Consider the following 72,089-nt stretch of genomic DNA (forward strand, 5'->3'; position numbering starts at 1 on the left):
AGCCAACATGGTCACACGACCGGTTAGCCTCTCACGGAAATATTAAATGTTAACATACTCTTATGTTAATATTTACAAAATATTGATCAATTGAGCATAATGCTCATTCCAGCAAAATCAAGAATTTCAGTCAAGATCAAACTCTTCAGAAAATCCAACATGTTGCTCAAACGCACACCAGAAAATACTGAAACTCTCAGGATTGAGTTACGGTCACTGTGGTGACACGGGCATGATATCTTGACCGACCAAAGGCGGCTCTAAGGCTTGCAACAAGCCGATCCCACACGTTTTCATAATTTTGACCTAATTTGCGCAATCGCTCATACTGGGTCCAAACTCTTTTCAACCTACCTGGAGTTTGCACAAACGACCATTAGCTGGTCCCACGACCACCAAGGGCCGTTCTCATGCCCTCTTGGTTGGTCGCTTACTTTTCAATAATTAGGTTTTATCACCTAATGCTCAATCGAGAATTATTTCAATAAATGATGAAACCGGCATTTAATCATCATTCTTTCACCAACTAGACAATTAAGGACCCTGGTGCACGCTCACTCGAGCACATAGGTGCCACATGGACGTCCATCATCCCATGCGGTCGTCCCTCCATCATTCACGACCAATTTTCAGCAATTCGTCAAGTGATGAACAATTGATCAAAAATTAGGGTTTTGAATAAATGCTCCACGAATCATCATTTTGAGCAGGATTCAAACATTAATGAATTTATGTAGATTCAACAATCATCATCTGGATTAATTATATAATATTTGGTAGTCTACCAATATTTTAATTAATATTTTTTGTCACGTCATCCATAAATAATTTGTTGAATTGAGCAATACTTGCTCAATCCATCAATTTTCAGTAAATTATCAGTAATTTGCTAAAATGAGCAATACTTGCTCAGTTGCTCAAACATTGATCCAGCTATCAATATTATCAGTAATCCTTCATCAAATTTACAATTTTTGCCAACACGTGCAATATCAACATCATTCAAATAACTACGCATGTTCAATCCATGAATCACTGAGTATTCATTACTGATGCTCAATTCAACAAAATATAGACTCAGCGTCTAATCAGTCAACAACTGACTAATTAATACACGTCTATCATGCAGACTCCACAATTCGTGAGACATCAATCACGTCAAATTAGGGGATATCAATTAGGGTTTTGGTCTGGCGGCCTACATCACGTGGATTCATCTACAATGAGAAATGTGAGTAAGTCGTGTCAACGGTTGAAGGAGTTATCAAAGTAGTGGGTGAGTGATCAACCAAGTCTTCGCACGACCTGGAACTGGTTTCACCACGATCTCCCATCTCTGCACTCTTTCACTCAAGAAACCGTCACACTTACAAGGATCAAGATGTTTTTACCATTCTGATAATATAAATAAGTCTCTGAATCCATGATTGAGGACAAGAAACAACATTCGTCTACATAGAATTTCTCGAGCAATTACTCTCGGAAATTCATCAATCCATCAGAATTTATTCAAAACTCCAGCAGTTTACCATTATTACAGAAACCTTCAACACATCCACAATCCTCGATCATCATTGATCCCACACAATTTTCAGCTTCCCTCCTACATATCAACCCATCTCCCTCTCTGCGACCGAATTGACTCTGGAACGACCATTGACTTGGTTTAGGCCGAAGTCCTACAGATTAATCTCTCGAATCTAAGCACTCCCTTTGCAGTGCTCTGTGTGAGGTTGAGCAGTTTGCTCAGTTGAGGAGTCATGGACACACGCTCGTCTCTTCAGTTGCTCGAATATTAATCCAACAATCAATATTCAGTAATTCGTTGAATCGAGCAATCTCGAATTTACAATATTTGCTCACACGAGCAATATCAACATAAGAACTGTACGTGTGTTAATTCATGAATCACTGAGCATTCATCACTCATGCTCAATTCAATAAAACTTAGACTCAATGTCTAAAATTCAACAACTGACTTAATACACGGCTGTCTTGCAGATTCCACGTTCATGAGACATCAATCAAGTCACATGGGGTGATATCAATTAGGATTTTGGTCTGGCGGCCTACGGCACGTGTGTTCATCCACGACGAGAAATGTGAGTAAGTCGTGCAAACGGCTGAAGGAGTTAGCAAAGTAGTGGGTGCACGATCAGTCAAGTATCCACACAACATGGAATTGACTTTACCACGATCTCTCACTTTCCCACTCTTTCATTCCAGAAAGCGTCACACTTACTGGGATCAAAGTGTTCACTATTCTGACAATATAAATAAGTCTCTGAATCCATGATTGAACAATACAAAGAAAATCCACGAGATATTGAACAAACAATCCATCGTCTAACCAAGAATCATCATGTGAACAACACTCTCTCAATCATTCGAACTTATTCATCACTTGCAGATTACCTACAACACATCCACAATCTTTGATCATCACTGATCCCACACAATTCTCAACTTCGCTCCTACAGATCAACCCATCTCCCTCTTTGTGAACGAATTTACTCTGGAACGGCCATTGACTTGGTTTAGGTCGGAGTCCTACAGACTGATCTCTCGAACTCAAATCACTCTCGTGCAGTGCATCTGTGTGAGGTTAGGCAGTTTGCTCGGTTGAGGAGTCTCGTCCGCTCGGTCGTCTCTTCATTTTCCTAAAAACCGGCAAATCGTTTTCCCCATTAAAAGATTGGCAACCACAGTGGGAGATTAATCTCTCGGTTGCAATCTCAAATTTCACAAAATGGTTGATCTTAGGTCAGGTTCAGTTACAAATCCTAACACAAACAACGCTAGCACTAGCAACAACGGTGGTACTCTAGAAACTACTCCTGCTTCCAACAACGGTGCTGGCGATACCACTCCTCCTCAAACCAACATCGGCAACCATCCTCTCTTCGGCCGGTCTCCCGAAGAAATCAGAGAAAATCTACCTATCATAGCTGATCTTATGAAGGTGCAAGAAACTCTCGCAAAAAATCAAATTGATATGGCCACTACTCAGAAGGAGTTATGTAATTATCTCAATACTCTCACTGATAAGATGTCATAGAAAACTCAAGAGAAGGGAAAAGCTAAAGAAACGTCTTCAGTTGCTGATCCTGAAGTTTCACCAATCCATGTGGTGGATGATGATGAAGCCTGCAAAGCTGCAGAAAATCCACCAGAGAAGGAGTCTGCAGGTTTCATCATTCGTGAAGATCTGGAACGCTTCATGGATACTCGAGGAAAAGACAAGACACCATATGTCCATCGTCATCAACCTCCATATCCCGCTGCTACACAGAGGATCCTTCTCTGGAATGCTCGAGAGCATGTCTCTCGATTCCTGGAGGCGCTAAGTGAGCACGAACACAACCATGTCGTTTGTTTGAAAGAATTCTTGAAATCTCTGACAGGCCGAGCATACACCTGATATAATAACATCGGACCTAGGAGCATCGCTAGTTGGGGAGAAATGGTTAATGTCGTCTACAAGAAATACTTCTTCGTCTCTGAGCAGGTTACTCTCCTTACTTAGGAAGAATGGCTCAGAAGAACACTGAACATCCGAACGACTATGTGAAGAGGTTCAGAATCCAAGCTTTGGATTGTCATGACCCTAATGTCACCGAGAAACAATTGGTGGACTTCTGCATTAACGGAATTATCCCGGTCTATAGAGCCTTGATGGAAAATCTCCGGTTCCAGACTTCTCAGAGCTTCATGAAGCAGCCAAACGATCAGAGATTACCGTACCTGCTTTACTGAAAAGAGAAAATTCTGGAAGGTCGAGGAACCTCAAAGCGGCCTACGCCTAGTCAACAATCAATATAATCTCCAAACTTCAGCAAACATTATTGCTGAAAGGAATGAAAGGAAAGTCGAGACACAACATTAGAGTGGTTCTCCAACATCCCAGGCTCCTCTGAATGCGCAAAGAAAAGATAACCAATCCTGAAGTGCACAAACGAGGACTCAAACTTCCCTCTTCCCATTGAAGAAGTGATCATGTTACTGGAAGTCTGGGTTCAAGATGATGCAATCAAATTGTTGTTCATCAGGAGAGAGCTGAAGAAAAAATGGAGAATCCCAGGTACTGTCACCTTCATAGATTCATCAATCATCCAACAAGTAACTGCAATATTTTGAAGCACATATTCAAAGAGAAGGTTGATCCACAATAGCTTCAACTGGGGACTGAAGGAGTACATAAGAATCCTCTCCCAGTCAGAACCTTTACACTCTCTGAACAACCAGTCAAAGAAGCAGTTTAATCGTTGATCGAGCATATCTGTGAAATTGCTCTATCTGTCTAAGACACAAAGGAAAGACATGTTCACAACACCGAATTACATTGTGTCAAACGTCTGTCCATCCCATAAATACTCCTTGAACCTTCATCCACACACAAGGAGATGCACGACTGGGGACTGCTTACCACAGTCCATCTCAGAGGAAATGAATTTGGAAGAATGTTGATCGATACTGACACCGCCATCAACAACATTCCACTGAAAACCCTCATACCCGCAGGCATCACTCGACAAGAAGATACTCGTGATCCCATATGAATCAGATACCTTGACAGAATGCTCGGAAATACTTATGGCTACATCACTCTCAAAGTGAACATAAGTTCAACCCGGACAGAAACCAAGTTTCACATAATCAGGAAGATCCAGGATATGACATGTTCTTCAGACGAGTGTGGATCTACGCTGAAAAGATGGGTACTTACAAAGCGCCTTTGGTTGCACATCTCTCCAATAAAGAAAGTTCTGATCCATAAGATTTGGCGGACAATCTATCATGAGAGCACTTGGAAAAATTTCGAAATTTGACGAGGTTAAAGCAAGAACCTGTAAAAGATGCATAGACATTCATCAAGAGGTTCTGCACTCAGTCAAGTCTCATTCCTTCCATGTCTATGTCATTCATTTCCTCACATGCTATCCTAGCATGCTGACTCAATGCTGCCAGCAACTCTGCTATTTCAAGATGTTATGAATGGTAGCTTCATCACATTAAATTTTACCAAGAGGTTGAATATGGCACTTCTACGAATCGAGCATCACACTGAGACATTCATTACTGATATGATGTCCAAGCCTGGGAAAGAACACTTTGGGTATTTCTCCATATCCTTTCAAGAGTGTCCCTGTGTGCCACAAAATCAAAAAGCTCTGATGTCCGCACAATTGTTGAATCCCACCACCGCAACGAAAGGAATGATGAATCAACATAAGATATTTGGGGTTGAGACGATCAAGCTTAAGACATTCGAAGCTTAACGGATATGACGCTTCAACACTCAAGCATCTAAGAAGTCTTCAAATTGTACTCCCAATCAAAGAGTACACCTTTTTATTGGCGCATATGGCTTCATCACAAATATATCGATGATGAGACGCTGATTCAACACCACGATCAATCTATAAGTTCTCACTATCCTATGATAAGACTTCTGGAGCAGATACAACATCATTCATTCATCGATGGCACGAACTTCAACATAAACTTGGGACTTGATCTTATTAGACAAAATTCAAGACATAACAAGTCATTGCAACCTGATGTGATTCCATGAAACGTCATCAACGGAACCTCTCTGCATCACAATCCCCTGCATGACTGAGGAATTTCTTATCTTTACCAACCACATCCAGAATGGAGACTGCCGCTGTTCTCTGCCACAAAAACATCGATTCCTGACGAAGCCACTTCATAGTAAAGTTATATTCATGAGAATTTGGGTTGAAATCCTAGTACATCTTCATATTATGAATGCTCAACTCACCAATTAGTTCGTGCATGTAAAGGCTCACTGGATGGAGGAGCAAAGACTATCATATTCGGTCTCTGTAGCAACTCAAACCATAGTATCAGCATCAACAAGGATATGTGGAGGAACTCCATTCATGGTCCCAGCATCAACAAGAATTTCTGGAGAAAATTCAATTGTGATCTCAACATCAGTCTCAGGCGCAACATCCGGCTTCATCAACTATCCATTCTCTGAAGCGTTACTATATGGATTGTATTTCTTCAAGCCCTAATGATTCATATCAAGATGTATAGACATGAAAACATGCTAACATGAACGTCTTCCCAAAGCTTTCACGACAGACGGGCACAAATCAAAGTCTTCTACAAGTTGTTCTCATCACCTCTACAAATGAGATACGACATGGCCATGGGTTTACAAAAACGTACCAAATGGGTGAGTAATGGGACAATTATTCCTCAACGAAAGATGTTCGTATATGTCTCTGCTACAACATACCAAAAGGGCACATCAACCGGACATACGAGCAGAAAGATATGGCTTCCACATTCAAGTTTATGGAATCTGAAAATTTGCACTGGATTGCAAGTTATGAATGTGCACGCGTTATTGAATGCCCTAAACATCTCCAAACTGAAGGATTCTTTATGCAAATGATTCCTAAATCTCTTAGCTTCGAAAGTTTGGGTCAAGCATTGAATTCCGACGTCGTATGAGGTTCCTACAGCTTCCAAAGCACACAACATGCAAGCAGAAATTCTAAGACGGGATTCATAGCCTACACAGTCGATCAATGTCCACCAGGTCCTCCCACTAAGTCCTTCTGAAAAGGCGAGGGTACCCAAATATACCTCAAGATAAAACTTTTTCTACCTATAAGTCTTTTATCCGAAAGTGAATATCTATGGACTGAGTCGAGACAATACAACTAATCGGTTCACACTTCGTGTGATCGTCCATGGATACGAGATCGAGACAATACAATTGTGAAGTATGTTTACTTGATAAGAGGTTCAGACTTAACCAAGCACAATAGGATTGTTATCAAGTAAATAGTAATTAACGTTTGTGTAATTTACTTTAAATTATAATAACAACAATTATAATTGTGGAAAATAAAAGTACATGACACAGCAAGATTTTGTTAACGAGGAAACCGCAAATGCAGAAAAACCCCGGGACATTGTCCAGAATTGAATACTCTCAGGATTAAGCCGCTACACAAAATCAAACCAACTTCGTATAGTTGAGACCAAGCAACTAAACCTATAGTTCACCTAGTTCCGTCTATATTCCCACGCCTCCGACCTGTAATAAGTCACGTACTTGGAACAATTGCTTTGGTTCGTATTCCAAACAGTAAAGGAATAACAAATCTGTTTGGTAGAAAATCTCTTCAACCAAGTGATATGAGTTCGACAAAGTCTCTTCTGTTTATCTCAATAAACTCCTTCGTCAGGTTCTTAGATCTATCTTATTCTCAACTACCAAAGTAATTTTTAAGATTTTGCAATCAATACTTTTAATCACAAAGAATTGTATTGATGTCGATCTACACAACTAATCAATCTAATCTACCACAAAGATAAACCTATTATAGTCGAATCCTCTATACCGAAACAAGTATTGTGCACACCAAAGATTATGAACCCCAAATCAGAAATCTTCAATATCTTCTTTGTCTTCAAATCTTCTTAGATCTTCAATAAACACCTGCACACAACAACTTGAATCTCTTGTGATCAATCATGCACAGAACGAAGTCTGTTGACAATGGATTATCACAAGACGTCTTTAGATCTACAAACAGTCTAAAGATCCCTGTCGAAACTTCGATCTAGTTTGAGTGAATCTTATATCAGAAGAGAAGATTCTCAAGCATAAACAAACTAGGTGCAATCAAAGTTCAACCACCGTTAGTAAATCAAATCAATCGAAAACACAAGATAAACCGTAATTATCTAGTTTCCCACCAACGGTACTAATAGAGCTTCTCAATCCCAAAGAAGACTTTAAACTGAGCGGCCGTAAGAGATTTCGCCTAATTAGGTTACTCTCCTCTCCGAATAGGCGGCTTCACCAGTAGCAACACAACCGAGGAAGTTTGCTGTCACGAAGGATTAGTTTGCTAGAAATGCAAACTTCAAGTATTTATAGACAAGGAAGTTTGGACACCAAAGAATTTCCAAAATCGAAAATATTATCAAGATATGCAATATATTCCAAATTCGGTTTCCATAATTCCTGGAAATTCTCTGTCCAAAATAATGACCGAAAATCTCTTTGGAAAATCTTCAACTAGTAAATGCACATTACTAATTCTCATTTTCCTAAATAAAACTAAAAAATTTAAATAAAAGATTCTTAACTTATTTATCTTTCGATCCTGAGATTTTCTTCCTTTAGCTATTAAGGAATAACTTTGAACAATAAAAGATAAATATTACTGCACGTATTCAAAGTATGTCGACATCCTTACTTTGTAAGTCCTCTTTCATACTTACAACCTTGAAACCGATTTTCCAAACTTCCAAACAAGTTTAGAATTGGTTTATCTGACTTTCAAGAACTATGTGATTGATCAAGAACACTCAATCACAAATCATGGGTTTAACGGTTTTACCAAAACAAGTTTCGATTCTACCTCCATGTGAGTATTGTGCATAGTTACACTAGCTTTCCGAAATTCGGTTGACTAGGTACTAGGATCGGTTCTCCACATATATATGGTATCTAACTTGTATGTGTTGCACATGTCCATAGGATCGGTTCCCCTTTTCCTAAAAACGTGTTGCACATGTCCATAGAATCGGTTCCCCTTTATGCTAAAAAACTTGATGCACCTCATACAAGGATCGATTCCCTTTTGTGATGTGTTGCACCTCTTACTAGGATCGGTTCCCCTTTACCCAGAGTCGGTCATACACAAAATCACAAACTCGATCATACCATCTCAGGTGATTACTTAAGATCGGTTTCACTAATAAAAATCATACCAACACATAAGTCGGGCCTTTGTGAATAGTTTTACCAAGAACACAAACAAGTCATGAGTGGTTATACTAATCACACATATTGGTTGTTCACAAGATATGCAATGAATATCAATAACACCTGGCGGTTTCCTTTACGATTCATAAAACAAGTTTATGAACTTACTTCCTTAAAACACATATTGAACATTGTTTCCTAGGATGAAATCCTCACCTCATACCCATACATAATCACAATAGCATTTAAACGATTATGTCGATGTCTTATCTACAAAGTTTAATGGTTAAGCAATAAACCTCGTATTGTATTCCTTAATACTATGTCTATCTAGAGTGTTCATGCTTCGCAGTTTTGTTTTCAATATGCACGACTTGAAAGACACGTTAGGGAATGAAACAGTTCAAGTCAAATATCACTAACCTTAAGTGGAAGGATGATGTTGTCGTTGTAGCTTCTTACTTCTTCACTTCTTCAAGTCTTCGCAATACTTGTAATGTCTCATATCCTAATACTTTCAATCTAACCTATACGAAGTTGACTCTAGTACATAATCAACCGACTCTTTAAATGAGTTTTGATTCACTAAAATATGACAACCAAACTTGACATACCAACGCTTGGTGGTTTCAACTGAGCTATGCTCTAACACCTTCGTCAAGGTACCTCCAACTTCTACCACCTCGGTATTTACAACAATTTTTTTACCTGAGTCCTCTATTTAGGTCTCGCCAGAAGAAGGGAAATGAAAGGGAGAGATTTAACAAAATACTGGGGACTGACGGTCCACTGGTCATGACGATCAATTTCACAGTCCAAGGCACCAGGATCATGTATCAACCAAGGGATTCAGGTGGAAAATTAATCAATGGCATCTAAATACTTCATCAAGCTTTCAAGCGTTCAAGATACAAGCAAATAGTCTAAAGACACAAAAGAGACATTTTACAGCAAGTTCGTCTGAAGTAATTTTACACTGCCCTGTACAAAGCGACGACCTGGGAGAAATTAGTAAGGAATCCAAGGTTTAGTCATATATAATTCTCTTCATATAGATGTCCTCTATAACATATCCAAAATTCACATTAATTGGATAAACTATCAAAATGATGTGGCCAAAACTTTGGACTACATGATAGCTGAAAAATTTCTGGAAGTCTCCTGGAAGTTTATTATTTCGCCTATTTCGCCCCCTAAACATGCTCAAAACTCAAAAATATTCTCTGCAAAAGCTTGGAAATTTCCTGGGAATGAAAAAACATTGGTAGATCACGAGAATCCGACATCGGACGAAGATTTTACAGCATCTTCATTAAAGGGGCAAATTCTGAATTTTCTGGTGAAGTATTTTGGAAAAATTTTCATTCATTCATATGGGTCCTCGTTTGTTCATTTACAAATCATCAATTTCATACTTATATGAAGAAAATATACGATGGGTACTTACTGGAGTGGTCCCTAAGTGCTCAAAGGACCGGAATTACCAACATCACCGTTGGAAACATTATTCGGTTTCGAAATCCAGGGTTTTCTTCTTCACCATCCTCCGAAGATGAATGGGACTCCCTCGATTCATGGAAATCTCCTCCTGGATACATCGACAACAATTAGTGATATTTTATTCAAGGAGTTCTATGAACAATTATACGAAGAGGTACTTACATCGACTTCTTCTTCGACGCTCGATTCAGAAACCGTTTTTTCACCAGCAGAGAATTGAAGACCGTCAAGGCTTGATGGAGAAAAATTCTGAAAAGAAATAACAAACCTTGGTCTTGTGATCCTAATTGCACAGGCAGGGAAATATCATGAAACAAGGAGCGCTAACAACTCACCAAAGAAACGACTGGGGACTGCATATCATTTGCTAACATCCTGTAGTCCTTACTTCTGGGTTTTTCGCCCCGAAGACTTTCTTCCATTTCCGAGAAGTCTACATTGATCAGAGATCTCACTACACGATCATCCTGTGATGAAGTTAATGAAATAACCAGGAGTACAACTCAGTATGAAGGATCTCTCACCATCACTCAGAGGTCCCATAAGTACCATTTCTTGAAGTTGCATCCGTAGAGATGTCATGTCTGGAAACATCATCTTTGGAAGTGTCATTATGGGAGTCAGTCATTCTTGCAAAGTGGCTGTGACAGATGCATAACATTTCTACTTCAGCACATCATTCATACAAAGCGCGGGATTCAACAAAACAATGAATCATGGAATAAAGATGTTCACATCAACGCCTACAAAAATGGTAACTTTCAACTCTTACCTGTTTACGATTCCACTAACAGTAGTGATTGTGATACAAGAGTTAATATTTCAAAATTTGCTCGTTTCATCGAACCTGCAAACACGAGCAAAACTTTTATTATTCAAAAATCATAAATTGATTTTCATAAAATCGTGAACAACCCATGCAAATTTTACTGGTTTAACATTCACTGGTTTTTCAAAAATTGGACAGACGTCCATTCTACAATTGCAAAAACTCACATACAGACATTATTTCACCATGTATAATTGTCTACTTTCAACAGTTGTTCAAAATCAAAACATTGATTTTACAAAAAATATATATTTAACGTGAAACTCACGTAATTTGAAAATATATGTATATATTTTTGCTCCCTCTCGCAAGGTACCCGTCTATGAAACGAGAGTCTTTCAATTTTGTGAACCGCACATTCACGTATTAAAATTTTGTTTTCATGAAAGCTCATATACAAATTTTTTATTACTAACAGACGCACGTCTATTCAAAAAAAAAATTCTCTCGTAACGAGCATCCACCTTTGGAACGAGAGTTTCTCACAATTTTTTTTTTTTAAAATCTCTCTTATGCTAGGGATCATTGTTTTTTTCTTAAAATAATGAACAAACGAACGTCTGTTCCTAAAGCAAGGATTTCCTTTTTTGGGATCGGCCCGTAAATGCTAAACCGTCCAAATCAGCAGTGTTTCATCTCTTCATGCTCACGAGATGACACTCTATCTTACTGTCAGGGTCCTTACCTAAGCATTTGCTCGTACATGACAACATTGGATCAAATCGAGGATTCTGAAAATACCTTTGTACGACTGAGTTCAACTGCTTGTCTCGTCAACTGGAAAATCACCATCTAATGATTACTACGGAACATGACTGTCCCTCACTAAGCATGGGACTTAATGTTGGTGGTGGATTTTCGACAAAGGTCAAAATAGTAAAATCATGATACTGCATGTTTCTGACCCGGCTTCAGGAACGCATGTGACGATTCATATTTTACGATCCGTTAACCATTTTCACGATCTCTGATCGAGCCACGATGAATATGTTTCTCGAAAGGCCTCCCATTTGCTGAGCGTTCGATGCTACGCATTTCATCGTGCCCTCTATGTATAAGAACGATTGGGCGGTCCTCCTACATAATTGTTTGTTAAGAGGGATTAACGCCTTCAGGACGTCGAAGATACTCATTGTTCCCTGACTACATAGAGACTCCTCTGTACATATAAGAAAGATTGGGCGATCCTCCTATATAATTGTTTGTTGAGAGGGCAAAACTCCTTCAGGACGTCGGCGACACTCACTATTCCCTGTCTATGTAGAGAGACCGTGTATATATTCAGGCGGCTCTCCTAAATAATTGTTTGTAAAGGGGGCTAAACGCCTTCAGGACGTTAACAACACCGCATGTTTTTCCCTGACTATACAACTTTCAGAACGAGTATGATGCTTCAACTATCTCATATCTTGATTCTACAATAGATTAATTCTACCGTGACATTCGCCACTGAATTCCTAGAAAATAATCTATTATATCTCATTACTCCGTTCCATGAATCCCCGCCTGACTCCATGGATTAGTAATAGATAACCAATTCATCTCATTTCCCCGTTCCCTGAATTTCCCGGCTGGATTCATGGATTGGTAATAGATGCACAATTCATGATTATTGCTCCGTCTGATGAGTCATTCTTCGCTGAATTTCATTTAGTAGTAATTACTCAACAATCGGACATCTGACTATCACCGAGTAAGCCCCAATGAAATGGTGCAAGTGTACTCAACAATGATGCACGAACGAGCATTCGAAAATATGGACAAATGAGGAATCCTACACAAAACAGGAGAGAGAAAAGAGGCGCCTAGGGACCGGGCCTACCGGCCGGCCATGCCGCCGTGGCCGGTCCCCCACGCCTCTTCCTTTTATTTTTCTTATTTTCATGAACCCATGAAAACTCCTTCATCCAAGCAACTTTCCTTGTTTGAGAAAAACTCACGGTTTCTCCATATTTTCACGGTTTCATGAAAAATAATAAAATAGGGAAAGGTGTCGTGGGACCGGGCTACCTAGCCGTGGCCGGTCCCACACCTTGAAATCCCTTATTTTCATAATTATTATTTCCATCATCTCATGAAACTCCTCCGTTTGAGCAAAAATCATGGTTTCTTCATGTTATCTCAAATATTGCTCAAACCATAAAAAAGCCAAAAACTCAAATGGTCACATGACCGACTAGGCTACTCACACCAAATATTAAAATATTATTATTTTAATATTTTCCAAATTTTGATCAAACGAGCAAATTCTTACTTGCTCATTCGAGCGAAATCAAGAATTTCAGTCAAAGATCGAACTCTTCTGAAAATCTGAGATATTGCTCAAACGCACAACAGAAAATACCAAAACTCTCAGGACTGAGACACGGAAATAATGGTGACACGGGCATGCTTCCTTGACCGACCAAGGTCGTCCATAAGGTTTGCAAGGATCCGGTCCCACACATTTTTATAATTTTGACATAATTTCCTCAATTGCTCATACTGGGGTCCAAAATCTTTCCAACAACTTGGAATTTGCACAAACGACCATAAGCTGGTCCCACGACCACCAAGGTCCGGTTTCATGCCCCCTTGGTCGGTCCCTCACTTCTCCATAATTAGGTTTTATCACCTAACGCTCACACGGGCACTATTTTAATAAATGATGAAACCGGCATTTTATCATCATTCTTTCACTAACCGGTCAACTAAGGACCCTGGTGGACGCTCACTCGAGCACTTGGGAACCACATGGACGTCCATCATCCCATGTGGCCGGTCCCTCCCTTATTCATGACCTATTTTCAACAATTCATCAATTGACGAACAACTGATCAAAAATTAGGGTTTCGAACAAACGCTCCACAAATCATCATTCTGAGCAAGTTCAAACACTAATAAATTTATGTTTATCCAACATCTGGATTGATCATATAATATTTGATAGTTTACCAATATTCTAATTAATATTTTATTGGGTCATGTTACCAATAAATAATTTGACGGATTATGCAATACTTGCTCAGTTGCTCGAATATTGATCCAACTATCAATATTCAGTAATTTATCGATATTCAGTAATTCGTCGAATTGAGAAATACTTTCTCAGTTTCTCGAATATTGATCCAACTATCAATATTCAGTAATTCGTCGAATCGAGCAATCTGGAATTTACAATATTTTCTCAGACGAGCAATATCAACATAAGAACTATACGTGTGTTCAATTCATGAATCACTGAGCATTCGTCACTCATGCTCAATTCAACAAAACTTAGACTCACTGTCTAAAAGTCAACAACTGACCTAATACATCCACGACGAGAAATATAAGTAAGTCGTGCAAATGGTTGAAGGAGTTATCAAATTAGTGGGTGCACGATCAGTCAAGTCTCCACACGACATGGAACTGACTTTACCACGATCTCCCACTCTTTCATTCCAGAAACCGTCACACTTACTGGGATAAATGTGTTCACTATTCTGACAATATAAATAAGTCTCTGAATCCATGATTGAACAAGACACAGAAAATCCACGAGATATTGAACAAACAATCCATCTTCTAACCAAGAATCATCGTGTGAACAACACTCTCTCAATCATTCAAACTTATTCATCATTTGCAGAAACCTACAACACATCCATAATCCTTGATCATCACTGATCCCACAAAATTATCAACTTCCCACCTACAGATCAACCCATCTCCCTCTTTGTGACCGAATTGACTCTGGAACGTCCATTGACTTGGTTTAGACCGGAGTCCTACAGATTGATCTCTCGAACTCAAATAACTCCCGTGCAGTGCATCTGTGTGAGGCTAGGCAGTTTGATCGGTTGATGAGTCTCGTACGCTAGGTCGTCTCTTCACTTTCCTAAAAACCGACAAATCGTTTTTCCCCATCAACAAATCCTAACTCCCATTTCAATCATTGAAACATTTTTAGAAGACGACAATAACTGTCATACACAAACTATTAGCTTATAAGAAATTTTCAAGTGATCGAACGATCAATACGAAACATTCCGAGTCTACATCAAATGACTGTCTCGCACAAATCATGTAAGATGTTACCAGGTAATTTTCACATGATCATCTTTTGACTTTCGTCAAGAATAATGATGAACGTAGTTAAAGAAAAAAGTTTTCCAACACATATTTTGAGAAAGATATAAGCGAGTTAAACTAAGTTTGAAATATCAAATGTGTATAGTGTAAAGTCTATATAGCTATACGACTTTGTCTCAATAGGAGATAGGATAGAATAGACTTCTGAGTGATAGATGAGTTCAAGTCTACACATACCTTTTGTTGATGAAGTTCCACAAGATCTCATTAGTAGTTCTTCGTCTTAAATCGATGAACGCCGTGAAGTCTAAAATCTCAACTACCATTCTACCCTAATCCGAGACATAGCTATAAGTAGACTAGAAATCAGGACTTATAGTTTTGGCAACTAAACTTGACAAACAAGCTTGAGATAGCATCGCTTGCGATTTTGACCGAGCAGTGCTCTAACAGGCCTGTCAAGTCGTTCGCTAACCAGGTTCGCAAACAGCCGTCCAGGACCCAACTCAGGAAAAACCGTTCGCATACTAGGTACGCAAACAAGGTTCTCGGACCTTCTTAGGTAAAACCGTTCGAATACTAGGTATGCAAACAAGGTTCCCGGACCTGGATCATTACAAAACAGTTCGCATACTAGGTATGCATACCGTGTTACATCAAGACATGGGTAATTGTTCTAAACTCTCATTTTAATCATTGAAACATCCTTAGAAGACGACAATGATAATCTCACACATACCATTAGATTCAAGTAATTTTCAATTGATTTAATGATCAATATGAAACTTCCCAAGTTAACATCAAATGATTGTCTCACATAAATCATGTAAAATATTCAAGGTAATTTTCACATGTCATCTTTTGACTTAATATTTAGTTTCCAACAAATAAATCGTCTCCAAGTAAACTCATCAAGAATATGATGAACATAGTTAAAACAAAAAGCTTCCAACACATATTTCGAGAAATAAACTCAGCTCGAAATATCAAATTTGTATAATATAAAAGTCTATGTAGCTATACGACTTAGTCTCATTAAAAGATATAATAGAATAAACTTCAGAGTGATAGATAAGGTTTAGTCTCTATATACCTTTTGTTGATGAAGTTCCTCCAAGCTCCTTAGTAGATCTTCGTCTTCAATTGGTGAACCTCGTGAAATCTAAAGCTCAACTACACATTATATCTTAATCCGAGACATAACTATAAGTAGACTAGAAATCAAGTATATTGTTTTGATCAACTAAACTTGAAAAACAAGCTTGAGATAGAAACACTTGCGAGTTCGACCGAGCAGTGCTCTAACAAAGGTGTTGGTATTGTCATACCCCGATTGGAATATAAATAATGTTTTGTCCTTTCTAACATCGAGACCGTTTCAACACAATTGGTTCCAGAGTTGGCAGAAAACTCTTCAGTTAAGCATGTTTGGGCGGGAGCAATCCAGGGATGGGTGACCTCCTGGGAAGTTGCTGGTGGATAACCGTAGAGATGCCCATTGAAAACCTCACACTGCCGGATAACCGCAGTGGTTAAGTGAGGACAATATTGGTTGAGGGTCGGGTGATTAAAAATTTGTGGCACTTACAATACGCATCACCTTTCCGGATTCTTTACTTAAGGAACTATAAAGTGAAGCAATATAAGAGTGGTTCAAATCTACGGAAAGACTTCGGTATCTGAAATTATCTTGGATAAGAGCTATCACCTCATTACCAATACTTTTTTTAGAACAAAGCCGGGTACCCATCGGGATCAGGAGCATGTAAAGAACCCATCTTATTGTAAATTGAGAATCTCAACAACTGAGGGGACTTTAGATAGAGAATTCCCTTGGTTCCTGCTAAGAATCACGTTATTCTGAAAGCTAAAATAATTAACATTCACAGAATCATCTATAGAAAAATGGATTGAACGTGAGAAACACACATTTCTTTAATTATATCTAAATCAGAAGTCCAACTCTCTTCATCATTTTTTCAACTCAATGATTCTATCTTTACTTCTCCTATGGATCACCGACAGATGAAAAGTAAAAGTAGAGGATACGAAGTACACCACCAAAATTTTCGTTTGGCAACCTATATGGAAAAACCCAATACAATTGCAAGTAGATATACGCAAAGGTCCTTGAATAATATGTATATAGAGTATTTTTATTATCTCTTTCATAATCAATAAGTTAAACTAAACAATCGTAAACCTGATTGTGTAGAGGAGTTCTTGGACGATCTCATAAATCAATATCTAAGATCAATCTAGTCGTATCCAAATCAAGAGGACCCGAATTCTGACAAGTATGAAACTTGTAATCTATCTTTCAAGATACTAATTCAACAAGAACGAGTCTCGTTACTGATCACAATTATTAAGGACTTAAACTATCTAGATTGATTAGTACTACTTGTGTTATTCCTATTATAAAGATAAAAAAATACAGTGCGCAAAAGAAAAAACACAATACACCACAAATTTTGTCATTGAGGAAAACTGCACCTGCAGAAAAGCCTCGGGACCTCGTCCATCTTTGTATACCAAACTATATTAAGTTGCTACAAACACTAGCCTACTATCAGACTTCGAATTGGAATGAAGTTGAGACCAAATTAACCCTCCAAGCAATTCAGCTATAGTCGTGCTGCTTACGTCTCTTCAACCTCGCAAGGATCTACACAATTGATTCCCTTAGCTGATGTCCTTTCCAACCTAAAAATTGCTTAAATCTAAGTGAAGACTTTTGATATCAATCTACCTCTAACAAATAAGCCTATTTGATTTCTGAATACAGGTTTGGAAATCTATATGCAGTAGACAAAGTCCAGTAAACCTCACGAATCCGGAACACTTACACTTAGGGTTTTGGTTGTTTGAATAAGAAGGAGAAATGAGAAATGAGGCAAGCACGAGCATTTCCTGGATATATTTACCAACTTGACGGAAACTTTGACTTGGATGGTAACTTAGTTTTCATCTCCATATTTACTAAGAGCTGACCTGGATAGGGATAACATTTGTCAATTGATAGAATCTCAAGCTGGAGAACCTATATCTATTTTTAACAGAGATGATACTGGTGTTGTCAAAGCTAAAGTTAGAGTGGATATTAATTTACCTTTAGTCGGGAAGGTTCAGATTACACTTGAAGATGGTGAGAAGATTAAAGTAGCAATTTTTTATTTGGGCTTTCCATCAGCTACTTGCAGAAGCTGTTACGTTTTCAATCACAATGAAAACTATTGTGGGCTTATTGCTAATGTTTCCTGGCTTGTTGTTCTTGCATTAAAACTTCAAGGTGTTGATCCTTTGGGTGATATAATAGATAATAATGAAACGGAGAAAATAATGAAGAACAATTGCAACCAGAAATTGTGCAAGAGAATGGTGGTGAAGAAAATAGATTCATTGAGAATGAGAATGGTGTCAATGAAGATAATGGACAAGAAATGGTTAACATTAATGAAGAAGAGAATATGAATTCTTCTCCAGTGGCAGTTCAAGCTATCTATGCTTCTGAATTAAGTGTGAATGACCAAAGAGCTAATAAGAGAAGAAGGTGAGATGATGTAATTTCTGATATGATGGACATGGATAATTATTTAAGAGAAATTACTTTTGCTCTTAACAGACTTGCTAAAAAGGTGGATAAAAATAAAGAAGTGGTGTTAATTGAGAATGGTGAATCTTCTAATGGAGATATGAATACTGATGATGTTGTTGAACAAGGAAATACTTAGCCTGTTATTGCTTCTTTTGTGGATGCTGGAGCTCAAGTCCATCAGTCTAATCAGGTTCCTTTCTTAACTAAAAAGCTTGCTTACAATTTCCATTATGGGTCAGCTTTTTTATTTGCATTATCCCAAATTTTCTACACTATGTTTATTTAAGTTCTTTTTCTATTTTGTTTTCCTTTTGTAGTGCTCAGACTTGGTTTATGTTTTGTTATATGATAAATACTAAAATTTTCAAAATGAAAATGCTATCATGGAATATGCAGGGGATTGAAAAATCCCTTACAAAGAATCATCTGAAATACTTAGTAAAAAAGCATAACCCTGATTTTATAATCTTAGCAGAAACTAAAGCTACCAGGGACAGTATGAATATATTAGCTAGAAACTTAAAATTCTATGACTAGTTTGTTGTCCCTAGAATAGGTCTTTCTGGTGGGTTTTTAATAGCTTGGCATAATAATATTAACGTGACATGCATTGCTGAATTTTTTGATATTTATTTCTTTGAAATGAATGATTGTTTTAACAATGTGTGGAATGTTATTTGCATGCATGGTTCTCTTAATGATCTAGGAAAAAAGTTGCAGTGGGATAAGATTAATCATTTCTATAAAATGAACCCTAGTTTACCCTGGATTATCATAGGTGATTTAAATTTCAGTTTGCATGTTAATGACAAACAAGGTGGAAATAATAATTCTCATGTCAATAAGTTTATCCATGATAATATCCAATCTCTAGGCTTAATGGACCTTAGATATCAGAGCATTCCTTTTACTTGGTCTAATAATAGTGAAGGTCAGGAAAATATAAAAGAACGTATTGACAGAGTGCTTTCTTCATCTTGTTGGTCTAATCTGTTTCCTGATGCAATTGTTAGCCACTTACCTAGAGTAGGTTCTGACCGTATTCCGATTTTTTTAACTTGTAAACCTGTGAAGTAGTATACGCATAAACCTTTTAAGATTATAAGAACCTGGCTTAGCCATGACAGTTTTAAAGTTATTGTATCTAAAAACTGGAACTGTACTATTAATGGTTCTTATGCTTATAAAATTCAAAAGAATCTTAAAAATCTGTCTTATACGCTTTCTAAATGGAATAAATATGTTTTTGGAAACATCTTCCAGAATATAGAGGCTCTTAATAAGAAGATGGAATATCTTCATTCCATTAATCCTTTACCTATGTTAGAAATAAAGGATACCTAGAACAATCTGTATATCTGGTACAATAGAGAGTATGACTATTGGAATCATCTCTCTAAAGATAAATTCATGAATGACTTTGATAGAAATACTACCTTTTTTCACCAAATTGCCAATAACATAAGAAGAGTAAATCATATACACGCGCTTAGGGATGATAATGGTCTGTGGATAGAAGATAGCTCCCAAATTCATAATATGTTAATAAAACACTTTAAACATATAAGCACCTCTTGTGATGTGAAACATCTTGACTTCCTTAGTAATCTTATTGAACCCTGTATACAGGATATTGATAATATTATGCTCACTAGGATTCCTAATGAAACTGAAATTAAGAATACACTCTTTAATATGAATCAGTGGGGTTCTCTAGTCCCGGATGAGTTTCCACCTAGGTTCTTCAAGGCGCACTGGGATACTGTCAAAACAGACATCATCAATCTTGTGCAAGACTTTTTCAGGAAAAAATACATCCTTAAAGAATTGAATTTACACTTATATAACTCTGATTCCTAAAGTGCAAAACCCGTCTACTCCTGGTGACTTTTGGCCTATTAGCTTAAGCAATACTGCGTATAAAATTATTTCTAAAATATTAACTAATAGACTGAAACCTTTGCTCCTTAAGATTATTTCTCAAAATCAGTTAGCCTTTATTCCTGGTCGTCAAATAACTGACAATGTCATTTTTGCGCATGAAAGTTTACATTCTATGAAGATTTCAAAAAACAAAAATGGAAACATGGCTTTAAAAATTGATCTTTCTAAAGCATTTGACAGGAATGAATGGGCTTTTTTAAATCAAACACTTATTTCCTTTGGCTTCTGCAAAGATTGGTGTCAGCTTATTATGCAATGTATTACCACTACATCCTTTTCTGTTCTTTTAAATGTAATTCCTAGTGAATTTTTTTTTGTTACGAGAGGACTCAGGCAGGGAGATCCGTTATCTCCTTACCTGTTTATTATTTGCATGGAGGTGCTTTCTAAACTTCTTTTAAAAGCTGAAAAAGATAATTTGATTTCCGGAATTAAAGTCACAAAAATAGCTGATTCGGTTTCTCACCTTTTCTTTGCTGACGATTGTTTTCTCTTTTCTAAAGCTAACCTGAATGAAGCAAAAAAATTGGTTAATATTCTTAACATTTTTGGGGAAATGACTGGGCAAGTCATTAACTTTCAAAAATATGGGATTTATTTTACTCCCAAAATTCACAATAAACATTGTAAAATCATCTCTAAAATACTTAAGGTTAGAAAAATTTATAAGAATGATAAATATCTAGGGACTCCCCTTTTATTTGATAGAAATAAAGTTAACAAATTTGAGCCTCTTTTGAATAAATACTATGTTGCTCTTCAAGGTTGGATTAGGAAGATGTTTAATCAAGCTGGTCGCACAGTTCTAATTAAAAATGTGCTTAGTGCTTACCCTAATCATCAAATGCAGTGTCTTTACTTTCCTAAAAAAACGCTTGATAATCTAGACAAAATTCAGAGGGACTTCTGGTGGCAAAAAAGGAATAAAAAGAAATGCTACTATCCTAAGGTTTGGCCCAGCATCACTAAAGATATTGGTCAAGGGGGACTGGGCATTAGAATTCCCCATAAGCATAATCTTTCCTTAATTACTAAGTTGGCTTGGAGGTTAATTCATAATCAAGGTAAATTGTGGGCTAAATCTTGAAGCATAAATACTTTAGAAATCATAATCCTTTAAGAAAAACTAGGAAGTATAGAATATGTTGGATTTGGTCAAGTATTAGAAAGGGCCTATAGATCATTATATCCAATTACGTCTGGCAGGTTAACAATGGGATTAACATTAATATGTGGAATGATCTTTGGCTTTCAAACCAAACTTCTACTCTTACTCCAGTTATCATTGATAATAATATGCTTAAAACTGTCAATGATCTGATTAGTAAAGAAGGAACTTGGAACATGAATCTTATTTCTAAGTATGTGCATAACTCTTATCATAGTGCTATAAATGTTGTTACTATTAATCTTAGTACGCACGATATAATCAGATGGAACTCAACTAAGTCTGGAGAACTCATTACTAAGTCGGCCTACAATTTTCTCACTAACCTAAATATTGATAAAAATGAAGCTAAGTTTTGGAAGCAAACTTGGAGTTTGAATATCATGCCTAAGGTTAATATGTTCTGTTGGAAAGTCATTTCTGGTGCCCTAGTTTTAGGTTACAAAATGTCCAAATATGTTAAAGATTCAAAACCTTTTTGTTTGCTATGTGTGACTAATGTTGCGGAAGATGAATTACATGAATGACATTTATAATATCCAAGGTCATTACAATATTTTGAATTGGTTTAAATTTTGGATGAACAATAATATGTTTAAAGATAAACATGATAAAATTCCTTATATCATTTGGTCTATTTGGAAACAAGAATGATGGGCACGTGCTTAGATCAATGGCTAGGAAATGATCTAGCAAGTGGGAGTAGCTTAATTAAGTCATACTATAATATACCGAATCACACCATTAAATGTTACTTTTCCTAATCTTCTCTTTGCGTTTATGCCTTCCCCAAAAGGAGAAAATATTTGTTGTTCTCTCTCTCACTTTGTTCGTATTTTTCTCACAAACTTTTATCTCCCCTGATAATCTAGAGTTCCTTCGTTTTTTTCTCAAAAAAAAAAAACCCTTTAATAGAATTAAGAAGATTAATGGTTCTGATTGGCAGGTGATTGATTGAATTTTGCTGTGAAAAGCAAAACCTAGGGCCATCATCGTTATCTTTTTTATTTTATACTTCTGGTTCCACTATTTCTTGGTTTGATGTACGGTTAAACCAGTTGAAGCTTTTAATTAAAGAAAAAATTGAAGGAGTAATTAAGAAGAGGGGGTGCTGCGGAAACAAATAAGAAAAATGGTTATGAAAATGAAATTATTGTATGGTGGATTGATATTGATTTCTTTTAACATTTGTTAGAACCTGAGTATTTATTGTGGAATGGTAGAATTCGTTTTCATATTACCAAATGTTGATATCTATCTTTATCATGGAATGGTTGAATCAATTTCGTTGTATCAACAAAATGGGAGATCTGATTAATTCCCAGATTTTCTTTTTATAGTTTCAATTACCATTATACCCTAACTTAATTATCTAAATGTTGACATATTTTCATAGAAGCAATGGTAAAGTTGGAAACAATAATTTGCAGCTTCATTTAATGTTGCTATGGGGAGTTGGCTTTATATAATAGAATAGATTCAGTTAATGTTGCGCCAGTAACACAAAAGTTAGTTGATTCTATTAAAATATCCTACCAGAACAATGCTTCTTCCAGGGACAACACTTTTAGGAATAACTCTATATCTGTCACAAGTCGGTGCAATGATACACATATGAAGAACAATTATGATTTTGATTGGTTTATTCATTTGTGTGCATCTTTCTTGGAAGCTGATTTTACCATGGGTTATGCAATTTCAATATTGGATAAAACAAGAAGCAGAAAGCATTGTCGAGCAGGCAGAAATTGGGCTTCTTTCCCCCTAGATGCTGAAGAAAAAACAGAAATTGAAGCTCTTAGGTGGATGAAGGATTTAAATCTCAGCAACTGTTGATTTATCAATGATTGTCAAACATTAATGAAGATCATGAATGGAGAAGCTAGTCCAGAAAACTAAACGTGGAGAGCTCAAACTAGCATCAATAGATGCAAATTTTCCCGTAACATATGTAATTCGGTTTCCTTTTTGTATAAATCTAGAAAGTTTTTGGATTTTGAAGATAAACTTGCTAAGGAAGTGAAATCTAGAAAGATTAACTATGAACATTTATGAAAAATTAATTTCCTAAAAAGGGCTAACCTTAGATTAGATCCCATCTTATATATTATATAATGTACACTTCCTTCTATAATAAAATAAAAGTCTTCTTATCAAAAAAATAAAAAGATAAAAACCCAAACATCATAATGTGTTTTTCTTTTTCCTCCATCCTTGACTTAAGCTATCATAGCAACGCTCCCGTGCGATAACTCACCAAACAAAATTTTACTGTTTCTAAGCCAGCGCAACGGAAAAATTACTTTTTTAAAAAGGTAAATTTATTAAAAACCCTTAGTTTTGACACCCAACAAATATACCCTTATACAAAAATAAATATGCCCCTATCATTTAAAAACCTTATCCATTAAAAATTAGATTACCTTAATACCCTCACTCATATAATATATTTCTGTATTTCAAAATACAACAAAAATTTGTATCTACCATTTCACCGCCACCAGCAAATATCCACCACCACCACCAACATTCAACTATCATTCCACCACCACTTATCAACCGCCACCACTACTAGTACCCCACCACCGGAACACCATCACAACCACCGCCCGCCACAACCACCACCCGCCACCACCACCACGCCACCATCCACCCCCCATTCCACTACCACTACCCACCCAGTCCACCACCCCCCCACCACCACCAGTCCACCACCGCCCGCCACCACCACACGCCACCACCACCAGCCCACCACCGCCCGCCACCACCACCGCCGCTAGTGGCGTCAACAATCTAAGTTAATCTCCAAAAACAAAAATCAGAAAGAAAAAAATTTATATAATGTCAACAACCAAAGTTGATCCCAGAATCTGGTGTCAACAACTGAAGTTATCCCTAAAACAAAAATAAAATAAAAAAGATCATGAAAAGGTAATATGGCATCAACAATCGAAGTTGATCCCAAAATGCGGTGTCAACAACCGTAGTTGATCTCCAAAACAAAAACCAAAAAAAATCATAAAAAGGTAAAAATAACATGGCGTCAACAACCGAAGTTAATCCAAAAATCTGGTGTCAACAATGGAAGTTGATCCCCAAAAACAAAAATCAAAATCTCATAACAAAACAATATGGCATCAACAACCGAAGTTGATCCTCAAAGAAAAAAAAATAAAAAATAAAAAAATAATATGGTGTCAACAACCGAAAAGATATTCCAACTTTTTTGGGTCAACAATGGATGTTGATCCCATTCACTGGGATCAACAATGAAAGTTGATCCAGTGAACGGGTCAACAACCAAAGTGGATCCCAAAATATGGCGTCAACAACCAAGATTGATCCATAAAATTGATGTACTAAAATTAGTGAACCTGACGTGATTCGAACACGCATCTTCTGACGTGGAGCCATGTGTGTTACCATTACACCACATGTTCTACTTAGTTCAGTCAATCAATAAAAGAATTGTAAATGATCTAGTTAAGAACTATTCTTCGGTAAAATGCCGAATTTGAACGTAAGTGCAGTAGTATTAAGAACTAGACATAACTGTGATACGAAGATTTATATAGTACCTAAGTCAAAAGCTTACTTATTTGATCGGATGAAAACCCGCTTCTCCAGCAACATGGCAATGAATATAAATACTGCACTAGTGGTTATCTGCATTACAGAAATAAATGAATGTTAAAGACAAGTAGTAAACTGCATGCCAAATGATCAGAATATGAAGTAATTTTGGGATACCATTGCACTACTGGTTCTTGTAATATGCAACCCTATTTATCCAATGATCTAGTAAGCGCAATTCATTGTATACTACTTGGAATAAATTTAAATAAAAAAAAGACCACCAGTAGTAGTTAATTACTGGAGCTACTACTGCACCTGCAATCCTACACAAACACAGCCACTGTCTCTTCTTTCAAAAACAACACAAGTCAATATTACATTAATTTACTAAGAAAGAAACTGAGATGAAAATTGAATACATCAAACTGAGATGAAAATTGAAATAACTACCTGAAATGGGGCTCTCAAAAAGGATAATGGTCATATACCAAATCAAAAGATTCATTTGTAAACACTAAAGAGGGATGATGACTAGTTAATTACACTGATATTCTTGGTTAAATTACAATGAACATTTCCATTAGATAAATAAAATCAAAATGAGCTGTTAACTAATCAAACCAAAAAGATTCATTATACTAATGCACACAAGGATACATAATGTTTCTTAGTCTTACACCTTAACACGGTGATCGACCAAAAGACACCATTGAATTTCTATGTAGAAATTGAAAAACACCCCGTTGTGTTACTTTTTTCTGCAAATAAAATGTAAGTTCCTATCAAAACGATATTGCAAAAAACTACATCCATTAAAAATGAGCTTGTTGACACAATCTTCCGGTACCTGATTGGGATTCTCGACTACCTGTTTTAACATCTTTCGGTCTAAATTACTAAAAATCTCTATATTCCCCTCTTGAGCAGCCAATAATTTTTAACTTTAGTAAATCCCTATTATTGAAATCCAATAATTTTCAACTTTGGTAAATTCATGTATTACGGCTGTTCAATTACTGACTCAGTTACATCATAAGAATACATCCAAGACTGAAATTAAATAGAGATTTCTAGGGGTTTCGGTACAAACCTGATCCAACGCTCTCTCTATGGAATTTGTTTTGGTTTGATTTTATATTTAGCTTGAAATTACCAGAGATCGAAACCTAAAATCACACCTCTCGATCGCCTAAATCTTTAGCTGATATTGAAATCACCAACAATAGGAGAAGAAGAAGATGAACTGCTTTTGTTGGTGATGCTTTATTTCAAACAATCGAAGATCTCCATATTTCTCTCTCTCAATCGAAAATCGCTTCTCTCAGATCTTTTCTGTTGGTGATGCTAGTGGCGACGCAGATGGTGGTGATGGTGATAGAGATGGTGGTGGAGGGTTTCGGTTTTCTCTAAATGTTAAATGGAGAAGGAGTATAAAAACGAAGAATAAAAGTGGAAGTGTAAATGTGGAAAGAATACAAAAACGTTAATAGGTGCGAACAGGCCTTTATATGGGGAGGGGTATATATATTGTGTGTAAAGGATATTTGTAAGCCCGTCAAAACAAGGGAATTTATTCGATTCCCACTTTTCAAAAACCACGGCGGAACCAAACTTATTATTTGGGTCTTGGACTCTTGGACTATGCATTTTACCTTTTTTCTCTCTGGGGAAAAAATAGAAAACTTCTCACCTTCTCAGCCCGGGCAAGGCCCGAAAGTATTTCCCACTTCACTATATAAATCAAAAACCCCAAAATGAAATCAAAATTTTCAAAACCCTAAAACGCTGCAACTTCCTCCCCCTCACTCACTCGCTTACTCACCGTAATCTTTAAACTATAGACGAGAATGGGGAAGAAAACGAAGAAGCCTGGGAAAGGAAAAGAGAAGACAGAGAGAAAAACAGCTAAGGCTGATGAAAAGAGAGCTCGTAGGGACAACAAAAAAATCTCTGAAGAGGATGATATTGATGCTATCTTGGTATACTAAATTATTCCCACCCATTTCAAATCTTCAATTGGTGTGTTTCCACCCACTATTAGCATTTTGATTGATGGTATTTTTATTTTTGTTTTGTTGATAGTTGAGTATACAGAAGGAGGAAGCAAAAAAGAAAGAAATCCATATTGAAGAAAATGTTCCAAAACCTTCCCCACGCTCAAATTGTTCGGTATGCCGACCCCTAGTCTGCCTTGCTTATTACTTTTAGATCATTTTAACGCGATTGCAGTATTTTTGTTGCTCGATAGTAGCACACTCAAATTTGCATATCATTAATTTGCATTTCTTGTTACTTTTAGATCATTTCTAATGTGATTACAAAATTTTTGTTTCTTGATATTATACCACACTCAAATTGTTCAACGTGCGTTCAATTAATTTGTACTTGTATCTAGTTCTAGATAATTTCTAATTCTTGTAGAACATTTTTGTAGCTCAATATTAATCCGTTGAAAGAGACGGAGTTGATTATTTATGGCGGTGAATATTACAATGGAAATAAGGTATGGGTTTGTGACGGCTTCAGTAGGATAATAAGATATGTATATTTGTTATTTTCGTTGGATTCATTAGAATGATGATTTGGAGGATGTTGGTGTAGACGTACGTATATGGTGATCTTTACCGGTATGATGCTGATAAGAACGAGTGGAAGTTGATTTCAAGTCCTAATAGTCCACCTCCTCGTAGTGCTCATCAAGCTGTTGCTTGGAAAGACCATCTTTATATCTTTGGTAAACTAATCATATGGACATTTTTGATTGATTTTGCAAAAATTAATAAATTGCAGTGAATATAATTACCTCAACTTGTTTCTCTAGGTGGTGAATTCACATCTCCAAATCAAGAGCGCTTCCATCACTATAAGGTAATGAAGGAATCTTTTCTTTATTTGATTAAGCATGTAGCGCCTATAGGTTGGCTTTTTGTCTGTAAATGATTTTGGTTGTTTTTAATATATTGAATGATTTTTTATTTTATTTTTTTTCTCGTTGCAGGACTTTTGGATGTTAGACCTAAAAACAAATCAATGGGAACAAATTAATCTAAAAGGGTGTCCGAGTCCACGCTCAGGTCATCGCATGGTACATTATAATGTCCCTTTGGTCTTTATATTTATTTATTTATTATCTTTTTTTTTTGCAGTTGGTTAAATGCACTTGTAATGAGGAGAATCTTTGATAACATATTGTAGCTTCGTTTTTAATCCTTACTGTACTTCTGAAAGTGACTTATGAATGATATTATCAGATTCTTTTGTTCCTATGCCTTATAGGTGCTGTACAAGCATAAGATTGTCGTGTTTGGTGGCTTCTACGACACTCTTAGAGAAGTGAGGTTTGTTCTTTTGGTCCTTATGGAACATCATTTGTCTTAAGAGGCTGTTGATTTAATGATGTATGGTAAATACTGTTGGATTTTTCTTTACTCGTCTGTTATGCAGGTGTCTACTTGAACCAATTATATTCTTTTAGCACTCCTGAAAACCTTGCGTAAAAAGACACTATCTTAAGCATGAACAACATCTACTATAGGTTTCCAAGTTGCTCTTTGGTCCAATTACCAGGTGTATCTGGAAAGCTAAAAACATGGGTGAAGAGAGGATAACTAAGATTTCATCGAAATCAAACTTTGTTGAGAAAAAATGCTAACAAAATTTAAGAACTGTAGGTCTAAGGGAGATGTGAAAATTTTAAGTGTCTTTCATATTAGAGATAAATATGTCTAAGGCCAAGCACTATGGTTGGTGTTTTAGCTTGGCTATAGCTTAAGTATAGTGAAATCCGCTTTAATGTGGGCATTTCGCTTCGCTTTGCTACAAAAAAAAAGTGGATCAGATCTGATCCACTTTGTAACTAAGCGATGCCTCATGGAAACTTTGAGTTTCCGTTTTCAGGTCCAAACTGACTTTGTGGATGGATTCTGAAATTCCATATTCAAAAATTTCAGTATTAACCTATTTTTACTCCTAATTTTTCACTTTTAACTCTTTTATTTTACTAAAATTTCTTTTCTTTCCTATAATATCTCCATTTTTTCCTATTAAATTTTTTTTACCCATAAATAATGAGAAAAAAATAAAATGGAACTATCTGCACGGAAACTGAGTTTCCGTCTATAATAGCTAAGCGATGCCCCTCCCCCGTAGTGAGGTTCACAGTGCACCTTCACTTCATTTCTCTCGGGCTAGATTTAAGCTATAGCCAAGCGAAACGCCCAACCATAGCGCTTGGCCTAAGTGGTGAGGTAAAATCTTGCCTATATCTTTACTTCAAACAACTAACAATTTGCAATCGTAAAAGAAAGAACCTTACCGTTGGGCTGTAAGGTTTAAGGGATAAGAATATACCAAGAGGAAGCCCCTTAGGGTGTGCTTGGATAAAAGAGAATCTTTTGTATAATATGCATTTGAAAGGGACCACTGTGTTGCGAAAATTTTGAGTTCCTGGTGCTTGATGGTCTTGTTGATGGCTGGATGGTTTATGTAGATGATTTCTCTAGTTTACAAATTAAGCCTGTGTTGTTGTGGACATGTTTTGTGGTTAACAGACTGCTGATTTGGTTTTGTCCAGGTATTTTAACGATCTCCATGTATTTGACCTGTATACGTACAAGGTGAATACCCTAGGCAAATGGCCAGCTTTTTCTTCTCTTATGATTAATCTTTTTACCTACTTTTAAACGTTAATGAGATGAATCCCAGTGGCAAGAAGTAAAACCCCGGCTTGGATGCATATGGCCAAGTGCTAGGAGCGGTTTTCAGTTTTTTGTTTTCCAAGATGAGGTGAGATATATAACAATCTTGCTTGTCTGAACACGTTTTCCATGAGTGATTTGTTTACATCTGTAGTAATTCTTTTTGTTTTGGTGCAGATATTTTTGTATGGGGGATACTCCAAAGAAGTATCATCTGAGAAAAATAATAGCTCTGAGAAGGGAATTGTTCACGCAGATTTGTGGTCTCTTGATCCGAGAACTTGGGAATGGAACAAGGTTCTTATACTTAGAATTTCTGTTAATTTTCCCTTCAGTCTCTGTAATACCTTATGTACAGACATCCATGGCCTACTTCCACCGTGATGTGTTTTTATTATATATATCTAATGCGGCCATATTCTTCTTACCGCAGGTAAAGAAGAATGGGATGCCTCCTGGACCTCGTGCTGGGTTCACCATAGCTGTGCACAAAAAACGGGCTTTGTTATTTGGGGGTGTAGTAGATATGGAAATTGAAGGTCTGTTTACTTTCTGATTTGCAAGGCACTACAACATGACTATGTGCTATAACTCTTAATTTGATTTTGCAATGTGCCTCTTCTGTAAGTGTAGATTGTGCCAGTTCTCTTTAAATGCCAATTGGCACTTCTCGTAGAAGTTGGTATAAGTGCTCACAGTATAAGCAAAAACGATTTTGTGTCGAGAGAAAGGAGCTGCTAGAAAGCAATCCAGCTTGAAGACTGCATTCATAACCTTTTAGATGCTGAGTTAATGTCATGAATCTCATGATGGTTTTGCTAATATTGACATTACTTTTTCATTTACTCAGCAGGTGATGTTATGATGAGTTTGTTCTTGAATGAACTTTATGGGTTCCAGATGGACAGCCATCGATGGTATGTTTCTTTTCTTCCATGTATAGGTATTCTGAACTTATTATGTTATTATACGTATTACATGTATTGTAGAGGCAGAACACTGTATCTTCTGTGTATGGTAATTGATAACTTAATCTGATTCCAAGTGCTGCTGTTTCGAGGCCCAATCTCATTCTTTTCTTGCATTCAGGTATCCATTAGAGCTGCGGAAGGAGAAATCGACTAAAGATAAGGTATTTCTGTAATATTTGAAATATATTCTCTCCTGAAAAGTTTCCTACATGATGTATTTAAGTCATGGTTTCGTGATATATAAAAATACTGTATATTCACTATGGCAATCTCACCCACCTGAAGGGTCATATAGAAATTGAAAAACTTTCTTGAGTGATGCCATAAATAGTCTCAACTCTCTCTCCTCTGGTTGACTTAAGTTAAGCTGGGTTAATCCGAAGTAAAGTGTTACTTAAAGTTTTAATCATGCACTTAAGCTTGTGTATGGTTAATGCCACATTAAGTGAGGTAGCTTAAAGATAGCATTAGGTGTTCAGTGTCCTCTAGCCTAGTAATGAGGATTCCTTCCTAGCATCTTGCATATTTTTTTTTCTTTTCCGATTTAACCATAATCCAAGTACAGGGAAATAGAAGTAGAAGTTCAAGTCATTTACCTAGTAGTAATAAGACTATCTATCGATTTCTTCTTGCAAACTCTGTTTATACTATTCACCATCATGCTTATTGTTGTTGTAGAGTATGTTACTTCTTGGCATTCAAAGTGGCTGTTCAATGATTCTACAGAAGAAATTGGACCAACAATTGAGTGGTAGCTCTCTTGAGAAAGGAAAAGCAGACGGAAGCGTAGACAATGATGAAGAAGTGCCTGATTTTGGAAATGGCAATGATGAGATAACTAAAAGTTTTACAAAGAAAATTTCTGTAAATGATGCCGTTGCTGATGTTTCCAAGGAAAAGGCTCAGGAACACTGTAATAGTGCTGACCCGCAAACAAGCATTTCAGTCGAGGTTAGTTGCACTAACATATTTCTACAGAAAACATTTAGTTTCTCCACCAAACTGATTTATTGAACTATTTTTGTTTAGGTAGTGAAGCCTTGTGGACGTATTAATTCCTGCATGGTAGTGGGAAGAGATACATTATATGTTTATGGGGGCATGATGGAAATCAAAGATCAAGAAATCACTCTTGATGATTTGTACACTCTAAATCTCAGCAAACTTGATGAGTGGAAGTGCATTATACCGGTTTGTTATATTTTATTGTATGCTATTTTGGTGCTATGCACTAATTGTCATTTATATACTGTTATTCGCATAACAAGGTTTTCATGGTTTTAATCATATTCATAATGATTTAAACCCTAAAATGTTGCCGGATAGAAAAGACCCATTCCTTCATGTTAACATCACAAATAAACTATGTTATCTCTGTGACCAACGAACATTCCATACTTAACTCGAAATAAGTACCAAAGGCTGAGAAACACCAACCGGTGACCCATTTGTATAATTCCAGGCAACAGAGTCTGAATGGATGGAAGTTTCAGACGATGAAGATGAGGATGATGATGAAGAAGATTCTGATGATGAGGAAGCAAATAGCGAGAGCGACAGTGATGAGACAGATGAGGATGGTAATGTTGAGGTAATTTTAGTCAACTGCAAATTCTGCTGGTCATAAGTTGGTGTTTCCAATGCTTTTTTCCTTCATGGTCCATGGCTTACTGTCTATTTATTTTACTTTTCCTCAAATCTGTGCAACGTCAAGATGAACGATGGTGGAAAAGCACTTGAAACAGAAGAAGCTGTTGCTATATTGAGGGGAGAGAAAAAGAAACTTCGCCGAAAGGAGAAGCGAGCCAGAATAGAACAAATCAGAGCAAACCTTGGTCTTTCAGATTCACAAAGGACTCCTGTGGTAGGTTCTCTTGACCAATTTACATTTTGTTCCAAGCCCACCATGAAGTCCATATTTACGTTTGGTCCAGACATCAAAGCATATTGGAAAGTTGTATCTAGTTTCTTGTCTCTCTATGTTCATTTCATTTGGTAACCATTTATTTTGTACATATATGTGAAGCCTGGAGAATCTTTGAGGGAATTTTATAAACGAACGAATATGTACTGGCAAATGGCTGCTCATGAACACACTCAACATACTGGAAAGGTCAGGCTTTGAATATTTTTAATACCTTAAAATGTGCATGCCTGGTATCCTAATATTGATACACTTTGCATGCTGGAACTGTAGGAGCTCCGTAAAGATGGTTTTGACCTTGCTGAATCACGATACAAAGAGCTGAAGCCAATTCTTGATGAGGTAACCTTATACTTCTTTTTTCAATGACATCAAAATCTACGGTAACCTTATACCTCATGGTTTTAAATATAATGCATAATATTATACCGCAAACTTTATTCTCATCAAGGTTTTGTGTAACTGTTTATTGAGGCCATATTTTAGCTACGCGCCTCACTATTAAACATATACTCATTATTAATCTGTTATGTACATGATAAGCAAAAAATGTAAAAACCATTCCATCTCTACAATGTTGTTTTTTTAAACAATGATCTTGTTGGTTCCATTTATCACATTTTAATGTTACCTGTTTTCTTTTGCTTCCTTTCAGTTGGCGATATTAGAAGCAGAACAAAAGACTGAAGAGGCAGAAGGAGCCGAGACTAGTTCAGGAAAGAGAAACAACAAAAACAAGAAGAACAAAGCACCACAAAGGTAGTGCAATTATCACCATATGCATGCAGTGGTCAGAGTATTCTTCAGTTTTGTCTAAATTATGTCGAAGTTGCAAGTTTTATATTATATGTATTTGCACAGACAAAACCAAAACCAGAGCCAAGCTACACTTCTTTGGCATGTTTGATGTTACCATAAAGTTTCTCTTTTTCGGTCTAATTGTATTGTATTTTTCATTATATTAAAATCCAATTCATTTGGGGTTCTGTTTCTGGGGCCAACATTATTACATTACATATGGTGATAAAAATTTAGTAGCAGAAAATTTTAGGTCATTTTTTAAAGAGAGGATTGTGATTTACATGTGCAAATGTGTGATGAATCACGAGATATTAGGGTACACATGTGAACCAGCTCACCACCTTCCCAGACTTTTGTTTTAGGTGGGGTAACATGATCACCTGAGGTTCATGTGAAATGTTGACTCATTTAGAGTGTGATTGTATATGGTTTAAGGTGTGTTTGGTTTTGCTGACTAGGTAGCTTAAAATCGGAAAACTATAGACATGGGACAACTGTAATTGTCCAGATATGGGACAATAAATCTGGACCTTTAATCACTCCCTCTTTAATCACTCCCCTCTTTACACCGTTACTAATCCCGATACTAGAATCATTCCCTCTCAACCCATTAAAATTATGCCACCTCAGGTCCCAGATTTGGACAAGGCCTACTGTCCCAGCTGTAGACGTTCCCCATAGAATCTGACGGGGGTTCAAGCCAGATGTCAGACTGTCTATTATTCAAAATGTGAGATGTCTGAACCAGATCTTATTCAGATTTGAGTCAGCTGTACTCTACAGGTGTAACAGGTCGTATGCAGTATGCACCCTGGTGGTCAGATTCAAGCTGAGTTCGGTTCTGCAGAAAACAAACACTACATTGTGTTATACTATAAGCACTACTTCCGTTTGACTTCATTTGGAGTAGATCTTGATTTTTAGGCATTTTACTTTAATTGGTTTGGTTTATGTATTATGAGATTTCTTGGATACTGTTTGCCTACAAATAATTGAATCTTTGAAAAGTTGTAGTATAAAATGAACGATTTTTTTGGGTCCATGATTTTCTTTTTGGGATCATGGTTCTTTTATTAGTAAGACATTTAGAAGTAAATCTAGGTCACCCCTTATCTAGATATTTATATTAATACCTAAACTATCCTCCTGATTAATCTTGGATAATGATTAGTGAAATCATTAATGAAATGATTAAGCTAAAGAAGTAGAATTATTGTGAGAGTAAAGTTAGAGAAGATGAAGAAGAAAAACATGGAAAATAAAAAAAAAATTGAGTTCACTAATCTTGAGTTTTCAAGTGATGATTCAATTGATGATAGCATATCTGAATCTTCATCTCCTTCCTCTCCTAGAGTATTTGTTAATCTTCACCATGATCCAGATATGAGTTATTTCTTAGATGGTGATTGTATTCTTCCCCAAACTCAATCTCAAGATGAAAACGATGGATTTTACCAACCACAACCGGAGGAAGAGCATTTGGGTTATCAAGTATGCTTCAAACTTAGATAATGTTGGTTTAATTGCTCCAAACTTTCAAAAAAATGAAATTTTTTATGTAGATTTGGGCCAGTTCGGTTACCATATGTCAAGAACATGTAACCGAACACACCTGAAAGTGTAGTTCGGTTACATTTTCCAAACACGCAGGTTACCGAACTCGCTCGTTAATGGAGGTTTTGGTCGTACAGTGTAATGTTCGGTTTGCCCGCAATGTAACCGAACTTTAGGGTCTAGAAGTTCGGTTGGTTCGCAAACTTTTATCCAAAAGCGTATCTAACCGAACTCACCGATAAAAAGAACACCAAAGTTACAATGCTATATTCGGTTACCTAGTATAAAATGGTAGGTAACCGAACTTTGAACTTAACAATTTATTTGGGTACAACTTGTGTGTTCGGTTACATATCAAATTGCTCTACCAACCGAACTTAAAGTTCGGTTATATCCTTATTTTGCGAAGGAACCGAACTTATGGACTTGCGTTGTTCTAATATAAGGAGTTCGGTTAAAAGTATTTTTTGCGAATCAACCGAACTCTGAGTTCGGTTAAGAAAAAAATTAATTCGTGATAACCGTACTTTTTGCGACGAAACCGAACGCTTTGCGACGTAACCGAACTAAAAGTTCGGCTGAGACTTGTTTTTTGCGACGTAACCGAATTTTTCTCTGGAAAAAAACCCTTCATTAAACCTCTTTGCAACTTCCATTTTCAACTCATTTTGATGATTACTTCTCATTTATTCATCCAAAAACGAATGACAAGTAATGGGTTTGTGAGAATATCTTTGTTAATGTTTTAAATTAAGCTATATATAGAGAGGTGGTGGTGGTTGGTGGTGGTGGTAATCGGAGGTGGTGGTGGTAATCGGCGGTGGTGGGCGGTGGTGGTGAGAGGAGGTGGTGGTGGTGGTAATCAGTGGTTGGTGGTGATCGGTGGTGGTGGGTGGTGGTGGTGGGAGGAGGTGGTGGTTATATATATATATATAGGTGGTTATTAGGTTGGTTTTAAATTAAATTAGGTTAAGAATAGGTTAGTCATTTCAACACTTTAGGATACCCCGTATAATTATAAAGAAGGTGGCCTAATAAAATCATGGTCCCCTCAAAAAAAAAAAAATATCATCCTGCCTAAAAAAATCATTCTATAAAATTGGTTTTGGTTATCTTTTTCAATTTGTTGGTGGCCCATCAATCTAATCAGCTTAAAAACAAAACAATGTATGATGGAGAGAGTGAGTATATATCTCTAGAAGGCAAGAATGGGATGTGGAGGTGTTGACGTTAGGAACCCACTTGAAGAAAACACACCTCCCCAATCTCACTTTTAAAAGGGAGTTTGGATCTGATGTTGAATCTTATAATTTACAGCTAAAGGACAAGGAAATCACGTACTAGTTTGTCCCTCTCAACGGCCCCACCACTGGCCTAACACTGCCGAATCGATCACTAAATAGGGCACAAATGGTTGTTGAGCAACTTAACTTAGCTTCTGGTTACCTTGCAAAGTCTCAACACTGCCCCTCATTCCTTAAACCAAGATCTTTTTAGGGTATTTGTTCTCGCATTGGGATTAAGAATGGTTAGTTGGGTCTACCTCCTCACACCCAGGGAAACTCCATGTACAAATGTCATGTTTTTGTTCTAAAACTAAAATCACCAGTTCTTTTTTCCTAACGTTCTTACGCGCTATTCAAAAGGAATTAGGGGCCACCTTTTTATTCCCATCCATTGAAGGAGGTTAGGAGATGTCTTAAAAATAAAAAATTATCTATATTGTCCTTCACCTTTATACTAAATCTAAACCTATATCCTTTATTTTCATAATCATATCATTCCACTTCTTCTTCTCTTTTCCACCCATTGAAATTTTTTTCCATCATTTTAATTTTGATTGAAAACAAAGATCATCGATCAAACAAATGTTATGATTGATTGTTTAAAATTAAAACCCAAAATTCATTAACCTTAAAGTTGAAACTTAGAACATAAAAAAAAAAGGAGTTCAACAAACAAAACGAATAGATGATAGTAGTTGTGATTCAAAATTAGGATTTGATTACTTGAAATAAAAAATTTGATCCGAAAATTTTCTTGGATTTACAGTAACAGAAACATAATCGGTAGATAACTATCTATTTTACCTACCGATTACGGTTGATGTTCTTGGATTTACACTAGCAGAAACATAATAGGTAGATAATAATCTACTTTACCTACCGATTATGCTTGATGTTCTTCGTTTCTTAAGAACATCAACCATAATCGGTAGGTAAATTGATCGATATCTACCGATTATTCTTGATTCTAAAAATTAAATTTCTCTGTACAAAAAGTTACGTACAATCGATAGATAATGAACACCATTAACTACCGATTGTGAAAGTAGAAAATTTTGAAACTTTTGTTAAGTTTTGAAAATTTGAATTTGAGGCCATGAACACAATCGGCAGATAATAAGCATCACTTATTAACACAATTCACTTCCGATTATGGTAGTACTAAAATTCGAAAATTTAGTATATTCGGAGGTTAAAGTAACACACTTTACTACCGATTATGGTAGTACCAAAGTTCGAAAATTTTAGGATTTTGGCAAAATCATATTTTGGGGCCAATATACATTCGGAAGTCAAATTTACTACCGATTATGGTAGTACTAATATTCGAAAATTGAATATATTCGGAGGTTAAAGTAACACACTTTACTATCGATTATGGTAGTACCAAAACTCGAAAATTTAAAGATTTTGCAAAATCACATTTTGGGGCCAATATACATTCGGAAATCAAATTTACTACCGATTATGGTAGTGCTAAAAGTTCGAAAATTGAGTATATTCGGAGATTAAAGTAACGCACTTTAATACCGATTATGGTAGTACCAAAGTTCGAAAATTTTAGGATTTTGGCAAAATCTCATTTTGGGGCCAATATACGTTCGAAAGTTAAATTTACTACCGATTATGGTAGTGCTAAAATTCTAAAATTTAGTATATTCGGAGGTTAAAGTAACACACTTTACTACCGATTACGGTAGTACGAAAGTTCGAAAATTTTAGGATTTTGGAAAAATCTCATTTTGGGGACAATATACATTCGGAAGTTAAATTTACTACCGATTATGGTGGTACTAAGATTCAAAAAATGAATATATTCGGAGGCTAAAGTAACACAATTAACTACCGATTATGGTTGTACCAAAGTTCGAAAATTTAAGGATTTTGGCAAAATATCATTTTGGGGCAAATATACATTCGGAAGTTAAAGTAACACACTTTACTACCGATTATGGTTGTACCAAAGTCGAAAATTAAAGGATTTTGGAAAAATCTCATTTTGGGACCAATATACATTCGGAAGTTAAAGTAACACACTTTACTACCGATTATGGTTGTACCAAAGTTCGAAAAAGCAAAAAAAAAAAAATCCCTCAAATTTTTTTATCACCCGAATCCTGCTCAAACTACCGAATATCGAAGAGTAATTTTGTCATTACGAAATATGGGAGATAAGGGGTGAACACAATTTAGAATTGGGTGACCTTTTTTGTTTTATTGTTGGCCTCTAATTCCTTTTAAGTGGCCCCTAAAAACGCGTTTCTTTTTTTTTATGTCTTGTGAGATGGGTTCTTCTACTTAACCGGCCATCTAGTTGAGAAAGGGCCATTGTTTTGAAAACTTATGATTGTTTCCTGCATATCACCTACTATGGTTGGTAGATGAGATGGAAGTACTGTTGGAATCATGGTAACATATGACTAAGTGTATTGATGTGTTATAACTTGATCAAGTACATTTGTTTTTGATTATTAAGTTCTAACTAAAAAACTACACCGTCTTCTGTTAATCCTTTTTCTTTAGCAGGATAACTGCCCCTATATTAGACCCTTAGTGGCTTCGTCCACGTGTTCAATAATATAATAAGACTTTTGGAAAGGAGTTCATCGATACAAATTTCAACGGAAAGTATTAGGGCATGTTATTATGTTAAAGTTGCTGCAACTAGTGGTGGTTCATTGGCTTCCATCCTATACCTCCCTTTTTAAGTTGCAACAACCAATTTTGATTTCTCGTTGAGGCTTGATTGGCTTCTAATGAATCTCTTCCAATGATTTAATGGACCCACTTTTACCAATCAAGATAGGATTACAAGTGTATCATTTCTATTATAAATTTACGATGTTGTCCTAATAAGTCCGACTTCGCTCGGTGGACTTCTATATACATATGGTGGTGATTTTGTGTTAACGTGGCACATGAAAGTTTTTTCCAATTCGAAGAAAAAGATTGGATTTGGTTTCCCAAACTTTTTTCAATCAATAATGAAAGGTCCATATTGTCCCTTCACATTTCTAATTACCACTGTTGTAAATACAACACACGTTTAAGGGCAAAAAAGACATGGCATAGACTAATTAAGATGAAAAGCCGACATTGTCCCCTCCTTGATTTTTCACTTCCTAAAATGCCCCCATTAAACTTCCAAAATCGCCCATCACTCCTCCTTGATTTTCTTCTTTTCTTCTCGTTAGTTTTTCAGTTCGACACCAGAACTTTATACTCTTCCATCACCGTCCTCCACCGCCCCTTCAACTCTAGCAACATTATCGCTACTATTAAAACAATACCACCTCGGCCAACATCACAAACATCGTCACCCACCTCCACCAGCGACAACAACACTACACCAGTACCAACAGTGTGTATTATACAATGTACTTTAGCTAAAGGCTGCGTGTATTTTTGATTTAAAAGAAACAAAGGCTATGGGTATAATTGTTGTTGAAGATGCGGAAAAAAAGAAGAAAAAAACCGATGTAGTAGCAGAAGTAGAAGTGAAGAAAACAAGAGCCACTGCTTAATCTTTTTATCATCACTATTTGGCATATTTGGAAATCTAGATGTGCATTAGTCTTTGAATATCTGAAGCCCAACCCTTATACAACTGTGAACACGTAAATCACGAAGGCATCTATATGTTCACAAACAATGTTCGCACTCTAGGTACCGTCTCACACTGATAATACGATTGCATTGATTCCTTGGCTCAAAACCCTCGGGTTTATCATAGCCTCATCTAATAACATTGCGAGGGGCGTTTACGCAGGGGAAGATAAAGAAAATAAAGTATAAAAGTAAAACTCAAGGAGCGTTAGGCGAATATAAAGTGCTAAAATGTAAATAAGACAGGGATTTACGTGGTTCAGCACTAAGGCCTACATCCACGGGGTTGTTGTTTCACTATATACTTGATGGTTACAGGGATAGTCGAGCGACTTTGGAGTTTACATAGGTCTATATATCGTAAAGGACTAACTTACACTCGCAATCTTTCTCTCTCCTTCTCTCCCTGATTTTTCCGATCCCCTCACTCTTGGTGGAGAGGGGATATTTATAGGGTTAGAGTGTGGGACCCATCTCTGAGGGTCGTTGGAACCTTATCTTCTTGTGTTTTTTGTCCATCACGCGGGGGTCTTCGTTCATTACTTCATCATGCAGAGTCGTCCTCGTTCGTTCCACGGGTTGATCGACACGTATGCTGCTCAGAGTGTTTAATGCGGGTAGTTGAGGCGCCTGCTCGTGTCAGGCAAGTGTCTTCTGCCCCTGTCACATCCATGTCAGTTCACCTTCTCTCCACCGTTGATCTTGGCTTCTTTTGGGGATGAGATAAAGTAACTCTTCGGGAGTTATTTGGTGCTCCGCAGTACATCGTGTTACCGGTACATCTTTTAACTTCTGCCCTTAGATTTGTTCGGGCAAAGATCCAACGTCGATGGGATGGGCTTCTTGGCTATGGGCGTGTGTCATCATGCTTTGATGACTTTGTCCGCATGCTCTCCACGTATCTTCCTATATACACGTGTTTGATGATGAAATATGTGCACACAATTTGCCCCTTTTCTTCGGGCTTGAGTGTTTAGTGGGAGCATCGAAGAAAACAGTCGTTACATATTCTTACTCTCTCCTAATAACTTCTCTTAGATACTTGGGAATGTTTCTTATTCGTGCATTAACTGCTCATTTAATGGGCACGTTTCCCATTCCTCCCTTAACTTCCTTCTCTTTCTTTCGAGTATATTAAGGAGGGGAGAAAAATTAATTTCATTCTCCTTGAAAATTAATTTCATTCTCTGTCAGTCTTCATTCTTTGTTCTTCAACCATTAAATTCTCTGTCTTAGCATTAATCACGCTCACTTCTTCATTGTTTCTGGTTTGTTGTCCTCTTCCTGCTGCTGTTTGTGGTGGTAAGGTTTCTTTTCTTTGTTCCTGTTGTTTTAAGCTGTGTTGATTGTAAATTTTCTGCTGTTGATCGTATTGTAGCCTCCCATTTCTGCTGCTGTCGTCCCTTGTTTGTGATGAAGAACCTCTTTTAATGCTTGTATGCTAGTTTGCCCCTGTTCTTCGTCTCAAATCGAGGAGGCCATTGTTTTGCTTGTATTGCTTGGACTTTTGAGTTTAGGGTTTTAGGGAATTTCAAGCATGTATGGTAGTTTTAGGTTTTTTGTGCTATGTTGAGATGGACTGCTAATTTTGTGGTTTTTTGATCTTTGGTGATGTCCTTGTGTTTGTTTCTAACTTGTTTATGTTGTACCTCTTCGCAGCCATGTCTGACCGTCCGCGGATTCCTTATCAAACTCTGGGTTCTAGTCTACCGAGATCCCCTCCGCGCAGAGAGTCTCAAATGGATCCCCGTGGTATTAGAGTTTCTTCTTCTGGGGCGAAGGCCTCTCCTCCTAGGAAAGAGGGTCCCTCAAAAAATCCTTCCGGGTCTCGAAACGCTGCCGATCGTGCGGTTTCTCGTCCTCGTGATGACGTTAGGTGTACGCAGACACCTCCTCGTGTTGTTGCCTTTGATGTTCCTCCTCTGCGTTCAGTAGTGCCCGTGCAGCACCCTCTGCCGCCGCCTCCAGTACTTTCTTTCAAAGGGAAGAACTCCAAAGGTGTTGTGCCGAGAGCCGAATCGTCTAAGAATCCTCCTTTGAAAAGAAAAGCTTCCTAAGCTTTTGTTGGTTCGTCCGATCCCGCGGAAGGGGATGAGGCTGCCCTGGTGATACGCATCGTTTCGGTCAGCAAGAAGAAAGTCACGTTTAAACATATTGACCTTGAAGTTTTCAAGGAGAAGCATGAGCTTCAAGCCTTCGAGGTTCGTTTCTATGCCCCTGAGGATGATATTACTTACGAGCTCATCTCGAAGTATCAGTTTGATGAGTTTCACTTGTTGACTACGGTTGGAGCCTTCGAGGCGGGCCTTATGCTGTCGTTGTACAAGTCTGGTGACTCCTTTTATTACGATGTGCTCGCTGGTCGTGAAGGATCTTCCACCAATACTCACAGTCGTTATGTGTCGCAATTATCGGGGAATTATCTCCGTGCACTGAGGGAGTGTTATCTGCGGAGTAAGGGGGAGACGACGATGACGTGTTACGTTCCAAATCCCGCGGAGAGGGAATGGTATACTCCTGAAAACTTCAACAACTCCTTTGGTGATTACGTCAATAGTAGGAACCGTAAACCATGGAGTGTTAGCCTTGGGAATCTCGCTGCTCCTCGGGGTGAAATTCGTCTGTTAAGTGAGGTTAGCGATGCCAAACTGAAGTATGTTCCAGGCATCGAGGGGTCTAGTCAGCGGAAACTTTTTCCGGCACGTGAGAGGATCAAGCGTGACCATGACTACGAGTGGCACGCTACTGTTATCGAAGTTGTTGGTCCTTGGGCGTACGGTTGGATTCCCAGTCCACGCGGTTGGCGTCCTTCTGAGAGTAGCAGGCCACGCGAATCTCCTCCTGCTCGTTATAGAGATTTCTGTCCCTGGAGTTTAAACTTCGCAGGTATGAACTTTCCTTATGCCCTCGACGTCGTTGAAGGAGACGAGGAGGAAGGTTCTGGTGCTATGCTTCCACCGAAGAGTGCCACTACTGTCAAGGTATGGTTATTGCAGATTCTGGCCGCGCCTCTCCTTTTTTTTGAAAATCAAACTGTTCGAAAAAATAACTCTGTGGAACATGTGTTGGTTTGCAGGTTTCGAAGAAGAAAAAGATTGGGCCTAAGCAGTCTTCTACCATTGTGATGGGTGAGGCTGAGGTTCATGAAGAAGTTACCAGTCCGGTAAACGAAGAGTTTGTCGAGGATGAGGAGATTTCTGATGGGGAAGAACGCACTGATACTTCCCCTCCTAATGTCGAGGAGGATATTGGTGCGGGTTGTGATGGTGATGGAGGGATAAATAATGCCACGGTAGCTGACGACAGTGTTATCGCTGATATGTCTGTTCCTGCCGGTGATGCTGCGGAAACTCTCCCCACCATTTCTCAAGAGTTCTCTTTTGACAGGGTTTATTCCGCAGGGGAACTCTTTGACGATGCTCTTGATTTTATGAAGACTTCTCTTTACTTTCCCCCAATGATGATTGGGATGTGCTCGGGGGGTCTGGTAAGGAAGACGCTGCTGTTCAGGATGGAGGCGCGGATGATCACGATGCGCATGTTGATGCCGAAACTTGTGCTGATGGGGCAATATCAGCAAAGGGGAAGTCCGTGGTTGACTCGCTTTCCGAGGATTTCCCTCATTCGCTGACATTTGAGGGTGAGGACGCCATAATGGATTGGCTCAAGAAAAAGGGTCTGTTGTTTGTCCCTCATCCTGCCCCGGTGGTTGCTGGTGAAAAGGATTCTGATGCGTATACCCGTCGGATGATGGAACTATCTTCCAAGGCGCGGGTATCTGAGATGTGGGGGAAAAGCTTGAGTGTTCCCGAAACTTCCCTCGTATCGGAGCCTCCTACTTCTGTCGCGGATATGATGGCCATAGCCGATGGGTACCAATATGGTTTTCCTCAGCAGCGTGTCTTGGAGGTAAGTCTTCGTAGATATCTCTTCGTGACTATTGAATCCTTCGGTGTAATAATGTTTGCTGTTTTGATGTGTAGATGATGAGGAGTGAGCATTGTAACCATGTGTTTTATCAGTTCTTTAAAGCGAAATCTTTGAAGCTGGAGGCTAAGCTTCGTCACAGAGAAAAGGAATTGTCTGCGGCTGAGGTGGAAATAGAAGAACTGAAGAAAAGCCTTAAAGAGAAAGAAAGGCTGGGTGAAGCGGAGGCTGGTCTTCGTTCATAGCTTGCTGCCGTTCGCGCTGAGTTAGAGCAAACTCGCGGCCAAGTTTCAGCTTTCACAGGTTTGGTTCTTTTTCCTCTTTTACCCTCGCAGTGCATCGTAATTCCTCTATATTACTTAGTTGTTCTGTCTGAGTCTCCCCATCCTATCTCCAGTGGGTGGCGTCCCCGAGCTGATATGGCTTCGAAACGAAAGGGCACGACAAAAGTCTCGTATCAAAGAGTTGGTCGAGAAAATTAAGAGCGAAGCCAAAAAGTGGGACGCTCGGGCTGAGGTATGGCGCGCGAGGCATGTTCAAATGGTTGATATGCAGAATCTGTATAACCATGACCGTACTTTGTTCAATGGTACACTGCTGTGGACACGTGAGAATCTGCGGGAATCCCGTGAGCGCACCTCATTGTTGGAGTCTAGGATACATCTTCTGGAAGAGGAATTACAAAAGGCTCACTCCCTTCCTTTTCCGGGAGTTAAGGAGAGCATGCTGTGTCTTACCAGAGAAAGGGACGATGCCTGAGCCGAAGTTGGGGCTCTAAGAAAGGCCCTTGCTGCGTCTCGCGCTGAAATAGCTCGCCAGGTTGAGTCTGAGAGAAATCTTGAAGTATGTATGTACAGACTTAGCAAAGGGGTATCAGAGATAAACAACGAAGTCAACCACCTTCGTCACATGGATTCAATGAAGCAGGTAGAATTAGATGCCAGTCAATTTATTCTCACCAACCTTCAACTAGATTATAAGAAATTATCCGAGGAATATGACCATCTTGATGAAGCGCGAGATGCGGTTGTTAATGAGTATGAAGAGGCTTCGGCTTGTGTCGAAGGTATAACCCTATTTCATCGAGTGTGATTGTTTCTTTTCCGTGCTAACTCCCTGGTGTTGTATTTTTCAGAGCTCGAGGGACAACTCCGCGTTGCAAATGAAAAATTTGGAAAGGCTCAATCTTCCTTAGCGCATCAGGAAGAACAGACTAATCATTTTAAGAGTTTGGCGGCATCCCCCGAGGAGGCCGTTGGTGCTGCTTCTAAAGAAGTAAATCGTCTATCTTCGTTGTTATCCCAAGCCCAACAGCGGACGTCAGTTATTATGCATAAGGCTCGGTGTCAATTGGCTGAGGAGACAAACAAGATGCTGGAGAAGATTGAGCTTGGCCTCAAGACCGAGCATGGCCTCGTGAAGAGCTATCCGCGTCGTCCAGTGCCTGCTTCCTTGCATGGCTCCTCGGGACCCTCATCTGGTGGGAGCGTCCCTTCAACTCTTCGGAACAACCCTTCTGATGGGGCAGCATCATCTAAGTAGAGACCGCGGCATCATTATCCTTCCGTTAGATTTTGCTAGTATTTTGTAAAAATAATATTTTTGATGTGTATTCCTTGTATTGGCCTTGCCGCTTTTTGTAACCAACCTTTATAAAATGGATCATTTTTTTGATATACCTGCAATATCAGTTTGTTGTTTATTTTAAGCATTGTGATGAAAGACGCTAAAAACAAAAGAAGAGTTTTTTAAGTGTTTGGGTGCGATACCGAAGGGAGGTACCTTCGTGATCGGCTTGAGACCTGTCACCCCGCTGGCGAACCCTTGGACAGAGGATTCCCAGACGGTGGGGGCCGAGGCAACGTTCTAGGATATGGGATTAAAATATTTACATACACCCATTCCGTCGACCCGTTACCTTAAGATTGGTTGGGTATCTCTTTCTGCTGGGTGCCTTCCCCCTGGTCTTACACTTATGGACACTGATGGGGGAGCCGTGAGAGATTGTAGATTAACTACTTTCCCCAATATTGTTGATAGGTTTTGTTTACTTGAATTTTAGAAAGCTTGTTTGATTGATAGGTTGAGGCCTGCAATTCCTCGTCCAGAGATAGAAACATGTAGAGCGGTCACGCTGCCTTCTTCTTCTGATCTTCTTCACGCAGATGCAAAGCTGCGTTGCTCCTATGGGTAATATAGTTTAAGCCACTTAGCATTCCAAGGATGCCGGAGGACTTCGCTTTTCAGATTGCGAAGGTAGTAGGAACCGTTTCCCGCAATGTCGTGTATTATAAAAGGTCCTCCCCACGTAGGGGCTAACTTTACCCATCTCTTTTCTCGTTGATACTGTGGGATTGTTCTCAACACATACTGCCCCTCTACAAAATTTCTAAGCTTTACCTTTTTTTTGTACTCCCTTGCTAGTCTTCGTTGATAACTTTCCATCTTCTGCAATGCTGATTCTCTTCTTCCTTCTAGATCGTCCAATCTCTCTAACATCATGTCTGTTGTGAGATTTTTCTCCCATGCTTCGGTCTTTGTGGTTGGCATGAGGATCTCTGTTGGGATGACTGCTTCAGCTCCATAAGTGAGGAGAAACGGGGATTCCCCAGTGGCAGATCTTCTTGTTGTTCTGTATGCCCATAACACATTATGCAACTGTTCACACCATCGCCCCTTATGTTCGTCTAATTGTTTTTTGAGGATAAGGGCGAGGGTCTTGTTAGTGGCTTCCGCCTGTCCATTGCTTTGAGGGTATATGGGGGTGGATTTGTTTTTCCTTATCTTGAAAGTATCGAAGAGCATGTCTATGTTTTTCCCCTGTAATTGCTTACCATTATCGGACACGATTTCTGCTGGTATGCCAAACCTGCAAATGATGTTCTGGAATATGAAAGTAAACACATCCACGTCTCTGATCCTGGCTAAGGCTTTAGCTTCTACCCATTTACTGAAGTAGTCCGTGGATACTATCAAAAATCGTCTTTTCCCCGACCCTTCGACGAAAGGCCCGACGATATCTATGCCCCATTTTGCAAATGGCCACGGGCTATCTACAGAATTTAACATTGTTGTCGGCGCGTGAATCTTTTTGGAAAAGCGCTGACATTCTTCACACCGCCGGGACATCCTTGCGGCATCCTGTATCATTGTGGGCCAGTAATATCCTTGCGTTTTTGCTTTTTCGGCTAGTGATCTCATGCCGCTATGATTCCCTGCGTCACCATAATGGATGTCGTTTAGAATTCGATGCCCTTCTTTCCGGGATAAGCAACGTCGTAACGGTCCGAGTAAGGATTTCTTGTACAGGACCCCATCCCGGAGATTATATCTTCCTACTTTGGAGAGTTTTTTCCTAGCTTGTTTATGATCCGCGGGTAAGCTTCCCTTTTCGAGAAACGCATGGATCTCCATTCTCCAATCATCTTCGTTGCTGAAGTCTTCGTCTTGATTTTCTCTTGACATGATATCTTCTTCGTCAAAGTCGTTATGGATGTCTTCTCCTACCTGGTCTTCGATATTTTCTTCCACTGTATCTTGATTGGTAGCTAAGGAGAATTGAGATGTAATTGAAGACTCGTATACCCTTGTTATTTAAATAGCTTCGACGCTTTTATCCTTCAACATGGATGATATATATGTTAGGGCGTCCACGTGCCTGAGATCCCTTATGCATAAGTGCCGGAACTTGATGTTCGGAATTTGTGATGCCAATGTTTGGACCAAGGCCATGTAAGCTGAGAGGGTGTCATCGTACACATTGTACTCGAGCCCTATTTGCCGTATGACAAGCTGCGAATCATTTGTCAGTCTTACATCAGTTACCCTCATTTCTATTATTACACGGAGGGCATGTACGACTGCCTCGTATTCGACGATGTTGTTGGTATGCTCTTTGAATTCTAACCTGAGTGCATGTACAATCCTTTCTCCGGTTGGGGTGGTGATGGCAATGCCTATTCCTGCTCCTTCCTTATTTTTGGAACCGTCTACGAAGACTTCCCATTGTCTTTGACTTGCGGGTTCGAGGATATCCATTGGATCCTTGTTTTCTTCCTCGACTTCTGGTATTCCCTTAATCTCTTCGTCGTTGTCCATGGGGAGGTCTGCTAAGAAATCCGCCAAAACTTGGGATTTTCGAGAATGTTGAATTTCATGAATGATGTTGAATTGGTCCAGGTGGGTGTTCCACTTGGATATTCTGCCCACTTTTCCCGCGCTTTTGAGGACTGCTTCCAGTGGTGCTTTGCATGGGACCCGGACGAAGTGAGTTAGGAAGTAGGTTCTCAGCTTTTTAGGAGCCCATACCAATGCTAGGATAAGTTGTTCGATCTTTGTGTAGTTCCTTTCCGTAGAATTGAGGGTCTTACTGACGTAATAGATAGGTTGTTCTATCTTCGTATTGGTTTTGACCAACACTGCGCTGACTGCGTCTTCTGTTGCTGCTATGTACAATGCCAAAAACTCATCAGGATCCGGCTTCTGCAGGATCGGAATTGAAGCTAGGTGTTCTTTTGATTTTTTGGAAGGCTTCTTCGCATTCTGCGGTCCATTCAAACTTGCTCCCTTTTTTGAGAATATTGAAGAAATGTTTGCATTTTTCCGAGGATCGGGCAATAAATCTTCCCAAGGATGCGATGGACCCATTGAGTTTCTGCACTTCTTTTAAATTCTTCGGGGATGGCATTTCTACTATGGCCTGAATCTTTACTGGGTCTACCTCAATGCCCCTTTTTGTTACCAGATACCCGAGGAATTTCCCCGAGGTGACGCCGAAAGTACATTTCTCTGGATTCACTTTCATGTGATGTTTTCTCATTTCTTCGAAGATATCTCTCAGATCCTAGTGGTGATCTTTGCGCGCGCAGCTTACTTTTGACGAGCATATCGTCAACGTAGACTTCTAAGGTACTACCAATCCATGGCCTGAAGATAGCATCGACCATTCTTTGGTATGTTGCTCCTGCGTTTCGAAGTCCGAATGGCATTCTAGTGTAGCAATAAAGGCCATGTGGGGTGTAGAACGTTGTGTGTGGCTGATGTTCTTCTGCCAGGGCTACTTGGTTATATCCAGAATGTACATCCATGAATGACAATTCTTCATATCCTTCTACTGCTTCTACCAGCTGATCTATGCTTGGCAGGGGATAACTGTCCTTTGGACATGCCTTGTTGAGGTTAGTAAAATCGATGCATATTCTAACCCCTCCATTTTTCTTAGGAACGACGACCATGTTAGAGATCCATGTAGGGTACTTGACTTCCTTGATAAATCCTGCGTCTAGTAGTTTCCAAAGTTCTTTTTCCACTGCCTTATGATACTCTGGTGCAACTTTTCTAATTTTCTGCCTGAACGGGGGTTTTCCTGGTATGATGCGCAGCTCGTGTTGGATTACTTTCGGGTCAATCCCCGGCATATCTTCTAGCTTCCAGGCAAATACATCCGCATATTCTTTAAGTAATTTGGTTAGAGAATCTTCTCTTCTTTCGTCCATTAGGGTCCCTACTTTGATCATCTTCGGGTTTTCTTCCGTTCCTATGTTGATTTCTTTTACGGTCTCTACAGGCGTGAACACCGGCTTCGGGTCCCCGAGGACTGGGACGTTCCTTGATTGCTATTTGGTATGTTTCTGTCCTTCGTTGTCTGCTGAAGTACTTGTCTCTGTGCTTAGTACATTATCATCTTTTGTCAAGCCCTTTCCTGTAGTTTCGTTGAGGAACAGGTCTATGGCCTTCTCTTTCGCGGCTTCTTTATTTTTAATTCTTCGGGTTTTTCGCTGCTCTTCTTGTTCGTTGTTGATACGATCCTGAGTGGCTTGGCACTCTCTTGCAGAGACCCGATCTCCCTTGATTTCCATTACTCCCTCAGGTGTTGGGAATCTGAGATATTGGTAGTACGTTGCCGCCACTCCCTTGAGTTTATGTAACCATTTTCGTCCAATGATGGCGTTGTAGGGGGTGGGGCGTCCACCACGCTGAATCGTGTTTCTAACTTCATGGGTCCAGCGTCAACTTGCAACACGATGTCTCCCAATGGCTTTGTGGGTGCTCCATTGAATCCGTAGATGGTGTGATAAGAGGTCATTAGATGTTCTTCATGGAGCTTCATTCGTTTGAATGCGTCGTAGAATAGAACGTTCACTGAGCTTCCCCCGTCTATGAGGATTTTTTTAAGGTTACATCCAGCCACTGGTAGTGTGAGGACCAGGGGGTCGTTATGGTCTTCCATATCTTCTTCGATATCTTCAGCATCGAAAATAATAGGTGAGTCCATCCACTCTTCGTGCTCGTCCACCTCTATCCCATCGATCTTATACAATTCGCAGCGGTCTTCGAACTGCTTCCGTAACCTCTTTCCTATCTGTGCTGTAAGTGAGGGCCCTGCGGCTTCAGAACACGAGATGGTGTTGATTGTGCGGTTCCCTTCTGGAAGTTGGACTGGCTTGGTTCGTTTGGATCTATCCTCGGCGACATCCTTTCGTACGTAATGTTTGAGCTCGCCAGCATCGATTAATTTTTGGATCATTATTTTGAGGTTTTTACATTTTTCGGTCTGGTGTCCATTGAAGCAGTGATATTCACAGTAATCTTTAGACTTCTCGGTTCTTGGGGGCTGTTTTCCCTTAGACCATGGCCACTCCAGGTTTTCCCTTCCTTTGATCTCTCGCAGGATCCGAGCATAGCTAGCGTTGAGCTTCATGTAAACTTGATCTTCGAATTTTTGGTCGCCTGTTCGTCGTTCATCCCTTCGTTCCTTCCTGTCTTCGTGAGGCCGCTCCACTGAACAATTCCTTTTGGCCCCATCGGTTTGTTCTGCTGAATTGGTACGGTGAGACCTCTGCGTGTACGCCCTCGGGTTTTCACGCTGGATTTCTTCAAGACGAGCGTGTTTTTCAATAATTATTCGAAGATCTCCCTCTGTCTTAGGCACGCTTCCATGAATCTCAACAAATAGTGGACTCATTCGGTCTAATCCCCACTTGTAGCAGTTGATACTTACCACTGGGTCCACATTTCCTATGGCCTGGAAGATCTTGTGCCATCTGTTAGTGTATTCCCTCGTGGTTTCCTTGTAGCCAATTGCCAGTGAAAAGAGCTTATCCATTCCGGTGTTAACAGTCTTGTTGTACATGTAAGTTCTTAAGAACTTTTCTGCGAGTTGGTCGTAGGAGTGGATGGAGTCTGGCGGCAGATTATCAGACCAAGACAATGCCGATCCCTTCAGGCTTGAGGGGAAGTATCTACAGAGTACGGCGTCGTTCTGACTCCATCTAGCTAAGACACGGTTATAATATCGAATATGTGCAGCGGGATCACTGGATCCATCATAACATTCGAACGTCGGGACATGGCATTTCAGCGGAATAGAGGTGTTGTCCAGGCGATGAGTTAGGGGCGTGGAGTTAGCCTCTCTCATGACCTCTTCTAACCTTCTCCCGCCTTGTCTACTTTTTAATTGCATGATCTCGGCCATCATTTCATCACGTAGCTCTTCCATCGCGCGGTGATGCCCTACGCTCTTCTGCTCGTGATAGTATGACTCTCCGTCATTGTAATCTGGGTCAGATGCGCTACTTCCCCTAGCCGTGTCTCCATTGGCTGCTACGATGACTCTTAGGTCTCGATTTGGTTCTGGTGCCTTTGAATTTTCCTCATCAAGTTGCTGGCTGGTCTTCGTGCTTAGGGCAATCCGGTCTTTTAAATCTTGGTTTTCTCTGGCCAGCAGAACTACAACATCTGCGTAAACCTGCTGGCTTTTCTTCAATTCTTCAAGCTCAGCCATCAGTCGATGTGATTGGCTTGACCCCTGATTGGGAGTCCCCGCTCGTGCTACTACGGCCATGGTGCCGCCTTCTTCTATGGTTTGTACTAAAGGTGGTGGATGTTCAGCTTCGATTGTTGGCAATTCCAAATCGGGCGGAGTGCCCACCGGCACAGTTTGATTCTGTTCGTTTGTTGGTGGCATTCCGAAGGTTGGCGGGTGCGCGGGGGTTGATGTCGAACATGTAGCCTTCAGGTCATGAGCCTGATGAGGTTCTGGATTCATCCACCCTTTCTTTTGGTTGGTGAGATTGATTCGTAACAAGAGTTTTGCTGGCTTCCGCAGCCTTTTGGGCTGCCGCTGCCGTACTGTACTTCACTGCCGCTGCTCTGAGGGCCACGGCTGCAACGAAGTTAGCGTTCATAGGCGAAGTGATCTCCGCAGTGTCCTGTCTCTGACTAGTTATTTTGGCTTTGTCTACTTTCTGCTTGCTCCGGGTGATGACTGGGTTTGTCTTTGGTGCTTCCTTTGACGAGGCTTTGGATTTTCCTGCTTCCTGCATCTTTTCAATCGTGCTGTCGTTTTCTTTCTGCACAAGGGAATTTCAAACAGCGAGAAACAGAAATGTTTGTGCGGATCGGGTTAGTTTACGAAATTCATTACTCCAAGAAAAAAACTGCCTGAGGGCCACCGAGAACTTTTAAAAATGCGGGTTCATTGAAGGTATGTGGATACGTGAAAGGATCCCTTTGAAAATGCACGTAGATTTTTTTTTTTTTTTTTGGAAATTTTCAAAAACCCATCGGAAAGACAAGTCCAGACGAGATCTAAAAAATGTAAATCCATGGATCTAAGCAATAAATATTTTAACCAGTTTGAATGGCTTCGACAGATACTGCCAGAGCTAATGAAGTAGAGCAATCATATGCTAATTTAATATGAAATCACAGGATAAGATAAATCTTTTACCGGGACGAAGCCCCTGTTTCTAGCGCCAAATTGTGAACACGTAAATCACGAAGGCATCTATATGTTCACAAACAATGTTCACACTCTAGGTACCGTCTCACACTGATAATACGACTGCATTGATTCCTTGGCTCAAAACCCTCGGGTTTATCATAGCCTCATCTAATAACATTGTGAGGGGCGTTTACGCAGGGGAAGATAAAGAAAACAAAGTATAAAAGTAAAACTCAAGGAGCGTTAGGCGAATATAAAGTGCTAAAATGTAAATAAGACAGGGATTTACGTGGTTCAGCACTAAGGCCTACATCCACGGGGTTGTTGTTTCACTATATACTTGATGGTTACAGGGATAGTCGAGCGACTTTGGAGTTTACATAGGTCTGTATATCGTAAAGGACTAACTTACACTCGCAATCTTTCTCTCTCCTTCTCTCCCTGATTTTTCCGATCCCCTCACTCTTGGTGGAGAGGGGATATTTATAGGGTTAGAGTGTGGGACCCATCTCTGAGGGCCGTTGGAACCTTATCTTCTTGTGTTTTGTGTCCATCACGCGGGGGTCTTCGTTCATTACTTCATCACGCAGAGTCGTCCTCGTTCGTTCCACGGGTTGATCGACACGTATGCTGCTCAGAGTGTTTAATGCGGGTAGTTGAGGCGCCTGCTCGTGTCAGGCAAGTGTCTTCTGCCCCTGTCACATCCATGTCAGTTCACCTTCTCTCCACCGTTGATCTTGGCTTCTTTTGAGGATGAGATAAAATAACTCTTCGGGAGTTATTTGGTGCTCCGCAGTACATCGTGTTACCGGTACATCTTTTAACTTCTGCCCTTAGATTTGTTCGGGCAAAGATCCAACGTCGACGGGATGGGCTTCTTGGTTATGGGCGTGTGTCATCATGCTTTGATGACTTTGTCTGCATGCTCTCCACGTATCTTCCTATATACACGTGTTTGATGATGAAATATGTGCACACAACAACAGTGCATAACATTTTTGCCATACCACGCATATAGATATTGCATCTAATCACCATGGCCATGATAGTAATAGTCATGCATGTAAGATTCGTCGACAATGGTCACCGGGCCCTTTAAATTGGTTTACTTTAAATGTTGATGTTTCTATGTTAAGAAATAGTCATAAAGTAGAATTGGCCATAATAGTGCGTGATTGTGCAGGGAAATATATGTAGCTACTAAATCTCTTGTTATTTCAGCTAAAGACACCGATCAGGCTGAAGCACTTGCAGTTCTAGAAGGCTTACAATGGGCGCAACAAATACAATGTGAAAAACTTATTCTGCAAACGGATAATCAAGATAATGCGGTAGCTGTCTGAAACTATAATAAATATTGTTGAAGAGAATATATTAATCTTATAAATCAGATTAGAAAATTGATTTCTTCTCGTCCTCAATGGATTGTAACATATGTAAACAGAGTTTGTAATGGTCCAGCTGATAAACTTGCCAAGTATGTTAGAAAATCCAGAGGGACTAAAGTGAGGTGTAATAAATAGACTGTGTTTCTTTTAAAAAAAGGAAAAAGTTTTATTCCACTAGCCATGTGTCTAGAAATACAACGTGGAAGGAGGGGACAAACTGTTAGCATGAGTCCATGACCTGATCAACACTATTCTTTGACCGATTCACATAACAATTCCAATGAATCGTTCTTCTGGATTAATGTTAAAAACCACATTTTAGCATAATCTTAATTTCATTCGAATATAATTTTGTACACAATTAAATGTTAAATTTTTTGGTTATATATGAGTAACACGCAAGCGGACTTGGTTACCACTCATTTTGTACTTGGTGATCACCGTTTAGTGTTCACAAAATCAGGGATTAATAATTGCTCGGGCCATGGTAGATATAGGAGCAGGACCGGGAGATAGTTTCGGTTAGAAATTGGTCATACTGTTTTTGCGGGTAATATTTGTTAATTGGTTTTTTCTTTTTCTCTGGTCGGCCTCCCACGGCGTGCGGTCATCTAACATCTCTATCATTTTATCAGCATTGTACTATACTAGATAATAACCGTTGATTATAACTCGGCAACCCCAACTTATTAATCTTAGCCTTATTCTTAGTAGAGACTCACATGTCTTCCACATTTTTCATTCACATACGTAAAAACATTGAGCGGGTCTCGTTGAGATTTTTTTTTTAGTTGTCACAAGAGACTAGAACGGGACTCTGTCTATTGCATGTGCCTATATATATAATTAAATATGTGTAAAAGATGTGTATCTTTTATTTTATTTTCTAACGCATAATGATTATGCGGACAAGACAACTTGTAGAATGAGTTTTGGTGAGTTTTTCTCAAGCTACATAAGAACCAGCCTTAGATCCCCTAAACTACCGAGTAACAGATATGGTAAGGTGTTCAAAGGAGGTTATCTGCAAAAGAGACTTCTTTGCCTATCAAGAAAAAAAAAAGACTGCGACAAAAAGTAGAAGAAAAGAAATTAAATGTGTAGTTGGAAGTAACATCGGTCCACCCCAAATATGCACCGTGGCTCAAAATAAGTTACGCGATTTACAGGTACATGTGACCAAAATCTGCCACGTATTAAAAATTCAGCATTTAATTTAAGCTACATCTCATGACCTTATATCTGTATCCTCACTCAAAAAAGTTATAATTTATAACGACATGTTTGTTTAGGTCCCAAAAACCTGAGTCGTAACCAAAAACCTTATATTGTGATCCTAGAATTATCACACATACTAAAACCAATCCCACGATCCTGAATTGCTTAATGATTCAAAAACTGCCTCTGAATCTAAGTTTTGTTAATGATCCTGTTACAAGGGTTTACTCAATAAATACCTTTTCATATTTGTAAAGATTTAAAAAAAGTCATGAAAATTAAATGTTTTTTGAGAGTTCTACAGAATTTGGTAAAATGTTGTGGAGTTATGCAGAGCTATCTTATAATGTCTTACAGAGATTTGTAGAATCCTGGAGAGTTGTAAGAACAATTTTTATATAGAAATCTGCATGAGAAATACAAATACGTTATTTATCATTGCTTATTTCTTATACTATCTTCAATTAATTAAAATTAAATAAATTATTATTGTATATACGACAACCTTCTTTAGTTTAAAAAATATTAATAAATATTAAAAATAAATAAATATATATATATATATATATTTACATATATTTACACATTAACACATAATTTTAAAAATAAAAAAATATATTTACATATTTATTAGTGTCTGTTTCATTTATCAAGTGTCATAATGCTCTAATTTGCAAGAGTGTCGTTGGTGAAGATGTTGTTCATCAGTTCAGAGTCGACCGTGTCTTCGATATCCTTAAAGATCCTATATGGAGCATCTTTTTTCAGTCAGACTGTTGTCAGTATAGATTCTTTACAGAAGAATCCTATAAATTTATGAAGGAAACCCTGAAATATCTTCAACAAAAAGAGTTATCCGGAAGTTTCCCTCCGTAAAGCAGCCGATTTGAGAAATTTCTATTTCTAGTAATAGATAAGGGCGCAATATTAGGTGAAGGGAATTGTCATCAAGATGGAGTTGAATTGATGTCAACCCATTCAGCTTAAAAAGAAAGTGCAGTTGAAGCTACCAAAAAGTTTAGATCTGTTAATCCGTTCTTCAAGGTCCTTATTGGACGTTCAGATGCTAAAGGAGGAGCCGAGGTAAGCTTTCCGTTCTTTAGAGCTTATATATTTTATTATGCCTCAAGTGACTGTCTCTTTGGTCAGGATTGTGTTAACTTTGGCACATCTTTTTTTTTCATGCAGAAGGTTCCTGTTCGGTTTGCGAAGCAGCATATGGAAAACATAACGGAGCTGGTGGTCACTCTTCGGGTTTCAGATAGAGGGACCTGGATAGTGTGGTATTGTTATAAAGGAAAATCAGATAAAAGCATATCAAAGGGCCGGTCTCAATTCGTTTTAGATAATCAGGTCAAGAAAGGTGATATTTGTTTCTTTGAATTGGTTGACAACACAAGTTTTGACATGAGTGTTCACATTTTCAGAGTTTTATAGTCATGAAAAATGATATAAAGAATAAAAATTGTGAATGAGATACAATAGTAGTTATGTGAAGGCAGCACATTATTTGGTAGAGCTATAGCTTACTTTTTTAAGCTAGATAATATAAGTCAAACAGAAAACATTTAGCTTTTGGGAGTGTAATATATAATAATATTTTGTAAATACACATAACATAATTAGCAATACACTAAAGATACATAGAACATAATTAATAATACACTAAAGAGTGATTGGACTGAACTTTAATTGATAATCTTTACTTGAGGGTATGATATTGTAAACAATATAGAAGGTTCTCTAAATTTTAACAAAATAAAGTTAAAATAAAAAGATGTTTGAAAGAGATGTTTAATAAAATTAAATATTATTACTAATCATATCATGAAGTAATTTATATGGATTTATCATATGGGTTTTGTAGACTGTATATGAGTTTTGTAGACTATACATTTATGAAATAAAATAAAAGATAATAAAAAATATTTTTAAATATTTTGAAAGTCTTCCAAAATCTTACATATTTTGCAAGACTTTAATCAAGGCAAATATATACACAAAAGTCATTCAAACTCTTGAAAATAGGTAAGTATACAAAGTCTTTGAATTATCAAGTTTTTAACGAGTAATACAAACTTTGGAAGGCATTTTTACAATCGACAACCATTAACATAAATTTTGAAAGATATTTTAAAAGTATAAACCAATAACACAATACTTTGTAAATCCTTTAAAGTCTTTAGAAATCGCTAAAGGTATTTTTTGAGTAAACCCCCGTAAGTACTTCATTCCATATAAGAGATATTTGCATGATGTTTTCAAGAAAAACGAACACATAAAAACACGAAATAAATACAATTAAAATGTGATGCGTAAATAAATCGCGAAGGAGAAAAGTGCCTTCTAGCGAAAACACCCAATTCTTGTTCATAGAGTTATAGAGATTGTAGAAAGAATGGAGCTCGAAATTATAATTCGACTATTTTGATTTGTTTTCTTCTTTGAAAAGAGGTGCTCCTATGAGAGAGGAGTAATTTTCCCAAAAATTCTTCATGTGTAGCGAGAAACCAGAAAACCATAGACTTATTTTTTCTGATTAAGAACTTGATATTGGACACGTTGAATCTCCTATCCAAGATAACAAATCACTAACAAATCTAAAGAAAGAAGCACTAAGAAAGTGCAGATAGAATCGCCAAACAGCGAAGACAGGATCACTCTAATAACAAAGACATAATTGCTCTAATAACAATTTTTTTTTATTACAATCAACGAGATAACTTCTAAATCAAGATCCAAATTTTTTCTTTTGGACTCCAAATCCCCGATGACCCACATTATTTAGTGATTTATGATTCACATTCTGACTTACAAGCAACGTTGTAACCTAACGTTTCCACTGAATTAAGAGACTCAAAATCTACCAATATGACCTAAAAATAGACTTGTGATCTAAACTTGTTTAGCAACTCAAACTGGGTCTACGACATCGTTAGCTAAAATCTTATTTCGGTAAATTAATAAATATTTTATGACAAAAAAAATCATTGTGACCCGAAAGATATCTTTAGATTCAAGTTTTATAACCTAACTCCTAGTTGTTTTTATTTTTGGTTTACATGCTAATTCTATACTAGGTTGAAGCAATGGGTCACTCCTTACATATTGTCGGGACGCTAAATAGAAAGAGTGCTCAGCTATGATAGGAATCACCAAATAAGTATTTTCCTTTGGTGCTTCATCGGTTGGAATCATAAAAAGAACGCTGAAATTGTTAATTATCTAAATAAATATGCTAACTAGGTTAGCATACTTAAAAGTAAAATTCTTGGTTAGGGATACTTTTAGTTCTTCGTTGTATGTTTATGCTAAGAGATGGCAAATGTTATGCCGGTAACATCGCATCGTAGCCTAATTATTATTTTTTAAATAACTTAATTTTATATATGTGATATTGTATTTCAAATTGTGTTCCATGAACAAAAATCGGTAAACTAATCCTTAAGATGTTACTACGAACTAAAATATGTTGCTGGGGAACAAAATTTTGGTTCTTGACGACCCCTTGACCGATACGTATATTGTGACACAAAATCGCTACCCAAAAATTATCTACTTCCAAAGTCTATCACGTAAATCAAAATAAATTATGTGGACATATGATAATATGTATGCTTTAGGTATGACTTTATGACAGTTAATTAATGCAGTGTTTCAATCCACTGTGGTGAAAACTATACCAAACTACCAAATGAACTCTTTTCATATATTAAAACATATTTTGAACAAAATTACTTCGTTTCATAGGGATTTTTCTGGGGGGAAAAAAGATGGTAAATCTAAAGGGTTATAGTTGAAAACGTGAGATCCGATTTGTAAAACCAAAATAGAAGGGGGTTTAGGTTTTAGATACACTAAGATAATGAACGAAGTTGTGATAACCAAAATAAAATAGAGAGGCTGATGTCTTACCATAAGTCTCTTCGGGCTATAATTTTTAAACTTAAATACTTTCCACATGGTGACATCCTAGATAAAAACTTTAATATTAAAGTAATAGCTAAAAGCTTTCAGCATCTCAGGAAAAAAGTTTCTGGGAAGTTAACAATGAAAAGGATAAAAATATCTGGATCCATAAGTGGCCTCCAAGAGAAATAGTATTGTTCAAACCTTGGATTCCTTTGAGGATCAAGGTTTCGTAAAGTCAACTGACTGGGATAAGAACAAGCTTAAATTGTATTATGACGAGGAAATTACTCAAGAAATCCTAATAGTTATGATTGATATTAACAATAAGGACAGGTTAAAGTGGAGTCTGACTCCAAACAGTGAATTTTTTTATCAAGTCTCTTTATAAATAACTTACTGTACTTGCTGAAAAATTTACCAAGTACTAATGGAGTTAGGTCTGGTACTTGTAAGAGAATGTAAAACATGGGGGTTGTACATAGAATACAAGTTTTTTTGTGGAAATATTTGTATGTTATACTCCGCATGGGAGAGATAATTTATAAAATCTTGCCTAATATCAATATCTCTGCAACAAGTTAGTTGAAAGTTTGGATCACCTTTTCATGAACTGTGATCCTGTTAAAAATGTCTGGAAACACCTTCCTTATTTCAACATAAAAATTAATTTTATCATGATGATATTAGCGAGGAAAATATTTTTGTTATTCCTACGTGGTTTGGTAGAAAAGTCAGGTTTGAAAGTGTGCTCAGTAACAGTAAACCAAAATCACAAGTATACAACCTTTCAGATTATGACTCATGTAATGGCAGTTAAGAAGTTGGATATACCACATATGTATGGTTTTGAAGAAGGAAAGCAAGGAAAATCTTATTCTACTGTGTTGAATAACAACAATGATTCTAACTACTACATAATCATGTTTGCTACTGATTTTACAGGAAAGCATAGAGGAGCAAGGTGCATCAGTGCACCTCAATATGTATACATCAAAGATACGAATAAAACCTTGATAAATGTGATGCAGTAGCAGTCAAATATAAATTTTCAGAGTGTCGCATAATCTTGGCAGGTGGGGGAGTCCTCCGGTGACTCGATTCAGTCGGAAGAAAATGTGAAAATCTACAATTATACATTGGATATGGATTTACGTAACTACTTTAACTATTTTAAATCGTTTGAATTTAATATCTATACGTAATACTCTATAAGTGAATGTTGTGCAAATGGGGTTGTATAAACTTAGAGTGTTTTTTGAGAAAGATAGGTCATGGTATGACAGGGAAAAGAGAAACATGAGTAACTAGCTTGAAACTTTAGACATAATGGATAATCTGTTTAAGGAAAAAACATGTTATATATTTAGTTTCTCACAACAAGGTGGAGACATTAATAATAATTCTAATGGAGAAGACATGGATAGTTATATTCGTATCAACAGTGGTTGAATGGAAGTATCTGATCCCGAGGTTTTTGATAAAGTCTACATGTACAATGAAGGTGGAAGAAAAATTCCTCATCTTGGGAAAAGAGAAAGAAAAGATAGCGTGGCCAGAAGTAGTTTCTCAAAGGATTGTGTCAAAAAGATTTTTCAAAAATTCATTATATGAAAAATGGAGTACTAACCGAGTTCTGAGTAATGTGAATTCTCAAAATACCATCATCAATGTTAATACTAGGAATAATCCTCAAGATAATAGCCAATTTAGGCATGTAACCATTATCTCAGACTCTTTTTGTTAATGGTAATTCTCTTTTGTTAATAAAAAAATATTATTTTGGACATGTGCGTAAATATGTACCTTTCTAATGATGGAAATATGGATTATGATTTCCTACTACCAAAACAAATAAAACTACCGTTTCACATTATGTTAAAAAATAAATAGGGAAAATTCTTGATTTTTTTCGCATTTGATAGTATTGAAAAAAGACACTTTCAAGGAAAGAATATTCCATAAAAATAGCTCTTTGGGAAACAAGGGATGTCTTTCCATAAATTCCTATAAATTCCGTTCAAAAGCAATCTTAGCCACACTTTTCTTAATATAATTCACGGTTTCTAATGATTGAGCTCGTAATCAAATAAAACGATATATTTTATTTCCATGGAAAGATAATCAAGTCCATGGAAGTAACTATTATTAAACACGATACAAGAGAGATTAGAATTTAAAATCTTTAATGACTTCTTTCTTAAGAATTCTAAATTTTCTGTAAAACATAGTTTGTAGGCAGGAATCTTAAAATCTAAGGATCATGTTGTTCAGAATTCTTCACTCACTGTTAATAATGGTGATAGGATTTTATTTTGGAAAGAAAGGTGGACTGGTGATAACACACTTAAAGAGACTTATAATTCTCTTTACAAACTTTCAAAAAATAAGAATGCTACTATTGGTGATTGTATCTCAGTTGATGCTTCCTTGAACCTGGATTTTTCAAGGAATTTGAACTCTGAGGAGTTGGGAGATATTGTGCTCATGTTACAAGTTTTGGGAGATCTTGCAGCTCTTGTTTCAACAGGTGAAGACCAAAGAAAATGGAATGCAGAAGGAGATGATTTCTCTGTGAGTAACTGCTACAAGTCTTTGGATGTGAATGGGTATCTGGTGTTTCCTCACTAACAACTTTGGAACTCAAATATTCCCATGAAGGTTTCTTTTCTAGTATGGATTTTCTGCTTCAGTGGTGCCCCTACTCTTGATTATATGTTTAGAGCTGGTAAATCTGATCATGACATTAATTTGCTTGTTTTGTAACTCAGCATAAGAAACAAATAATCATTTGTTCCTTCACTGTGCTGAAACATCAAAACTGTGGAATTACTTCTTGAACAGCTTTGGAATTGATTGGGTATTCTCTGATTCTGTTAAGGCTACCTTATGGGAATGGCCATCAAAGAAAGGTAAGTCAATGCTTAGGAAGATTTGGTGTTTCATTCCTTTTGCTATTTGATGGAATATGTGGACAGAAAGAAACAACAGACTTTATGGTGTAAGAAGAGAAATATCAGCCAACTGGTGATTGCAGTGAAATGTACCTTCTATAATTGGGCTAGGCACACAAAAATCTTTGACAACATACCTATGAGCACTCTAATTTGCAACTGGAATGTTGTATTGTCATTATCATCTTGAGGTTGTTTTTTCTTTGTAGTCAGTATTTGATGTATTGACATGATTATCTTATAGTCATGCTCTTTTGTACTTTGTAGCAGTCATGTTTTTATGACTTTTACATTTCTTAATATAATTTGCCCTTTCAGTCAAAAAAAAAAAATCTTTAATCCCAAAATATTGATGAAACTTGTCATCAAATAATTGCACCAACAATGTTGGCTCCGAGTTATCTGTGTCATATTTTCTCCGTGCCCTCCGTACCAGCAAATGATCGTTGACACATGCTAGTATTTTAAAATATTAAATGTCATATTTTGGTTGTTAAACTACCATATTAAACAAGGAAATAAATTTATAACCTTCCCTTAATTATCTCCCCCCACCGTATCAATTAGCATAATACATAAGAGATACTCTAACACTAAACTTGCTCTTCTGTTACTCAACAACATTTCAGATTTGTAATGTCTATTATGATAAAATTTGATAATTAATTTAAATGTGACGAGTTTACAGGATGGATTGATTATTAGAAATGTTAAACATCTTACTTGCGATTAGAAAATTATTAAGAACGTTGAAGCTTGAACAAAAATAAAAGTATATCAATGATTTTTTAAGCTGGAGAGTTTTTCTATCTAATTTTCTATGTTTTTCTTCCTCTTTCATGAAGCATTCAACCGAGGGAAGTAATATCTAGGCCTAGAGTACTTTGCCCCATATCATGATAAGACGTCGAATGAGAAAATCCAATCTTCAGTAACTCATACTATAATGTTCCTTACTACATAAAAGTTCAATTTAAGAAAAATCATAATATTTTTGCTAAATGATATGAATTATCTTTAATGGTAGTAACTGTCTCTTGCTAAACAAAAGGCTAAACAAAATTAATCATTATGGGGTAGTTTAATGGGAGATCCAGACCAGGGTCAAACCCTTATGGAAATCCGTACTCGAAGCATTATGGGTCAGAAAAAGGCTAAACAAAATTATTTCTATTTAAATCAAATTAATATATATATATATATATATATATATCAAAATTAATCAACAGGAAAAAACATTATTTCTTAGGTATAAATTTATCTTTCACAATATTATACATGAAACATTTGATATTAATTTACACTTCAAACAAATACAAGTAAACAATTCAATCACTAAGCTATTCATTCCTAGCTTCCGCTGCGCAACTCTAATAAATATTCGAGGAATGTCAATTTGGGTGATGACAGCTCAATAGAATACTCCCCCATTCTCTAAACATGCGAAAATACCAATTAATAAAAAAAAAACACACAACAAGAGATTTTGCACAACTTCGAGGATTCAATTACATGTTCAATTAAGAAGCTCACAATATCAATAGTATTTCAGGCAAATAATCCAGTTTACGACATCATCGGTTCACAACAAAATTAAGTTTTCGACAATTCATCCATTTGAATTTCAACGTATGAGTTTATGACACCAATTATGTTTCCAACAAATCATTTAATCTAGATTTCAACACATGATTCACAAATTAATATTGTCACAACAAGCCATGAGTAATTGTCAACAAGTCATTCATCAATGATTCAACACATATATTCACGTATTAATATAGCCACAGAGAAACCATGAGTTCACGGTACGAAAACCTTGGTTCGTACACCCACCTATCGTTTATCGGCACAAACAACCTCCATCGGTAGTCAGGAAAGAAAGTTCCTGTAGGGATCATACCCATCTGCTCTCGGGGTGTTATTACCCATTTCATTCACGGTATGAAAACCTTGGTTCGTATATTCACCTATCGTTTACCGCCACGGACAACCGCCATTGATGGCCGGGAAACACAAGTTCCCATGGGGATCATTACCCATTTAACTATCGGGGATTATTACCCGCCGTTAGCATGAAACATGTTCCATATAACGGTAAAAATGAACTCATTTCCTTTTATAAATCATTTTCACAAACAACAGAAGCAACCATGGCTTAACAATATGAATTTCTTTCAACCATTTATGCAGACAAGTTAACTGCAGCCATATTACATTATATATTTCATGGTGGTAGCTTTATCTGATCATCTTCAAATTTTATAGGAAAATTCTTGACACATTCATATATTACACTAGGTATCACCCGGCCTACGGCCGGGCTCAACCTTATACTTCATTTGTTAAATGATTAGGCTTAAAGCACACACATACAATGCAATAGAAATCTACTAACTTTTACTTCACTCTAGCCAAGTATGGGTGGCTGCACTCGTCTCACTTGTCAGTGAAACGAAATTAAAAATCCCAATCAAACTAAACTCTTTCTTACATTTTCTTACATTTTAAGTAGCGAAAACACTTAACTTCTTACTCATAACTTATAAATATAGATGGACACATTGTGTATTATTGCGGATACATAGGTCTTATTTTAGGTAGTTTTCATATATTTTTCGTGTTAATGCGAAATAATATTAACTCGAAGTTTATGCACTTTAAGTAGGCTCACTAATGATTTCACAATGACTGCAGTATGTCAGCTTATAAAATCAAATCAAAGTATACGAATGTACGGCCAGCTTAAAGGAACGAAAACCATGCAGCACCATGACCGCCTCTTCCATCACGTCTTTGCTTTGCTTAGCCAAATTCATACCAACATCAAGATTCCCAACAGTCACCTCCAGAAGGACCAAAAATAATATTTTTGAGCTGAACTTCACCATCATTGTTTGAATCAAACGACCCCATTAGCTATCTCAAGAAAACTAACTATGGCACCTACAAATTTATAGATGATATGTTCCCAAAATCAACGTAGACTCCATGAATATTATATTTATATATTTTACACAATTGAGGGTCCAAAACTTTTACGTTCATCCATAACAGAACTACTCCTCCATTAAATACATCCATAATAGAGCTGTAGAACCCTAGGATAGTCATTAGAAACTATTTGGGGTAAAATTTGGAGAAGAATGACTTTGGTCCAAATTTATTTGGCTCCGCACTTGGTTGAAAACCAGACAAATAGTCTTGTTCGTTTAATCCTTTAAAACCCAAATGATCCGTAACTACACTTCCAGAATGAGGGTTTGCTTAGGCGAGAGAGATAGCTTAGGCCAGGGCAACTATGTGATGTGTAGTTTGGCTGGGATTTATGGTCCCCGTTACTGCGTATTTTGGATAATATTTAGTTTGGTCGGACCATGACATGACATAATCTCTGTTGACCATCCTTCCTGTGGTTAATTCAGTTTGTTATTATATGTTGATTTGAAGTTTAGTTTCTTCCACTGTTTCAATAAATTCTTTGCAGTTCTTTCATATGTGGCCTTCATTCTTGCCTCTGTTCGTATGCTAGAATCAGCGATTTCTACTTCCATTCTTGCAAATCTGTCTCGTTCTTTTCGTTTCATTTAGGGGTATTTTTGCATTTATAGAAAAAGATATGAGACTTGACATGTGATATACAAAAATTATTGTGCAACAGAAACCAAAGTGTAGCGTCACACACATGATAATATTCTCTCACCTGGTTACATGTGTAAACAGGGTCCTATCAAGTCTACGTCGTTATCTTATAGCAAGAAAAACTATGCTAAGGTTCACGCCAATGAATTGAACCGTGAATAATCAGTGTTTAGAGCAACTGCAGTGGACGACTAAACCCAAATTTGGTGTCGAGTGGGCTGGCATAGTGGGACGGACCATCGATCAAAATTTGATCAAAGAGTAAAACTCGGACCAAATTTGGTCGGCGATTAAGACCAAATCCAAATATAGTCGGGCGTTTATATAATGTCCGCCTACCCGACGGGCGTTGGTATAATGTCCGCCTGTACCCGCGCGTTCGTAAAGTTAACGCCTGATGCAGGGCGTTGGTATAATGTCCGCCTGGATGGGGGCGTTGGTATAATGTCCGCCTGAATGGGGCGTTGGTATAATCAACGCCTGGCATGGGGCGTTGGTATAATGTCCGCCTGGATGGGGCGTTGGTATAATCAACGCCTGACACCAAATTTGAATGGGGCGTTGATATAGTGATGAACCCAAATTTGAAAAGTTTACAAAACTTTGCTTGGGGCGTTGTCTTTATCAACGCCCCATTTTTTTTTTTTTTTTTTATTTTTGAACCCGGGCGAACGTATAATCTCCGTCCCACACACCAGGCGTTGCTATAGTTCACGCCCCATACAGGCGTTGTCTTTATCAACGCCCCATACCAGGCGTTATCTTTATCAACGCCCCATGTCAGGCGTAATCTTTATCTACGCTGGACGATGAAGCGGACTTTATATCAACGCGCGACCAAATTTACTCGTCACCCGCTACGCCACAGGACGGACTAAACCCAAATTTGATCTTTTTTTTTAGTCTTTGGTCTTTAGTTATGCTCGCACCACTGTGGACGCTCTTAGCAAACCCGGTTGATCCTGGATGTCCGTAATATTTCTGAAGGGGCACCAATTACACCGATAAGCATTACGACTTGCTTGGGGTAGGGGTGTAAATATTACCTGAAAAAACTCAGCCTGCCCGTACCCGCCCAAGCCCGCCTGTACCTCAAATTATCCAAAGCCTGTTATGGCCCGTTGCGGGCTACCCGGCCTGGCCTGGATTAATTTATTGGGCGGTCTCGGGCTTTGCGATTAATTATGATGCCCGGCCTGATACCCGGCCTGGTGCCCGGCCTGAAAGGCTTCTATGTGCTATTAATCATTTAATATCCTCTTAAAAAGACTTAAAAGTTACAATTTTATAATTGTCAATTTTGTGTCAAGAAAAATAAAATATATAATTGTTTTTACTTATAATTAACCTTTTCAAAACATTAATGGTAATATATTTTCTTATTAGAAAGTTAATTGTAATCTAATTAATTATTTATTATAGCCTAAAATTAAAAATTTGTCAGTATAATTTAAATATAAAATAATACTATCACTTTACTTACGATATGTGATGTTGGAAAGGAAAGGATATTGTATTTAATACCGTTCATTTGAAAATTTAAACTTAAAAAAAAAAATCAAAATAGTGACCTGTCCGGCCCGATCTGGCCTGCCCGTATAAAAAACGGGCTTTGAACGGTCTTTGGGTAGCAAATTATCTACTTGTACCCGGTCTGTCCGGCCTGAATTTGTTTACGGGCTCACAAATATTAAGCCTGGCCTGCCCGGCCTGCCCGAATTTACACCCCTAGCTTGGGGTCATCATGTACGGGGGTGGTACATGATGATTGCCTCCCTTAATTCTAAAAATGGAAGCAATGGTGTCAATGATATCCGAGGAAAGAAAACCTATTTTCCTTGTTTGTTTTTCGTTTTGCATGACGACCATAGGTCCGTAGCTACTGTTGCATGACGTCCGCAACTACTACTACAATTTTTTTCTTTGCTACCGAATACGAAGATAACGTAGGCTTTTTGTGAAGCTACAAATACACAAAGGGAGAGCTAATGAAACCTTTATCATGAAAATGATGGGATAATATAGGGGTTGTTGAAACAAATTCCAAGTTATATTGGAATTTTGATGACAGGCTATTGATATCGTTTCCATCCTACCTCATCAGTAGTTTCTTAGAACAGAGAAAGTTAGGGCAAGTTGAGAATAAGCTCTAGACACCATGAAGATAAAGTTAACATTTTTATCTTGTTTCTCTAGTTATAGATTACAGCACGAATAACATTCGGAAAAACCAAAACCAAATAGACCTTGAAAGAAGAACAGAAAAACACAATAATACATTGATGCTTTTGAGAATGCAGTTTAATGTAGAGTTGGATAAACGTGGAAAAGTACGCATCCTGATTTCGCTCTTCTGTTGGTAGCGTTAATGGCCACAGTCACCCGGTTTAGAAGAAAGGATGAAGAAGAAACGATTAAAGTGACCAATCGGTATGAGCTAGGATAGAAGCAGACACAATGTTAGCTAGGGACGACATAAACCCAAGAGAAGCTTAAGCCGTGGCATAAACCCAGGCGATTTTGGTTAGCTGGACCAAGCCAAGGTTAGCTTAGTTAGGGTTAGTTTTTTCGTACCACAATATAATCTCTACCGTCCAAAATTCAAGACGATCTCAACCACTCTTTGACCTAGATACATATACACCACCTTTCCTTAGACTATTGATATCCAAAACTCACACCAAACCAATGGTTCAAACAAAATTAAACGAATTTACAATGACATCTTAAAAATTGGACAGATGACATATCATTACCAAACAATTCATGTTAAATTCTAACAATCTGAAGACCCAATCCAAAGCACAATGATAGATAAATCACAAAGTTACAACTTTTATTAAGACCTAAAATCATTTTAACATTATTAAGACTTCCTAAGAACATCAAAACCACAACAAAATGAAACTGTCCAGAATTTCAGAAACTATTATCCAAATTACAAGAAACATTCAACGGTGAATTTACATTGGAAAATTCTCAAATTTTAACAAGAGATACCTAATCATGTTTTCTATCAATAAGAGAAGCATGATCATCAACAAGAAATACATATTTATTCAAATAAATTACTGAATCATAACAATGCAAAATCACATAAAAACACCAAAGAAAAACACCTAAAGAGAAAGGGTTTCGCATTCTACCTCAATTCCATTGATTTTACAATGATTTTTCCCCATTAGATTTTGTCCTCAAGAACCTTAGGTCCAATTTATCTTCTTCCTCTCTATAGCTTTCTCTTCCAAATCTCTCTAGCCTTTTGGTTTTCTAATTTCTAAATTTTCTCTCCAAAAATCTAATATAAACTTATAATACTCGACATTTTTTTTTATTAATTAACTTCTCATTTTCTATTCATTTTATTTACTTAATAAAATATATTAGGTGACTTTATTTCCACCCTAACTTGTAGTCTTTTCTAGTTCAATCCACCCACCTAGGCTAAGGCTAAGGAACAACAATCTAAGCCACAAGATTAACTTATCCGGGTATAACCCGACCCGAAACAGTAGTTAAAATACATGGTATTACAGTTCATGTTATCTAATGATAAATGAAGGGTGACTGTTGGACGCCAATTCATATCACCAAATGAGACTTGGAGATAATTATTACCATTTACCTCGATTTTTGAATAATTATAATGCTCCTAGACAGCTTGCCTGCTAGTATAGATCCATTAATTAATTATTTCTAGTCGCAAGATTCATAAATTGAACTCCTAGAAAATATTCGACGTTCTTTATAATATTTTGCTACTTCATTTCATGGCTTCTCCCAACATAATTCTATGGGTTAGTAATAAATATTCAACATACAGGCATCCGAGCCACCACTGAATAAGCCCCGAGAAAATGGTGCTGGTGTACTTAACAATAATGCACGAACGAGGAAACCTATGCAAAATATGGAAGAAGAAAAAATAATAAAATAATAACGGGGAGCCTAGGGGACCGGGCCCACCGTCCAGTCATGCCGCTGTGGCCGGTCCCACGCCTCTCCCTTTTGTTTTATTATTTTTCCTAATCTCATGAAAACTCCTTCACTCGAGCAAAACTCCTAGTTTCTCCATATTTCCTCACACGATGAAAACTAATATAAAACAGGGAAGAGTGTCACTGGACTGGGCCCACTGGCCGGCCGGTCGTGTCCTAGCCATGGCCGGTCCCACAACCTCTCTAATTGATTATTTTATTATTATTCCTTCTCTCATCTCATGAAACTCCTTCGTTTGACCAAAAACGCTAATTTTTCCACATTTCACCAATATTGCTCAACTTAGCAAAAACCAAAAGTCAAATGGTCACACGACCGACTAGGATTTCTCACGGAAAATATTAAAATATTATTATTTTAATATTGATGGCACGAGCAAAGTCCTACTTGCTCATTCAAGCAAATTGAGAGTTTCAGTCAAGATCAAACTCTTCTGAAAATCCAAAATATTGCTCAAATGCGCGTCAGAAAATATCAAAACTCTCAGAATTGATCCACGAGAAATATCATGACATAGGCATGTTACCTTGGTCGACCAAGGTCGTCCTTCTGGCTTGTAAGGAGCCGGTCCCACACATCTTCATAATTTGACCTAATTTGTCTTCTACAGTTCATATTGGGTTCAAACTCTTTCCAAACAACTTGGAATTTGATCAAGCGACCATCACTTGGTCTCACGACCACAAATGAACGGTTTCATACCCTTCTGGTCGGTCCCTCATCTCTCCATAATTAGGTTTTATTACCTAATGATCAGACGAGCACTATTTTTGTTAGAGCATTGCTCGGTCGAACTCGCATGCGTTGCTATCTCAAGCATGTTTGTCAATGTTAGTGATCAAAGCTATAAGTCTTGATTTCTAGTCTATTATAGCTAAGTCTCGGACTAGGATAGAAAGTGTAGTTGAGCTCAAAGACTTCATGGCGATTCATCATACAAGCAGAAGAACTACTCAAGGAACCGGTGGAACTTCTCGACAAAAAGGTATGTAAAGACTTGAACTTATCTATGACTTAAAAGTCTATCTACTCTATCTCCTACTCTTTGAGATAAGAAGTCGTATGCTATATATATATACTTGGATTATACACACTTGGTATTTCGAGCCAAGTATACCTCTCCCATCTATATCTCAAAATATGCGTCGGTGAGATTTTCGCTTCGATCAAGTTTATCTTTACCTAGTGACAAAAGTCATGATATGTTTCAATCACTTTAAAAATTTCTTTGACGAGAAATGGTGTAACAACTACATAACGTACTATAAGAATGTTTCAATGATTGAAATGAAAGTTTAGATTAATAACCAATGATGGACATAAGCATTATTGTGGAAACACATTTATGTATAAGTCCTATTCCTTGAACCAAAGTTTACGAACTTTGTTGATCAAGAGAAACCGGAAGAATGGCATTGCCAAGTCCGCGAACTGCCGAACTTCTCATCCCGATAAATTCTGTTGGATTTGACGAACTAGCTGCGTCCGCGAACCGACGGAAGGTCTTAAGAAGGTTATGTATCTGAAGATGATTTCTGAACTTAAATTTCAAAAGACTAAGGCATGCAGTTTGCAAACCGTGGCTATAAAAGTTCATGAACCGATTCAAGTGAATCAAATCATCTTTGCTTCAATTGTGTCTTGTGTAGTACATAAGATTTCCTTGCAATTGAACAACTCTCTAACTAGTTCATTTGAAGTCATTTGAACTAGTTATGGTGAAGAAGAACATGGTTGATATGAAATGCTCATATGGCTAGCCTTTTGGTTAACTATTATTGAACCAACAAGTACATACATTTGGGTACGGTTAACAAACCTAGAAGCGTGCATTGTCAAGTGTGTGTAACAAGCTAAGTTTTCGATCTAACGGTTGAGAAATATTAATTTGAATCTAAATCAGGTTTTCATCTAACGGTGGATATTGTTTGCTTTGTGACCAAGGAAAAACCCTGATTTGAAAGATTATATAAAGGAGACATCTAGTATTGTGCAAAAATAATCCCCACACCTTATGTGTGATACTAGTTTGCATACTAGAGTCGATTCTCCTTTA

At 37.7% G+C, this 72,089-nt stretch overlaps 1 protein-coding gene and 1 long non-coding RNA gene across 4 annotated transcripts; one reads left to right on the forward strand and one right to left on the reverse strand.

Moving 5' to 3' along the window:
- Window positions 1-24,564: 24,564 nt before the first annotated feature.
- LOC113302690 lies at window positions 24,565-26,936 on the reverse strand. 2 transcript variants are annotated; one of them, XR_003337023.1, is made up of 3 exons: window positions 26,523-26,935; window positions 25,452-25,522; window positions 24,565-24,659 (listed from the first exon to the last, which is right to left on the reverse strand). It is a non-coding gene; the product is annotated as an uncharacterized LOC113302690 (long non-coding RNA). The 2 variants fall into 2 exon arrangements; XR_003337024.1 differs by having other exon boundaries at window positions 24,603-24,649; window positions 26,523-26,936.
- Window positions 26,937-27,109: 173 nt separating this feature from the next.
- Window positions 27,110-34,016, forward strand: LOC113302691 (kelch domain-containing protein 4-like). 2 transcript variants are annotated; one of them, XM_026551631.1, is made up of 20 exons: window positions 27,110-27,411; window positions 27,515-27,601; window positions 27,867-27,935; window positions 28,034-28,166; window positions 28,254-28,300; window positions 28,431-28,517; window positions 28,709-28,770; window positions 30,006-30,048; window positions 30,137-30,217; window positions 30,307-30,426; window positions 30,563-30,668; window positions 30,983-31,046; window positions 31,219-31,261; window positions 31,827-32,051; window positions 32,130-32,291; window positions 32,563-32,691; window positions 32,815-32,964; window positions 33,127-33,213; window positions 33,298-33,366; window positions 33,680-33,963. In XM_026551631.1, the coding sequence occupies exons 1-20, from the start codon at window positions 27,280-27,282 to the stop codon at window positions 33,785-33,787; spliced, it is 2,004 nt and encodes a 667-aa protein (XP_026407416.1). In that variant the 5' UTR covers window positions 27,110-27,279; the 3' UTR covers window positions 33,788-33,963. The 2 variants fall into 2 exon arrangements, with proteins under 2 accessions (XP_026407416.1, XP_026407415.1); XM_026551630.1 differs by having other exon boundaries at window positions 27,112-27,411; window positions 30,980-31,046; window positions 33,680-34,016.
- The last annotated feature ends 38,073 nt before the right edge of the window (window positions 34,017-72,089 follow it).

The sequence above is a fragment of the Papaver somniferum genome, chromosome 8 (genome assembly GCF_003573695.1).
Source record: "Papaver somniferum cultivar HN1 chromosome 8, ASM357369v1, whole genome shotgun sequence".
NCBI classification, from domain to species: Eukaryota; Viridiplantae; Streptophyta; class Magnoliopsida; order Ranunculales; family Papaveraceae; genus Papaver; species Papaver somniferum.

Coding starts and splice junctions, on each gene's coding strand:
- LOC113302691 (XM_026551630.1), top strand. CDS start 27,280: ATGGGGAAGAAAACGAAGAAGCCTGGGAAAGGAAAAGAGAAGACAGAG. Junction 27,602..27,866: donor CCCCACGCTCAAATTGTTCG/GTATGCCGACCC, acceptor ACATTTTTGTAG/CTCAATATTAATCCGTTGAA. Junction 32,052..32,129: donor AAACAAGCATTTCAGTCGAG/GTTAGTTGCACT, acceptor ATTTTTGTTTAG/GTAGTGAAGCCTTGTGGACG.